We start from the raw sequence: 72,089 nt of genomic DNA, 5'->3' as shown, positions 1-72,089 counted from the left end.
GAATGGATCATTCTTGCCCTCAGACGTAGTCTGTCCTTAAAGAAGTACCAGCTTTCCTGAGTGACTCCTCTCCTCTGATCTGCTTCCCATGGGATGACACTTAACAGCTCCCGGATCGATCCAAAGTGTGTTTGCCTGAAGTGCAGGGTCAGCGCTCTGCTCCAGCCTTATTCACTCCCTTGAGACCTTCAAGTCCATGATTTCATGCTTGCTATAAACAAGTGTCATGACTTTAGCAATCTCCACATATGATGATTCTTTCACAGCCACTTCATTTTCACTCCTCTCCTCCTCTCAGCCAATAACTGGGTAAGGAACAGGGCATTGTCATCTGAATATGATGAAAACAAGATGTTAAGAAGCATAAACCAATAAACTGTTCAGACAGGAGGATCATAAACTGCTTCAGAAGCAACTTTAAAATTGTACATTATAGCATCTAATCTGAATAATATACTTAGATGCAAATCACAAATAGTAAATGTCAAATGAGTATTTGTAAATTGTCTGGTATTATGAAAGCTTAAAAAGTATTGGTATGTATGAAGCTAGCTATAATTTAAAGAAATGTTGACTTTCTATTTTACATACCCACTACTTCACTGTTTACAGTGTTTATTAACTTGGGTTTTATGAGTTGCTGTTTTACTTTCCACCTTGCAAACTGAAAGCTCTAAACTAAACTTACAATTTCAACTTAGAATACTTCAACACATCAGATACAGAAATAAACAGACAACCCAAAGTATGGCATGGCCAGTGACTTCATGCAACACTGAATCGGAGATCATATTTATACAGAGATTGTTTTGCCAGGTGAATGATCACCTTGGGGCAAGTGAAGCTATAAAATTGTCGTTTCCCACAGAAGCCCTGTTTATGCAGAATAGGGCACAATGGTGGTTCCACTGTGGAAACTATTTTCCTGGATTTCTGTTTCCTTATGTTGTTGAAAAGATAGCTCTAAGGACTTTCTCCAAAAACTAAAATTAACCCTTTATATTTTTTGACAAATAAAGCACTTGGTGCATTAGGTTGTAGAGGTTCTAGTTCTTTTTTTTTTTTTTTTTTTTTTTTTTTGTTCTGAAGAACAGAATGCCTTTGTGACCATGGCCATGACATCAAAGGAACCTTAGTGAATACCATTTACACTTTGTGTATTTAATCTCAGCTTTCTTAGAACAATATTCTGCCAAGATTTCTATCTAAAAAATATTTTGATGCTTCTTCTCTTTTCAGAGGCAGAGATAGCAGGTTCAGGATTTTACTGAATATTTTCAGTTAAGAGCACAGAAACAGTTTGAGTCCTTGTCTGGATGTCTGAAGAACTTACTAACCTTCTAAACCATCATAAATATTTACTTCTGTACTGTTTTAGTATCACATTCTAGTCTGATTATATACTACACTGTGAATTGAATGCTGATTTCAAACAGTCTGAGAGAGCAACACAGTAAATGTATTTTGACTAATAGTTATTTTGAATGAAAATGCATTAATATGTTGTATTCAAAGATATAACAAAATAAATGTCTAAACTGTAAGGAACATCAGAAAAGTCCACTACTTTTTTAATGAACACTTCTGTACATAATCTTTTCTTGCTGTGTGGGAATTTTATATTTATTCCCACTTTACACTGAGATAAATATACACTTCATAGGTATGTGAAATCAGATAGATCTTCTTCATGGAGGTGAATTGTATTGCGTGCAAGCTGTCTTCCAAGTAAATATTTAATTAGCTGCTCTTATTGAGATGTAATCATTCAGCATCTTTGCTCAGTTCAGGTGGAATACATTACATAAGAGATGACACTAAGGTCTGAAAAGGTGACAGCCTGTTCTGCTGAATCACTCAGAGCTTGATTTTTCGATAGCCCTCAATACAGTCCAGAAAAATGTGTGTTAAATGGCAGCTTCAGTATGACACAGAGAAGGTGACACAGGGGACAGGATCAGAGAAGGCAAGCATGACTTTGGAAGGCAAACAGGAAACAAATCTGCACTGTGCAGGCAGTTTAAGCAAAAAAGTCATGTTAAGCAATTGTTTCCAAATTTCCTGTGAAATGAAATACCAGGGACGGGTTGAACTTGTGCAGAACTGCACCTGATGAATAGGAAGTTTTGCCATCGCAGAGTTTTAAAGCTGATTACCCAAATACAATACTCGATATACCATGAGAAAAGGGAAAGTATTTTTAAAAGGGAGACAGGTAGACTAAGCACTTTACAAAAAAGTGCTTGTGAAAACGTGGCACACGGGACTGCAAGGAAGCCAATACCAGCTAAGAGCAGAGAGACCTGCTCAAAGTGATGCCAATCAAGCAAAATATATCTAGAAAGAACAGAACAATAAAAGTCCTTCATTTCTCAGTGGGAATTTGAGCAGACAGTTAATGCAATTTTGTTTTTAAGAACCAGAGTTGCTTGGACTTGGATGTGGTGTATTTTTCATGTACTGTATAAAGTTCAGAACTAGACCAATTATAATTATCAACAAGGACTTTCTTTACAAGAGGTACTGTGTCCTGGATAAACTCCATTATAATAAATTGAATTTAGCTTATCTAATTTTAAATTCAAACCTTTTTGGCAATTAATATTGAACTTTTTTTTTATTTGGCAAAGCCATTTAGAATCTGTCAAGATAAAAGACATGCATTTATAGCTGCAATTACTTTATATGCAGATATCCTTCCTCCTGCAGGCTATTCCTATACTGAGTTTTCCAGAGGTGTGGAAACACATTTTAATTATAAACTAGATAAAGCATGGGGGTTTTAGTATAATTTATGTAGAAAACTTTACTTTTGTGAACATTTTAAGTATGCAGCCATAGCAATATGGACTGTCTGTCACTTTTCATCTTTCCTAGCCCAGTTGCGATATTCACTTTGAACTGTGTTCACCTTTTAAATAATTTTTTATGGACCTTTAGAAGAACACTTTTAAAAACTCTAAAACTGATTTCTGTAGCAGAATCTTGTATATTAAACTAAAAAGCAACAAACCCGTGTGTATTTCTACCATATTAAATTTAAATTTGAGACCACATCACAGACTTGTGACTGACATTCATTTCTAGTAACAGATGCAACTGTCCACTTCAGAGGAATAAGGAAGAATCCAGAGTTTAAAATCTTTAATTCCAATTTATGAAAGTGAAGACTAGGGCTGGAGAGATTTAATAATTTTACAGAATTAAAAACACCACTTGCCAGGTTTTTATTCTTCTTATGTAAGGGAAATTAAAATATTTATTAAGTCTCCCCTTTTTTTCAGATAAACCCTTGGAATATTTTGTTTCCCCGCCCTCATGTGGGTTTCTGGACACATGTCTGCAGTGGGCACATGGTGGATTTCTATTGGACTGCTTAGAGGGTCAGTAGGTGATCACATCAGTGCTTCTTTAGTTTTTACCTGTGCATTTACTTGAATTTCATCAGCTTATTCATCCTTGTGCCTCAAATATGTGCTGTAACCACTTTTTTTTTTTCATGGTGAAGTTGAAAACTTTCTGTAAAGAGATGTACTGGTCTTTTCTAGCACCAGAAATTTTATACTGCATGTCTTCATAATGGAACTTTCCAGTGAAGTTGTAATGTTCTTCGAGAGCATGTGGGAAGGTGTTAAAATATTCAGAAGATTCATTCTCTTCTTGAAATTTGCTTGGAACTTGTATCTCAGAAATGAAACCTCAAGAAAGGGTAAAATGTTTACAAAATTTACTGACCTAACATAATTTTGTTATTTCATTGAGAGCAATATTATTTCATTGGCTTTTGGGTTTGGTGCTTAAATCTCATCCTCCCTGTGATTCAGCTTTAGAATGAGATGTTTTAAGGGATGAAATCTGGTAGGAGGGAGACTCAAGGATGTTCTAATGAATGTTGTCAAGGATGCCATTATTGTCCAGGAACAAGCTCCAAGGAGCATTTTACTACTTAAAAAAAACCCCACCTATTAGAAAGACTTTTGAAAGTGGAAGCCCCTTCATCCCCACATTAAATCAGAAGTTTTCTTGAGTACCCTCTGGCCAAATCTTTTCAAACTAGGTTGTGGTACACCAGTTGTAGATTAATTGGGAACATGTATTAGGTGAGATGTTGCACACAATTTTCATGGGTGGGTATAGTCTTAGCCAAGTAAATTCTTCTTGCCTCTCTTGGAGGAGAAAGTATAGATTGGCTTAAGTTGGTCACCTCAATTAATACATGAAACAATATATTAGAATCTAGTTGATGTGAATTTACTTCTTGGATCTGACATTGATCTGAAGGATAATGGGAAATATGTTTTCCCTTCTCTTTGTTTTATTCCTGTTTTCTTTTCCCCATGTTTTGTTCTGTATTGCATCTGGTCCAAAGGAGCTTTGAGGAGAGTTTAGGCTTTCTGATGCCATTGTTACTCCTTCAAGTTTTGCCATAGAATAGTGAACCAACTTTAAAGCAGAGACAAGATTTGTCCTCATTGATTCTGTGAAATACTAAAGATAGATTTAATTGTAAACTGCTATTTTCCAACACTGAATGCCAGTTTAGTTGGGAAATATGAATATTAGAGCTGTAGTTCACACAAACACTTTTAAAAGACAAGAAAATAAATAGCAAAGAAACAAGAGGAAAAATTAGTCCTTACCACCTTTGCAGTTCACTTTAATTAGAAAATTTAATGACAGATTTCTAAAATTACTGACAGCTTCTTCATATGTTGGGATTTTTAAAAGATTTTTCAGAAAATTTCATTTAGAATACCAGATGTCCATAGGAAAGCAATAATTCACTGAGATATTCTACCATATCAACCCTTCTATCCCATCTTGTGGGAAAGAAATTATATGTAAGAGAAGCACAAGTCTGCTTCAATTAAGCTGCAGAGAAGAAAATTGTCCTCCTTCAATGTCTGGCTAATAGCTTACAAGAAGTAACTAATATTAAAATTGTCTCCAGTAACAATTCTACTGAAAAAAAATCAAGGGATTTTGCTATTTTTTATTTTTCCCTAGCTAGAGACATAGGGCAAACTATCTAGTCTTCCATAAATTGATGGTGATACATAAATTATAAATGACAGATGGGTGCCTTAGTTTGCAAGGTCAGAGCTAAGTTGTCAGGCAAAATGCAAGAAGGCAATACTCACAGTGTAGCTGTTCTATATCAGGGCATACTTGCAACTCAGCCTTACTGTTGCTCATGAAAGAATATTGGAAGTAAAGAAAAAGTAATTTGAGTGTAATTCATAGCTGTTTCACAAGAAATCCCTACACATTTTTTCAGTTACTACAGCAGACAAAGAGTTTGTGCAGGATGGGGACTACAGCACTTCATTTTGAAATGCAAATGCTTGATAGTGGGGAAGATCACAGAGAAGATTTACTCACTGTAGAGTCTTAGGACTCCTATGATGTTTTAAAAGGGACAGATGGTCTTTCAAGTCTCCTTAATTTCTTGAGATTCTTAAAATTTTTGGATACCTGCTCTGGTGAAACTTGAATGTAATTAGACCACAAAGGTGCAGTACAAGTTAAAATGTGATTCCCTTGATCCAGTGACAATTTGTGATAGGTATTCTAGGGACAGAGACGCTCTAGGCATAAACAGAAGTTCCAGGTCATGAATATCTTTCTAAAATATATTCACACAGCAACATATTCCATACAGCTTCTTAGAACATGCTTCTCTCCCTGCTGTGGCACTAAGAGACAGAGACTCAAAGCTAGACATGCCATGCTGTGAAACCTCAGTGGAAGCAGTTGTCCAGTTTCTAGAGGGAAGAAATTGATAACAAATAGACTTAAAATCAAAAAACCTACATGCAACTGCACAGTTGTGTCTGTGAAATGTTAGCACTACTGTATGTCTTCTTGGATACATGTGTAATTCCCTGTTCAAGTATTTTTTAAGTGAAAAATTTTGGTGCATAATTTTTTTCAATGTTTGATATACTGTAACATAATTGTACAACATCTATGATAAACACTGCATTCCTTGAAAGAAAAAAAAACTGTAGAAAGAAATTTTCTTTCTACATCACAGAGTTTAAGAGGCAGAGGAGTTTGAAAATGGTATTTTCAAGCACATTGACCTTGGTACTGTGAAATATTTACTAACAATGAAAAGAAACACACAGGCTTTTTGAACAGAAGTAGTACTGGAAAGGCACAAAGGAACGAGATACCCAGGCAAATTCCGTTCACCAGTTTCTCTATCAGTGTGAGGCTGATGTTACCCTGCAAATTCATGAAAATAAAAACCTTCAACATATGCCAGATTCTGCAGCCCAGCCCTTACTGACAGAAACACTGATGTCAGCATCTCTTCCTCAGAGGCCTCTGAGACTGTGGCAACCAACTTCTTCTGGAACACCGTAACCAAGCTCCTCCCTGCCCCTTCTGAGATGCCAAAATCAGAAGAAACAGCTGCCTGTGTTGTTGTTCACCCAAAATCCATGGACAAGGCTCAACTGTCTACTGCAGCCTTCATTAATGATTTTAGAAAAAGTATATCAAACACATCACTGATTTTTGCCAGACTAATGGAGCAAAACAAAGAGCAGTGATAGCACTTATCCGGAACTAAACAAGCCTGGTAGTACTCCAAAGTACAACTGGTACCTCAATAAAACCTTCAGCACATGGAATTTCTCCAACAGAATTCTCAGCAGGAAGAAGCTTCATAGTGTGTTATTTTGGTTTGGAAACAGCTTCAGCCTCAGAAAAACAAATAAATTCCACTCTCCAAGATCATTAAATCTAGTTGAATGTTAAGAGTTTAGCAAGTAAATAAACTAAGCATCAAACAAAGAATTCTGGGGCTTTTCCAAATTACCTGTGAATTAAAATTTACTATGGAAGTTTTTTTCAATGAAATAAAGTAATAAAAATATTATTTTATCTTCTGCCTCTCTTTTGTCACTTCTCATTCTTTCCTGGTCCATTTTCTTATGGTCTTCCATAAATCTCTACTTTTGCCACTCCTTCTAGTTACTGCCATCTCCTATTTAGCTACTTATTGTAGACCTGCAGCTAACCCTCTTACACAGCAGCAAAGCCTGCTGAGATGTTATATATTTTTCATTTGCAGTTCTAACTAGAGAATACTGAGGGTCAGAGTCTTGCTAAAGTCCATAAGCCATAAATAAACACCATCATCCATTCTATCAATATTTTTCCAATATGCTTTGATTTTGGGATGACGTAAAATCTGGGAATCACTTGCAGAATTATTGAGTAATAGTGGTGGTACCTCTGAAATCCTACAGTGCAGCAGTTAGGCAACTTTTTTGGGAAGGAGTGCTGCCAAGGCCAATCCCTGCTTTGCCTGATTCAGACCAAGGCTTTGAATTCAAGTCTGCTACCTCAGCAAGTCCAGCTGACTCAGAAAAAATTTAAAACCACTAGCAGGGTTATTTGTGCAGCTCTTGGTGGGTTTTTTTTATTTTGGGTGATTTTGGTTTTTTTCCACTAGGAAAATTAATTTCTCTCATTCCACTCTACACAAACACTAAATCGATCCTGATCATGCTTACAAGAGATCAGCAGGGGGCTAACACATGCTGACAGCATGGCCACAAATGAAAAGGATTTTTTTTAAACTTACCACAGGGTTTTGGTTTAATAACCAACTTCTGTAGTTTGTTCAATATTAATAGCTTGTGGAAGTATGCATTCTCATCCTGTGTCTGTCATGATGGGGCACAAGATCTCCTGTGATCTGGAGGATCTTGATGCAGGGTCTACCACTGGGGTCAGGCCAAGGGTTAGGCTCTCTAAGCAGCTCAAGCCCTGCACAACAACAAAAGGTTTGGACTCAGGTACTCTTACCTTCTTGTGTCCCCAAAATACATCAAATCGAAGAATGGTTTATAGGGTTAACAAACAGTCTGTAGTTCCCCATAAAACTCCTGAACAGGTGACTTCACATGAAGCTATCTCAGGACAAATCTTCTTAACTCTGTAACAGCTCCCTAATCCCTTCTGAAAGTCTTATTCTGACAGAGATAAGTGTATAATTAGTGTTTTATTTAACTTGTTTTGCAGTCCCCATGGTATGCTACCTCACAGGCTAAACTATCCTCTTCACATAATTATAGAAAGGAAGGGAAACTACATTCTGAATTAAAAAAAAAAAAAAAGCTCTTAAAATTTCACCTTTTCCCTCCAGAAACCCAAATAAAGTGAAGAATTGAATATAGTAGTAACAGTTAATGATAGTTCCTGGAGTGAAAGCAACAGAAAACAAAACAAAACAAAAAAGCATTTCTTACATTTTCAATGAAAATAAGCAATAGTTAAATAGTTTCATTGGAGCTAGAGCATCAAGGAATAGTCATTCTCATTCATTCTTCTCACAGTAAATAAATTTTTTATTACTCAGCTGAGTCAAGCTCGAGATCTTTGCTTGCTTGTTCTTAGCCATCAAGAAGATACTGGAAAGTTATATGAGAATCTCTTTCCTAGTTTTGATCCTAAGGAATGGTTGGGTTATTTTGCTGAAAGCTTGAGTCAGGTTAAAAAAGAAAAAAGAAGAAAACCAGCCTCAGGCACTGAAGAAAACCCCTGAGATCTTTGCTTGCTTGTTCTTAGCCATTAAGAAGGTACTGGAAAGTTATATGAGAATCTCTTTCCTAGTTTTGATCCTAAGGAATGGTTGGGTTATTTTGCTGAAAGCTTGAGTCAGGTTAAAAAAGAAAAAAAGAAGAAAACCAGCCTCAGGCACCAAAAAACCCCAAAAAAAACCCACCCCCCAAAAAAAAACCAACAAAAAAACCAGACCAAAACAAAAAAACCCAAAACAAAACAAAAAACACCAAAAAACCAAAAACAACCAAAAAAAACACAAACAACAAAACAAAACCAAAAAACAAAAAACACCAAAAAACCAAAACCAAAAAAAAAAACGTATATCAAAACAAAACAAAAAAAAAGAAGCAGACTAGAAAATTAAATGCAAGGAATTAAAATTCAACAAAGACTGGACAATCTTAGCTAAAGACATTGCCAGTAGCCAGAAATAATGGAATAGTTTCAGTACCTATGTATGTATTTGATTAACATCCCTGAATCTTTTATTGACTTATTTTCCTTAATACATGTTGATGTAGATTGCACTAGAAAATTGCTCAGATGATAAAAGAGAACTCTTCATTTAAATTATCTCGGAAAATTAGGGTTTTTTTAAAGAGGGAAATATTTTTTAAGTCTAAATCTTTCTACTTCCTATTTAAAAGTCTTTCTAAAAACTTACTTCATAGCAAGTTCTATTTCTTTTAAAATAGCTGGAATTGCCACAAGCACCAGACATTTTTCTTACAGATTGAAAAGGCAGAGAAGAACAGACAAAAGGAGAAGAGTCTCTTTGTAGAAGTTGCTTTATAAAACCCTTTGTTTTCTCCTCAGAAATAGTCTGTAAGTGATTCAATTTTAAATAATGAAAGAATTTTTCAAAGAAAATTGTGAAACACTGGTAATGTGAGACTTAAGCACTAGAGGATGCATTGTGATGTGATGACAAAGAAGAGGAAGCTGTATGACATCAGACTAGTAGTTATCCAGTAACACCCTTTTGTGTTTGCATGGCTCATGTGTGTGATGGACTGAGGCACACAGGCTGTTATAGAAACTGGCATATGGTGAGTTTATGAGAGAAGAAAGAGTCCTCCTTTTTGTGCCCAAGTTGTCAGAAAAACCTGCATTATGTGTGCCATTCTCCTCACAGTAATATCACTTACCTAGAATCCGTCTCCAGAGGGCTCCTGACCTGGGTGGAAGGGGAAGGTGAGCCCTAGGACTAACCCTGCACAGTCAGTGTGAAGCTCACAAGGAGGTCCCTCAGTGGTGGGTCCCACTGCAATCCCATCCATGGACTCAGCACTCAGACTGCAGGAAGTGGCTCATCCAACTTCTCTATCAGTCTATTCAGAAAATAAAATGTAAACATATCTCAGAAGTCATTTTAGCAAAGTGTCTTGATTGCTGCATTATCCTCTACAATCACACTAAACAGGTCTTTAGTGGTCTGAGGGCTGGAGATACAGAAATAAATTTAGGACAAGAGTGCTTCCATAGAAACTGTTTCTGCTCTGTATCCAGTGTGTCACCTTTCTGCTGAGTCTTCTTTCCCAGCAGTTCATTCATGGTAAACTGAAGACAGCCAGGGCCCAAGCTCTGCTGCTGAGGACAAACTCATCTGTAATACCTGAGGGGAGCAATCCTGGCACTGTGCTAGCTCCTAAGGTGATTGTGGCCATTTGGCTGAGACCCTGTTGCTTGTCACAGGCTAAAACTACATAGGGACTTAGAAATATGTGGTTTTGTGGTTACATTAGCAGCTTTTGAGTCTATAAAACATTAATGCAATAGTTTCACATTACTACAAATATTCCAAGTATTCTAAAAGATAAAATGCTAATAGTGATTACTGTTAGATTTTGGACATGGTTTGGGCATATATATATTTAAAAATTTCTTAAGGCCATCTGCTGATGAAAAGGAATCCCAAAGGCAAGAAAAAAGTAATTGTTGTGGAATTACACATTCTATCAAAAGGAGACAGGAATAGAAGTGTCTTCAATGGTTAACTCTGTATTTGGGATAACAGGCAAAAAAGGAGCAAGACAAATATTTTGTTATTGATGCAAAATATGAAACAACACAACAGATTTATGTCATTAAATGATATTGAGATTTCTGAATGCACATCAGCTGAGAAGAAGCTAATAAGGATAAGAAGTAGAATTCTAAAATAATGAATAAATATTATAACCTGGTAGCTTTATCAAATTAAATAGAAATAACAACTATAATAAGCTTAAGATCCTCCACCTCCTACAGAATGAGACTACTCTGTGAGTTGCCTCCTTTAGAGTGAGTACATGTTTTCACCTTTTGAACCTCGAAAAAACATATGTTCCTTAAAGATACCGCAAAGCCTATCTGAGGATAAAAATATCTCATTCAAAAAAAAATGTTTCTAACAATTATTAGCAATTCAGATAGAAAGCAAAATTAGCCACACATACTGTCTATGAAGAGCTTCTTTATTTCTCCAAGGAAGTGAAAACCAGAGAAGATATTGGGTTGGCTGATTCCTTTGTGGCAGAAAGCGTTTTATGGCATAGACACTACCACCTCTGCAATAATGTAAGGAAAAGTGTCTCTTGTACCACAGCTATGATGACAGTGTATTACAGAGAGACAATGAAGAAAAGATGAGACAGGGACTCTTCTACATTTCTGAATTAAATCCCAATTATAATACAAAGAAATAAGATTTTGGAAACTCAGTACTGCCAGTGTTCATGCCTGATCCAACAACAAGAGGACCCAATTCTGTTCAGTACCTATGTTGATGATTTGGATGAGGACATTGAGTTACCCCTTAGTCAGTTTGCAAAAAACATCAAGGTGGGTGGGAGTGTTGATCTGCTGGAGTGCAGGAAAGGCCTGCAGAAGGATCTGGATCAATGGGCTGAGGACAGCAGTATGAGGATCAACAAGGACAAGTGCTGGTCCCTGCACCTGGATCACACCAACCCCAGGCAGTGCTACAGGCTTGGGGAATAGTGGCCTGGGAGCTGTTCAGCACAAAAGTACACAGGGGTGCAGATTAACAGCCAGCTGAACATGAGCCAGCACGTGCCCAGGTGGTCAAAAAGGTCAATGGCATCCTGACCTGGATAAAGAATAATGTGACCAGCAGTACTAGGGAAAATATTGCCCTGTTGTGTTTGGCCCTGGTGAGGCCACACCTCAAGTAGTGGTCTAGTTCTGGGAAAATAAACCACTTTGTGAGGTTTAGAGAGTCAGCAATCTCTACCTTGATTTTATCTTTTAGTGCTGGCCTCCCTCTCTCCCTCTTTTTTTTTCTCTCTCTCTTTTTCTTTCTTTCTCTCTTTCTCTCTCTTTTTCTTGACCCACTTGCTGGGGATTCGGGACCCCGATAGTCCGGGAGCCACCCCGGCAGTTCCATTACTGAGCCAGCCCGCTCCTGGCTGGCAAACCTGCGTAATCTGCTCCCAGTACTGCCGCCGGGTCTCGTCCATGAATTGGTCCCTGCCACAGCTTCCAAGACCCTGCTGCTCCTACAGCAGCAGTCAAACACCTCCCAACCTTGACAACTCTAAACTTGGCATCTCCAGGTGCTCCTGACATTCTTTTTCTTTCCTTAGCTAATATATCTTGTTTTCCCTTCAAGGAGGGTCTGTTCTGCTAAACCCTCACTTCAAAAAGGACACTGAGGTGCAGAGGTATGGGCAACCTGGTATGTCCAGAAAATGGGCAACAAGACTGGTGAAGGGTCTAGAGAACATATCTTATGAGAAGTGTCTGAGGGAAGTGGTTTTTTAGTCTGGAGAAGAATGAGGAGACTCAGGTTAGATCTCAGGTTAGCTGAAAGTAGGTTGTGGTGTGGTGGGGTTTGTTGTCTTGTACTACATCCCAAGTGGAAGGACAGGAAGAGATGACATCACATTGTACCAGAGTAGGTTCAGATTAGATATTAGAATTTTATTTTTTTTTCCACTGAAAGAGTGGCTAGGCATTGAAATAAATTGCCCAGGGAGGTGGTGAAGTCACTGGAAGTGTTCAAGAGTCTTCTGGATATGGAACTTGGGGATATGGTTTAAGGGTGATTTATGGTGGTGATACATCAATGGTTGAACTGGATGATCTTGAAGGTCTATTTCAACCCTGAGATTTTCTTCCCTAGCCTCTCTCTAAACTGCTTATCATACTGAATCATAGTTTTACACTTTTTTCAAAATATTAAGCTCCATAGTAAGGAAGCAGGGTGTTAAAATGTATCTGTTCCTCTTTGCTGCCCTATATATAGTCAAAACAACACAATAAAAATGTTATTAGAGGATATCCTTTCCATATTGAGTGGTTGCTGGAAGATGTCAGGTATCTTGGCAAACAACTGTATCTTCTTCAGTTAATTATAATTAATATAGTGGGAATGGATAGATATTCCAATTAAATCTAAGTGTATGAGATGCCATTAATTAGGGAGAGGATGAACTGGAAGCTAACCTCAGCCCCCCCCCCAAAATAAATCCAAAACCAAAAGCTCAGTGTCTGCTTGCCCAAAACTCATTAATAAAAAATCATATGGAATAAAATCAAGGGAAGTGTTGACCTTGAAATTATTGTCTTTGGCTCCTCTGACAGGCAAATGCTGTTTTGTACCTTTTCCAGTACTACAGTATTTTTTTTCTCCTTGTTTCTAGCCAATGCACAAAGAGTGACACTTTAAGGCCAAAGGTTCAAATGGCACATGCTGATGCAAGCCATGCATCATAAGAGTTGTACTTACAGAAAGGCACAGTTTGATGAATCTCACAAAAGGCATCCTCTTCATCTGGTGCTAAAAGTACCTAATTTGTGTAGTGATCATCTTTTCATGGACACTGCAGATGAACTATTATATTTGTCTAGAATATGATTGCTCAATCTCACCATTATCAAAATTAATACAAAAACCTTTCAGATTTTTTTCCTCAGTATAGAAGATCATGCATCTAGAAGTTCCCATGAAAATCAAGATTTTTTTTCAAGAAAAGGTTGTGATATAGTGTCATTCTCTTGATTTTTTTTTTTTTTAATTTCTGTGACTTTCCTTTTTTATCTCCATCTTGTACTTGGTGTGTATGCAGTGCTTAGCTGCCACTGTCCAGTGCAATTAAAAAACACATACTGTCCCTCGACAGAGCACATAAGTTGCTCAAGGTGCTCAGCTTCCAGCTTCTCCTGCCTCCAGATGCCAATGACTTCTGTGTCCCTCAGGTTTGGAGCAGCATATTTTAGTGCCAAGCAAACATGCCCCTACCTAAAATCACATTCCAGATGTCAGAAAATCCCATCACCACAATCTAACTATTAATCTAACTATTAATCTGTTTAAGTGACATGAGATACATTTTCAGCAAGGCTCTTTTTCTATACTTGGGAAGGTGATATTTCCAGGCTTTCTATGAGGTCTGGTGCTGATGGATTTTATGAAGATACAGGAGGGCCACAGATAGCTACCTCAAACACTGTTCATTAGAGCAGAGTGTGGAATAGGCTAAATTGCTGGGCATTTTTGGGTTCCTTCTTTTGTACTGTAAAACTCATGTTGGCTTTCTCTCTTTCTTTTCTTCCAAAATACCTTTGGCTGCTGAGAGAAAAGGAAACACCTCTGATGTTGACACATCCATTACCACAACAAATGAAACTATTCAAGCCAGTGCTGCTTTCCTGAAGGCAGAGCTGACACTTGCAAAAAAGTTGTTAATTTTTTCATCATTGTGAAACTCTTGACCCTTTCCTCAGTAAAAAAAAATAAAATTATTAGCTGAGGAAACAATGGCCAGTGACAATTCTGCATTCTCTAGTTTCCAGACTCTTGACTAAACAATGACTGTTATGAGAAGAAATTACTTGTTCCACTGTCATAAGAAAATAGTCCAAACCTGAAATAGAGGAAAATGCTAATTAATTAATTCTCTGAGACCACTGGAGTGGTGGCCATCCTCATTGTGTAAGAGGCTTCAGAAAAAGACTGCAATGAAAGGCTGCAACATATTTTAGAGTTATTGCATGTAAGATCTTCACATTACCATGTGATAGTGTTTGCATGACATGTTCTTGTAAATTCTAAGTGACTCCATAGTATAGTCATAATGCAGTTCTATGAGCTGAATTGTTGTTCAATGACAGCTTTCTTCTGCAGACCTTGGTTACCTTCTTCCCTGAGGATAAAAAGATAAATCATCTTATAACTGCTCAAAGTGATACAAGCTCTCCACCATTTTGTGGAACAGATCATTGCAGGATCATCGAGCAATTCATGAAGGCATGTTTTTCTTCACTCCGTAACAACATAAATAGAAATATTCCCACCTTGGTATGCCTACAATACATTTCACTTTTAAACATAAAATTCATGCATAGAAGGCTCCTGAGCTGCAAGTGTGGAGTGTGGCTTTTGAGGAGAAAAAAAAAAAAAAAAAAAAAAAAAAAAAAAAAAAGGAGGTGCCATTTGGATTGAATAGTGAGTGCCAATGCAGCAATGCAGGCTTAATCATCTGGAGAGGAACCTTAGCTCCTTAGCTGGTAGGAGGACCCTTGCTCCCTGAGGTGCCCTAGGAGGCTCTGCAAGAAGAAATATCTGTATGACTGTCATAGGAAAAGGTGAAGGATACATCCCAAAATACAAAATCTTGCAGGATTCTTCAGTACAATAAGGTGGTGTTGCTTTTCTGGGGTTTCTTTTCAGTACAGTATCAGAGACCTCCATGTGTCATCTTCTTCTATTACTTCTTTTGTTTGTATATATATGCTTTTTCCCCTACCAATTATTCTGAAGGCCACTGAATACTCATCTCAGATCTCAGAAAAAAGGTGATAGTACTGCATGATTTCACTGTGAGTCCATCAATCTAAAAATAGATGGACAGTCCCTTGCACAGTAAAATTTGATCTGACATTATTCATTAACCAGATCCTGTCACTATGGATTAAGATGCTACTGATTTTAAATCTACAGAGTGGATTTTTTCCTGAATGTATTTCACCCATCTCTCTCTGCTACTGAATTGAGATAAAATGGGATATAGTGAAACCAATACTTATGTTACCATGTTTGTTATGGTGAGGTTTGTCTTAAAGGTAAGTATTTTTTTGAGAGTAAGTATAAAATCTTATTCTCTGTTTGTGCAAGAAAAGGAGACATGCAAAGAAAATTGTTTTTCACAGGAAGTTGTATGATGTCATTATATGTTCTGTTATACACAATGGAATAAATTTTTAAGATGTTAAAATTACCAACAATTTTATATTATGAGAGAAAATTGTCTTATTTGAAATGTCTACACAACTGAAGTATTTTGTTCAAATTTGTTTGCAAAAAATATTGTTTTTTGCAAAGAAAAGAACACCATTCCTTTCCAGAATGCTTAGGATGTGTTTCACTTCATGCTTTAATCAAGATCATTAGCATGTAAACGCTTTAAAATGTTTTCATTTTGAGAATTGCATATGTCTTTATTGAGACAGCAGTCCTTTTAAAGGAGAGATTCCCGACCACATTCATGATAGTACAGAGGATGCGTTACTCCCACTTTTATATTTTGTCAGTCAGACTGAATTGCTCAGAGTGGTTTGATGTTAAACAAATAATTTCTCCCTACTAGTTGGAAAATACCCTCTGAAGTAATTCTGGTTGGTGCTGGGGACGTCCAGTTCTACTGGGACTTGTTCTATTTTAAGTAAGTTCAGGAAAATAATTTGCTTTCCTTCCTTACTGTATGGATTATGACCTGACTGTATTTCTACTATATGAATTTTAAATGACGCAGTAAAGATTAACATGACTCTGAATTACAGGATACAGCACAGAAGCACTTGGCAGAGAGTCTTTGAAATATGTATAATATCCTGTATAATTTCCTGGTTTTTTATGCTTGAAAACTGCAGTAGGCATAGTCTCCATATGCTGTTCTGTTCCATATGCAGGGCATGATATATAATTCCAACTTCAATTTAGTAGTGTTCTGCTAATAAAGGATAATGAGATACCATAATATAGCAATATAATTTATGAATAGGCATCAAATAAAGGTTTGCAGTAGGAGTGAAACAAACAAGTGAGCCGATAACAGCAATAACGAAAAAAATCCTCTTTCTACATCTCTGATCTCCATAGTCTGCCCTTGAAATTAAATCAAAATCATGGAAAGAACTAATATTGGAACATTGTGAACCAGCTGTTTCTTACAGCTGACTAATTAGTCTGTGTACCCAGCAAATCAAAAATATTTGTTACCGCTTAGAAGAAATAATCCTACAGAAATTTGCCTGTCAGTAGAATAAACTTTGTCTGAAATAGTGGGGGTACCTCCTGCTTGAAGCAGCAGCTCTCTGCAAGATGTGCTAGAGGGAAGAGAGGGCCTAGCCCACACCTGAGTCGCACCATTTCCCTCACCATCACCCTATAAGCTCTCTGCTATTGCTTTGTAGTGGTAGAAGCAATGCTTCAAAGCCCCAGATGCCCACTTATTTCATTTTTTTTCCAACCTTTTAGCAATGTGAACTGAGGCTGGAAAACAGGTAGGAGGAAAGGAATGCATACAAAGTGGAAGTTGCTACCTGAAACTATCTTTCTGTGGCCCTGGCAACACACTTAATATTTTCCATACCAAGCAAATCTTTATTATCTGACAGAGGACTCAAGCTAATCCCTGCCTGGAAACCCAAAAGTGACTGGAAAGGATTTGATGTTGTGGCTTTATCTGTGGCAGCAATGGTGCCCATGGCTAACTACAACTTACACAGTGCACATCCTCCTTCTTGTACATGTATTTTTTTCTTTAATACTCCAGAATATTACCCAGCTGCCTATACTGGAATAATTTTACCTTGATTTGGGATGGATCAAGGAGGCAGAAAGTGAGGCCAAAATTGAAGCTGTGCTACTGCTGAGTTTTGAATATCTCAGATAATTGTACTTCATTGTAATGAAGCAGTTGTGTGTGGTTGTGTTCCAGCCACAGGACTCTCACTCCAGTGCCCTGGCAGGTAAAAAGCCTGTACACATCTGAATTCAGACTGAGTGTGCAGAAGGGCTATCCTAGTTCCAGGACCCATATGACTTTTTGGGGAATTGAAGGGTAGGAAGGGAAATGGAGTGGTTTCTGGGTCTAGATTCCTCATGAGCTTGGGGTCGTCTGATTAAAATGCTGTTTGAGACTTGTGGAGTGTAATACATATCTTGTCTCACAGCACTCAATAACTCTTGAAGTTCTGGGCTGGCTGATAACCCCCGGGGCTAGTATTGTTTTTTTTTTAACATTTTGTACAGACCCAGTCCAAATGGGATTCCAGTACGTGGCTGAGACTTCAAAATATAAGTGAAATGCAAATTATTAAAAATTGTGATACTCATTTCTTGGAACAATTTGAGAAGGAAGATGTTGATTCTGAAGCAGATCTTCAATTTTGGCCATTCCAATGTCAAGACTGGTAAGAGATAGATAACTGATTGCTGTTCCCAAGCAGGGCAGATAACAGTGGGGAATCACTTCTTTAAAGACAATTGAAATGTAATCAAGTAACAGTAAGGAAAGATGGGGTTGGCAAAAAAAACCCCTGTGGGAATGGGTAAACTAATCCAAATTTTTGTGTGACAGATCTTATAATTAATGTACTTGGCTGCACTGAAGATGAATCTAAGATTTCAAACTACCACTGTTACATTAAACCTTTATGTCTACATAGGTATGTGTCACCAGTGACCTTAGCCAGGAAGGACCAGACCACTGAGTTGTCTTCACTGTGCAGCTGAGTCATGTCATTTTCCTTTTTGGCCTTCCTGGGGTGGGATCCAAGATACGTTGAAAAGAGTCCACCAGTAATTGTTGCTCTGGTGTAGAAAGTTCTGTGGTATTAAATCAGAATATTACTGATAGAAAAGGTTAAATGAAGAAACAGTCATGTATAAATCTAATTATTCTCTCTCTGAGAAAAAAAATGCTTCAGGAAAGATTATCAAATGTAACTTATTAAGACAGAAGAAGAGAGACCAGAAAACAAATCTCTTCCCAAGATTGTCTTTAGGTTACCTGCTATGTAGCTCTAGTTCTGTTAAATTGCATGCTGTCTGAATAATTTCTACTATGCCTTTGTTCATAAAAGTAGCATAAAAAAGACAAAAACCTCCCTCTTTGAATCTTATTTTTAGCCATATTATGGCTAAAATTCTCTGCACAGAGAATTCTCTGCTCAGGAATCACAGTACTTTGCACAGAGAATTCTCTGCTCAGGAATCACAGTACCTTGACTGGAAGTTGTCTATGGTAATTTAGCAAATGTTTTTTTGAAGTCATATATTACATTAAGAGAACTAAATAGCTGAAACATGGTGGGAAGAGCTGCATGCATTGAAACAGTGAACAGAAGTAAAGAGGAAATGAGAGTGATCAGAAGTAAAGGGAAAATAAATTCTGAAGTATGGCAGCATTAAAACAGTGAAATAGAACAAATACCCTTATGTGATGGAGTAAAGTGGCAGAATTTGCAGTCAAGATAGCATAGCCTTCATCTACACAAAATTCAGCCAAACATTAAAAGAGTAGAAAAATTCAAGAGTTGTTACAGCAGTGGTTAAATGGATCATTTATAACACAATAGGATGCAACCTGGTATCTAAAAAATAAAATTTTAGAAGCTGTAAAAATCTGTGAATCTTACTTGCAGAACCCATCCAGTGCAAATGTGTCCATATAGGTAGACTTAGCTACTTTAAGCACTTCAGAGACAAAGACCATTTTGCTTCTGCTATTACAACTTGATGTGATCTTTTTATCAAAACGCCACTGCATGAGAAAATGCTGTTTTGTTAAATTTCTTTGATGATTTCAAAATATTTGTTTGATTCAGTGAATACTGGATCTAAGTGAAAGTCCTAGAAAATAATAAATGGGTTTCATCAGACTTTCCGATGGTAAGATGGAATCTTTACCCAGGTGAGTTGATCTGATTGTCTCCTAGTTGAGGACCTCTGAAAAGCAAGTTTATTTAGGTCTGCAAGTTTTACTCAGCAATAACGACTTAAGAACTCTTTAGATTAAATCTGCGGAATTTATATTCCATATTATATCTATATTCCCTCTTTCCCCTCTGACACAGATGCTAAGGGATTATTAAATACTGCATAGAAAAGAAGATTTGAACAGAATTTTACCATAGAAAATCAAAGTTATAATTATTGTGTGCCAGAGATAGCGCTCATAAAGATTTTCTTTGCCTCATGACACAGTTTGATCTCTGCAATGGTCACAGTGGGTTCTCTAGCTATGAGTGAGGGGTAGGATGGGCCTTTAATATTCAATCTCATAAACTGACAGCTTTAAAAATAGGATTCAAACCTTGGATCAGGCCTAGGAGGGCCATGGATGGAGAAAACCAAATGAAGCTGCATTAATACACCTGAACAATCTGTGTATCTGCAGAGCATTTGTTTCTTTGCTGTTCAGTATATTCACTGAATTATACAAGGGAAGCAAGACAAGAGATTTGATGAGATCTTTCACTCCAAGCGTAATTTCCTCCCATCCTGGCTTCACAACGCAGCAACTAGGGAAGACTTCACACAGCATGCACCTGGAATCAGGGCAAGCTCTAAGAGTCAGCAAGACAAAAATGCAATAGAGGTGATGTTTTCAACTTCCTGGATCCTGCATGAGCTGCTGACTCAGGATAAGGTATGAAACTGGTATCTTATGCAGCAACATAATGCCTTCAAAAAGGTGGCCAGCAACTATTATTACCACTCTGTGTGGTAAGGCGTCCTGGCTTCCTCTGAATTTCTGTCAGCTCAAATGGCCTGTAATGTGGGAAATAAAAATGCAGACTGGCAAAAAACCTTTGAAAGCCTGTCCACATCTGGCAATGTCCATCCCTTGAATGGACTTTAAATAGGCTGTCTGGAAATACTTTTCTCTCAACTTTTCTTTATAATGACCTACTTAAGAGGTTCCATTGTACCTTGGCATCATCTATTGTAGTGTGTCCCTATAGTGAGAACATTTGCCCTAATATTTAACCCAGGCCACTTCTGTCACAGGTTGGGATGTTTTGTAGTTTTGATGTCCTTCACAGACAAAATGAAAAAGTGATCAGTGTTGCTTTTATATCCTTTATATAAATTAGGAGAAACCCTTGCATCCTCTTTAAGAGAAACAAACTCAAATATTTCAGTCTTTTCCCACTTGTCATACTGACTTAAACTACTACCATTCTTTTATAATTTCTACTAAACTTAGTGCAATTCACCTAAATAACTCATAAACTGTTTTTTTTCAGAAAAAAATAGATACTGTATAAATATGACCAAAAGGGAGTGTCCATTGTACAGAGGAGTCCTGTTTTGGTGTAAGTTGGACATTGTGGTTTTTTAGGTATTAGTGAATGAATGGTTGTGAATATGAGACCATATTTTGTCATTTTTCTTACATGTAAAAAGTTAAAAAATATGATGGGGAAATTTTGGGGAAAGTCATTATCTTTCTTTGAATATCTAGAAGCATTTGGATTTTAGCAATGAATTTACAGGAATCTCAGCTCTGAAGCTTGCCCTTGTTAAATTATATTCAATGTCACAACTGTTTACATAAGCAAGGATGATTAGTACATCTGTAATTACTTCTACTGGCAGTCCATGAAAGAGCTGAATGCTTCAACTTTAGCCCTTTAATCTAAAGTAAAGAGTAAGACAATGTTATGCAATCTAAGCTATAAATATTGAACAGAAAATTACCAGTTAAGGTTATGTACTAATATGTCTCTAGGAATAATAATAATAATAAAAAATAGACCACTCTAAGTTTAAGCAAAGTTTAAAAGTTGGGTTTGCAGAATCTTTGTTAGAACATGACCTCTTTTTTTTCAGCATTTGTTTATATTGTAATTACTAAACAAATATTGACTGAGTGGAATAGCAGTAAAATTCTTACAGCAGTAAAAAAGGTTCCTGGGTTTACCACATGGAGCTTGTAAGTAAAAGGAACACACTATCAAGGGAATAATTTCTCCTCGTGGCAACTCTTTCTTTATTTTGAGGATCATGCCCTTCATTTACTGCAAAATTCTGTTCCATACTTGTTTCTAAAATATGAAGATTTCTCGAGGTATCTTGCCAGTCACTTATTTCAGTTATTTTTCATGAGAAACAGCATCCAACTTGATTTCCAGGATTAGCCAAAATTTGATTTACTTTCAAATGACCCAAGTCTGTTGTGCCATAATAATGTTATTTTAAAGGGTGTTTCAGGGTTTGGGGTTTTTAGTATTCAGAAGGCCTGATCACTTCAGGTGTTTTTCTTTGTGAAGAAATTAAATACATATATAGTTATTTTTAATGTGGAAGAGGTTTTACATTTACATTAATATTGTAATGATTCACTTTCTTGTAATATCTATTTAAAAGAGAAATTTAAATGAATAATATATTTTCTGTGTGTCTGTAGAACAACTGATCATTTCTGATTTATATAATTGACTATGTAAATATTCCTCAAACCTACAACAGTGCTTCTAAAGATTTCCTATGATAAATTGTTCCAATCTCAATCCTTTTTTGTTTCATTGTAGATAACTATTATGAAAAATGTCCTCGTTTTTGATGTTGTTTTGATATTGCACCTCTATTTGGTGAACCCCCTCCATTTTAAGATCATAAACAAATAGTTCTCCAAAACAGACAATATGGGCCAAGTTCTTCCTTTAGGGGATTATTTTAGACAGCTGCACAGCAAATAAGCAGTGTGAGGCTTATTTACACACAGTCATTGAAGCATTCATTCCACTGATTTATAGGACAGCAAAAGGTCTTTGAGACACAGACCCAGCAATTTGGAGCTGAAGTTAAAGAGAGGATTTTTTATCCTGCCTACCCCACAGCCCCAAAGGTATTTTAAAAAATCAATTGAAGAATTTGTTGCCAGAACAGATAGATACAGTACAGCCCCACATCCTGGATAATATTGATCTCAGATGCTGAGTCTCCATTTTTCATATTGTAATCATAATATGTATTTGCTAAGGTCATAATAATATAGTATTATTACATCGTTTCTGTAAAAAGCAAAACATAGAACATGTAAACTTGTTTTTAACTAAAACCTGAAGGCAATGCTGTGACTAATATCACCAAGGAGTTTTGATAGTGCAATGGGCCAATTGTTAATGTGCTTATTCGTGGAGACCAAAGCGCAGCATAATTTTTATAAGCATTGAACATATCATGATCCTATTGATATGTTTTACTGATACTCAGCATTTCTTTATTTCACCTACCTTTATTAAAAAAAAAAAATACACTCTGCATGTGTGATATAATTATGCAAGCTCTTTTATGTAGGTATTTCCAGGAATATTCTAGGTCTTATAGTACGATGAAACCTCCAGGTGGAGGTGCCTATTGACTTTATTGTCTGTAGGGGAAGAAAAGGACAAGTTTAGACTCAGAAATAGATTATAAATTGGTTATCATTGTCCCCTCCCATCCTCCTGGGCATATCAATGTAAGTAAGTAAAAATGAAGGTATTTAAAATCAGTGTCCACTTTTGAAATTTGGGAAGCTTTACAGGAAAGGCAGGAGAAAATAAACAAACCTTTAATTTTCAGTTTGCACCACAACCTGAAACAAACCAACCAGCAGTCTAGTAAGTTATCAAATTAAATGGTAACTTAATGAAATTTATTTTGCTTAACATCCACACAGGTTTAAAATATACCTGCAATGGAAATATACTAGCAAAAAGATTTTATATGATATGGTGATATTAGTATTGTTAGTGTCAATGATATTGTTGGAATATCATTATTTCTGAGTTCCAAAGCAATTATCTTTGAATTGGAAAAAGTTCATAAGAATGCCAAATAAATCACATTTTTCTGAATTCTGGAAAACATCCTTGACGCATTTGTGAATTTTAGCCTATTTAGGCTATGCAAAGCAAAGGTTCAGAAGTAGAGTGTTCTTGCAATTTATGATCTCTTCTACCAAGTCAGGATGATTAGTAGGTCAAGGTCATCCATCTTGTCAAGGGAACACAAGAAAATGGATAAGAGGCTGCCAATGCCACCTAGTTACATCTGTAGGACAGATCTGACTTCTCTTGTTTGGGATTAGAGTAATCCTTGTTCTGCTACTGTGCTGGAGATGGGTAGGATAGGAAGCAGGGACCAAGAAAGAAAAATTGGAGGTTTTTTATAGCATATCAATCTCATTTTTTTCAAAATTAAATATAATAATTGTTATATTGCAGGTTAAGAAATGCCTGTACCTTCCATCCAGTCTTCAGGCACTGGAGCTTTGATATGTCTTGAATTATAGATATTTGGGCAGGGAATGGGTCAGCTATCTATGAGAGTACCTGTTTCTTTCAATTAAATCTAAAGTCTCTACCCCTGTCTCCTCCACACACACCCTCCAACCCTAGTATGCATGTACAAGGTCTTAAAGTCATACAAAATGAAACTTTATCATGGAGTTTTGAAATTAGGTGATCTGAATAACAGACATTCTTTAGAATTTTAAATCAATAGTATGACTGTTTACTTCTGAAAATGTATTTTGTCATTATTGTTATTGAAAACAAATTCTAAGGATCAAAAATCATTCATGTAATTCTTGAATAATATGTATGAAATTTCCAAAAGTTTTAAAAATTATTTACACGCAGATGATACAATTGTCTTTATATCTTCGCTCCCCTATTCGGAAAATGTCCCAGTTTGAAAACCTGTTAGAAGTCACAGCCAGTTTGTGTTGGTGCACTAGCAATGTTATTATAAATGTAACTAAAATGAAAAACACAGAAATATCCCCTAAATTGACTGTGGGATGTCTTTAGAAGGAATAGTCTCTCAATTTCCAAATCATTCAATTCAGATGCATTACTGGATTCAGGTACTAGTATGGTAAATGGTACATTTTCGCTTGATTTTTTAGTCAAAGGCACAAAAAAAAGTTTAAATTGTCTTCTTAAGATTAAAGATACATGCTTACCTCAGAAGGAAAAAAAACTTGAACAACACTATTATATTTTATGAGCACAGATTCCTTTAATATACTTCATACCACATACTTTCCAACTTTCCACTTCAGCACTATCAAATAAGCTATCAAATAGAAAATATTTTAGGAAATTTAAAGACTGTTTGGATAAGATGTGATAAAGGAGCAGGGTATCCCTAAGCAGATGATTTTTAAGACTCAGATCTGACAGATCAGCACTGCTATTTATCCATTAATCTAGATCAGGTTAAAATGCATAAATGACATTTAAGAATAATCAGCTGTGGTGATTTCAAAGTTTTTCAGAATAATATCCTTGAGATTTTAAATCCAAACACCAGAGCTTCTCAGAATTTAATTCAAATTGTTGAAATATTCTAAGGCTCAGTTTTCCCACCTTGTAAATACAGTGGTTTGTACTATTTAGCTGTCTTTCTATAGTCTAAGGAAAAGTCTTTATTTTCCTTTGAAAAATCACTGAAATATACTTTTATGTAATTCTGACAGAAAATAAATTACTTTTATTAAATTAATGAGTACTTTTTTCTCTCTACCACACTGTACTATCCTGGTACTACTTTTCATCCTCTTTTGAGTTAAATCAGTTGTCTATAACTAGCCAAATTTAATGAGGAAGATAGTAAAAGAAACAAAAACACAAATTATAATGTTATCCAGATATGTTTACACAAATATGTGCAAGTCTTGATATGGACATTGATGTATGGTCAGCTACTGCAGTTATTTCATGAGGAAGATAGTAAAAGAAATAAAAACATAAATTATAATGTTATCCAGATATGTTTACACAAATATGTGCAAGTCTTGGTATGGACATTGATGTATGGTCCAAAGAATCCTAATTCAGTGGTTGCTCACAGAGGATGTGTAGACTTAGTTCCAATCAAAGGCTAAATCAGGGAATAAATCCTTCTTTACTCTTTCCTTCCTTTCAATCTTTCTCCCTGAAAGCCAACTTTAAGTGACACTGTTGCATAATTGTTGCAGATATTATTCCCATAAAATGCATTTAAGAGTATAAAAACTCCCTTGCAAAATGAAATTTAAGAAATTCTTAAAGAGCTGTCAAATAAACAAGTGCAAACAGTGTTGAATCAACTACAGTGTGAAAACAACATGTATAAATTAGTGAAGTTCTCAGCAGGTACTAAGCCACTGCTATCTAGTGCTTCAGCTTGATACCACTGGAGCAAGCTAGTGATGTCTAATCTACAATGAATTTATGTTTTAGTCTCAATCAAGCATATGATGGCATTGTTCAAATACATTTGTTGGAAGACAAGCTGACTCTATTAAATTTTTATTTCAGTTGGTCTCAAAGAGCCTTCTCCTTCAAATAGAGCCTTGCACCAGCATGAGGAAAGAGATCAAAAGTTTATTCTGCCCTGCTCCTGCTTATTCTGCCCTGGGTACAAGCTCTGTGAGGCCTGGGGGTATATGGAGGGCAGTGGCTTCTCCAAAAACATGAGTCTTCCTCCAACCATCTCCTGCACCCCTCACAGGCTCTGCACACCATGATTCCAATACTGGCTGTGAACTCATCCCAAGACAACTCATTGTTACCAGGATCAAGGCCTTCATGAGGATGTTTCACTTTGGAATATATGACAACTTCCATCCACTAAATAATGTGATAGACATATATGGTGTAACAATCATTGGAATAAGTTCACCAATCCCTTTATTTGTTTCCCATGTAGAGGAAAATGTTGGATGATAAAACAAAACATAAGAAAATTGACAGATCCAGATTAGATGTACAAAATAAACTGCTGACTTGCCTCTGCTTTGAACTGTAAAGAGGGAATCATCTGAAGGCAAAGGTCTCCAGCAGGCCACATAGACATCCACAGTCAAAGAAACAAATTTTTTCAAATCAATTTTAATGAAAAGAAGGAGCAACTATTGATCAAATTTACAGAGGGGAGGGGAGGCATAGAAAGAAAAAGAGGGTCATAATTGTAGAAAGATCTGAATTATTTGCTTTTCTGCACATAAGTTAATGTAGTTAAACACGAAGCCACCTTTGTCTGCTCTGAAAAGCACTTTGACCTCCAAAGGACTTTCAAAGGGATTTGTCTGATATATCAGATGTCCAGCTGATGGTAACCCTTTGTTCTGATTCTTTGTCCGTAGCAAACTAAACAGCAAAATATCAAGAAAAGACTTTTCATTTTACCACTACATTTAGTAAAGTGAAGCCACTCCTGCTTTATTATAATCAAGACAAGTGGAAGAAAGCTGTAATGCACACCTCAGCAAACATTTTCATACCTAAAGAGACATAAATGCAAAAATTATTAAATGTGCATATTCTCATTTGAATGAATGCAAACTCAGTAAAATTTCAGCACAATGTATTTTTGCTAATCAAGCTTCATTCTAGGATTTTTCTTTGCATGGAGTGTTTAATTTCTACATAGCTGTATATAATATAAGGTGTTTAGTAAAGGACGTATGGGAATGGCTCAAAACTGTATCAGGCAACCTTTAATATTATGGAAAATTTCTTCACCAAGGTGGTGGCCAAACACTGGAACAGTCTTCCTAGAAAGGTACCCAATCCTGTCAGTGTTTAAGATACATTTGGACAATGCCTTTAGTAGCAACATGAATTAACTGTTGGTAGTCCTAAAGGGGTCAGACAAATGGACTAGATGATCAGTATAAGTTCTTTCCAAATGGAACTATTCTATTCTGTTATACTCTGTTATAATTATCTAGTCCCTATATTCCCTTAGGAAATTATTTCTTCCTGTTGTCTTAATTATTACATTAGTCAATAACAACATACAGACATTACACTGTGTGAAAGAAAACAGCACACATATTTTTGCTAAATTTGTCCCTCCATTAAAAATAAACTTTTTTTGCTTTATGATCATAAATCTAAGTAAGAAAACATTGTGTTCTTTATTAATAAACTAAATTACCAATGCTACCAAAATGTTTAAACTTTAATGCAAATTTAATTCTAGAAACCATTTTGCTATGGTACTTATATAATTTTTATGCTTTTAAAAGCATCTAAAAAGCTGAAAGAACTTTCATGTCACTGTGTCCTGAAGCATCTTATGACATTGGAGAATCATAAAGTCATTCAAACTGGAAAAGACCTCAGGCGGTCCCTGGTCCAACCTCCTGCTCACAGCAGGGTCAGCTATTGGGTCAGAACAGGTTGGTCCAGTTGGGGATTAAAAGCTCTCAAGTTCAGAGACTGCACAATGTGGGCAGCCTTTGCCACTGTCTGACTGTCCTTGTGGGAAAAGTCTTCTCCATCCAGCCTGAATGGGATTTTGAAATGACACAGTTTGTCGCCTGTCCTGGTACCATGAAGTGCTCTAGATTGCCTGGCTCCTTCTCCTTGACACTTTCTTAAAGTTTTGGTTCAGCGTGTTGCAATAAAACATTCTTGCATTTTGCAGATAAAAAAATAGCCTCTTTACTTAAATACTAGAGAGCCCTTCCATTAGCAACCATGTTAGCATCATATTCACTGATTTTCAACACAGATTTTGGTGGCACCTGTGCATAATATCTGTGAACAATCACGTCAATTTAATACAAAACAGCTTCATAGCTAAGCATTGGAAGAGCTATCTGCATAGTTTAACAGAGGAAAAGTTATGGCATGACCTGATATCAGGAGGACGAAATATGGATGTCTTCTTCGATCGAGCAGAGCACAATAAAAGCCCTGGGCTGAATGTTGAAACCATGCTAATTCAGGCCAGAAATAAGGTGTACACTTTTAACACTGAAGATAAATAATGTTTCCAATAACCTGCCTTAGGTCACAGCATCTTCTTCTGGAAATATTAAACAAGGCTGAATTTTTTCTCCCTTAAAATACATACACTTCAAACAGGAATTAAATCAGGAGAATCCTGTAGCTTGTGTTAAGCAGAGGGTCAGACTAGATGGTCACAATGGTCCCTTCTGGCCTTAACATCTATGAATCTAAATGGAACACAGCACCAGGAGAACTCAAATCCCCTCACAGATTTAATAAAAGCCAAGAGCACATGACTGACCCAGAGGCAATTTTGAGAGCTGCTAGCATGACCAACTGCTGATAAAGTAGGGCTCTGCCAAGTGGCCAGACACTGGCACTGATAGGACATATTTCACAACTTGACATCTGGGATTCCAGGTAGGTGAGTGCATCACATGCAGCTCTTGCTAACGACCAGAGAAGAAAAGGAAAGCATTAAGTCATTGGGAATCTGATTCTTTAAAATAAACAAATTGCTTCAAATTTATCTCTCCCCAAATTAAAAAAAAAGAGGATTCATTAATTGAGAATTGCAGGGGGGTTTTTTGAGGGTTTTTTTGGTTTTTTTTTTGTTTTTTTTTGTTTTGTTTTGTTTTTTTACTTATTGTAATAGTTTAACCACAGACACCAAGTAAGACTCATGAAGCCATTTTCTCACTCCCTTGGGTGGGATGGGGAGAGAACTGGAAGAGTAAAAGTGAACACAATTATAGCAGCATAATTCTGAATAAATATCTAGTAGTTATGAACAATAAGTACTAGAAACTACAAATTTATTTATATTCTAATGCTGGTATTTATTTTGAATTTTTAGCTGGAAACCTTATTAATAACTCTGCAGCAAAAACCATAAAGGAAGAAGATGTAGTTACAGCTAATAGAGTGTCTGAGCCTGGATTTTTCATTTCCATATCTCTGTACACGATGCATGAGTCAATTTTATTGCTTAATGGTTACTTTTGTTTTTTGGACCAACTCTATTCATTTCTTGCATGCTGGAAACTCTTCACCAATTTCCACATTTTATCTCTCATTTACAATGTGATAACTCCCAGAAACAGAGGATGAGACTGATTTCATCTAAATTTAAAAGTACCCAGCATAAATGTCTGGTTTTTGGTTTACTCATCCTAGGCTCCCTCAGAAATCAGTAAAGAGAAATTAGCACTTTTGAAGTGTGATTTGTCTTATCTGCTGTGGATGTATATTTGAGGATGAGAATAATTTTTTAGATTAGTACTCTTCAGTCTGGAACACTGGCAACAGGGAGAAAGGATGTGAAATGAAAAAGAGCTATAAAATCATGAATGGCCTGCAAAAAGGTGAAATAAGATAGTCTGTTTAGTGTTTCTGAAAAAAATTCAAAAATTAAAAGGAATTAGAAGACATTAAACAAAGATGACTGTAACTTCATTAAATAAATGGCACTGAGATGAACAAAAGGAAGTGGAATTAAAAAAATCTCTGTAGACCTCCATGCTGAAGGACTGTGTGGCTGCTTAAAGAGTGTATGGGTGTTAAAAGAAGGTTTTACAAGTAGATGTAAAATAAATTATTTTCAAATTGCTAATATATCAAAATTACTTGCACAGGATGAAAACTCCTTGAGTTCAAATAGTCAGAGACCAGAAAAGCAAACAGGAAAAGGGCAATGTATATGCTTACTCTTCCCTGAGGTAGGTGGACAATTGACCAGCCTAAATATTGTTGGCTCTGTTATAATCATACCCTGACTATAATGGGTGGAATGGAGAGAGTCTGAGGAGAAAGTTAAAATCTACACTGCAGATGACTGTATTTGATCAGATGAAATCCACAGAGTGATTTTGAAAACAAGACCAGTTTAAGTTTAAAATAGGTTATATGTAAGAGAGAGAGAAAAGTCAGCCAGTAAATTGCTGTAAGTTAGATTTAGCATTTTTGTGGGCAAGTCAATTTCCTATGACAGTTCTGCATGTACCTGGTTCCTGCAGTCCATTGATATAATCATAAAGCTATCAGTTTTTCAAATACTTTGCTAGATCTTGAAATCTGAAATTGGATGGGTTTGTCCTCCACAAGTTAAAAACAACTCTGAGGGTTACCCAGATTTGGCAGCTAAACCCTCTCAGGGTGAGAAGACAATCAAAAGGGCAAAAGTGAGAAAAAATATTTAAATAGCCCTCCAGAGGGACCTGATTTTCTCTCATTTGCAAAAGGGGATTCAGAAGAATAGACACCTCTGTTTTAACTAAAGCTTCATTCCTGTCCTTTTCAGTAAAGATTAAAATTATTTGCTAATATATTTTGGAGGGTAGGGGGTATATGTCTGTACACATACATGCAGCCACTGAACAGAGAAACCATGGCTTATTTCTATCTTCTTGTCAAGATATTACTGTTCTCCACACCAGCATTAGATTTAAACAAAATGTAGTATGCTCATCTATGAACTTAAAGGAGCATCTCAGCAGATTAGGTCAATTACTATAAACCTTGACTGTCTTTTCCAGATACCTAATATGGCACACATAAAAACTTGCAAGTTGTCTCCACTTTCCTGTGACCCCTGGATGTCTACTTGAGTCCTGTCAGATTTTATAATCCAGCTTGACACATACATATCACCATGTTCTCTTTGGCCTTAACTGACTACCCTAATGGAAGTCTCAGCAAGAAGCATCACAGCCTTTGAGAGCAGAATCAGATAATATTGTTCAAAGGGCTCTGCAGAATTCAGGGCCCTCCCCATGGCCCATTCTCACAAGGTTTCTTTGGTTTCCTGATGGACGAGGAAAGAAATCTGAGCAACACCAGCAGCCATGTGTTGCTGCGTGCTTTGCTTCCTCCTTACCTTTCTATCCCCTCTCTGAAACTGGTGTCAGATACATAATGACGCTCAATATAATCTGCAGGATCCAGAATAATGTATTCTATATTTATACTGTGGTGATATTGCCATATCAGCCAAGACAGAAGACTCTTTATACACATAATGCATGAGATTTTTGTGCAGCTGAATTATAGGTTCCTTAAATCAAAAATTAAAATGAAGTTAAATGTGTAGCAACATTACTCAGATCAGATTTTCTTTATTGATCATGTTTAATTTTTCGTACCGGAAATTTGATGCATTTAACCACAGAAAAGCTTAAAGCAAGTGTCAAAAACAATCCTCCAGTCTTTCCATATGCTTTCAAACCTAATGTGAAATGAAAAAAACCCACCACCTTTATAACATATTTTGAAGGATATATGAGTATACTTCCTGAAACAAGACCCAGTGTGTTTCAAAAATGTTCAGCATGACAGAATATAAAGGAGTAAATAGATCTTCAGCTAAAAGCAGAGGAAGGAGGTATTTAAAATATTTGCCTTATGTATGCAGAGCAAATTCTTCTTTGACATTTTAGATTGAAATGGATATAGATCAACAGGAAGGTTTTTTTGATAAAATGTCTACATTTATCAAGCAGTTTTATAGAATACATGAGATGATCTCTGCAAAATTATAGCATGCTGTAGACTACATGGAAAGATATTCTGTTGTAACAAATAGTACAACACTGTGAATAAATATGGTGGAAAATATTCTTTAGTGGTTTCTAGTGAGAACAAATCCAGTTTAGGGCTTTTCTTTGTCTTATTCTGTTATTGCATTTTGAGTGTTTGATGCTAAAGAAACTAACATAAAGATTCATGAGGAAATTAGAGTGTTGATTTTTCTGATGGCATTAACTGCCTCAGTTCTGTCTACTGATGGTAAACAGAAGACTGACTAAAGAGCAAGAAAGCAAAACCAAACAATTTGGTGGTTTCATCAATGAAAGGAAGACAAAAATATTGTTATTAATGTCCCAGAAGGAACATAACCTCAGAAAGAGAAATATTAAAAGAAATAATTCAGTTTTCTTATCAAGATTGGAGCATTGCAATGAAAATGAAATTATGGTAAAAATCCAGCAAAGATGGATTTTTACCATTATTTCATGGTTCTACTTGCTAATTTTTATCATAATTTCAAATGGCTCTACTTGCTTTTACAATCTTGAAAATATTTGGAAAAAGAGCATGATTAGCATTGTCCCAGAAATGATTTTTCAAAACTTTATTAATCAATCTTTATGAAATAAAGATTTCATAGAGATTTTAAGTTCTTGTTCCAAGAAAAGTACTAACTAATTCAAAATCTTTGATTGAAAGAGCTTATGAAAACTAATTCAGAAGCTCATTTTACTGTCATTTCTAAGGTAAGAAACCAAAGTAATTAATCAACCATGAGGAAAGAATGAAGACCAACATTTTCAGGATAAGCATTAAGAGTAATATCAAGATGACCTTTATGTCAAGCAGTAACATGAATACCATTCAGAAGTAGAAGATAAATGAGAGCTAAGGAAACATAAAAGACAGTACGGAAAGAAGCCCAGTCCATCAACATGACACTAAAAACCTGGAGACCATCATAAAAATAATGAAATAAATTGCTGAAACCATGGTCCAGCCCATGAACAGGATGGTGCAAAAAATAGACAAGGAAAAGAGAAAATAATCTTCTTCATCAAAATAAGAAAGATTTCAACTCTTCAAGGGGAGATGTGTAACCCTTTTAGGTTTTATGATTATTTTCTCAGTGTTCAGAGTTCAGCTCTGCCTGTAGTCCTTCCCTAGCGTGTTGATTTTGCTGAAGAAATACTAATCATCAAATTAGTTTTAAAAAGCTAACTATCATACAAGACACTGTGAGGCAATACAAGGGATTCCTTCATGACCCCCTACCAGTCAGGTTTAAGAAGAAGTGCAAAGTGTAATGAAGTGATGTTGTGAGTCAGCTTTTCCATATTTCCCTTATGTGTTTTGATCCAGTGGCAAAAATATCTGCCTGCTAACATCTAGGAGCACAGCAAATGTGTCTTATCAGCAGAACTATATCAGAACAAGAGTCCATGCTCCATATTGAAAGATCCTCTTTCTCACACAAAATGCATCTATTTTTTTATCCCACCATTTTCTAATAAATATATCCAAAATATTGTCCAAAGCTAATGTTTTATTATTTTGTATTTGATTTTAATTCCAAGTAGTGTATTCAGTATTCTGTGTTTGCTCAACATCAATATTTGAATAGGCAGACAGAGATACACGCTAAAGCCATGGCAAATCAAGCCTGGCTGATGTTATACATCTATTTAAATCTGACCTTCAACTGCTCTCTCTGATCAACCTGTGTCTTCAACTAATGGATTTTAGCACCATATGTGAAGTGTGGAATGTGCATCAGCATCTTTTATATTCAGTCTCTTTAAATGAAAGAAAGAAAATACCTGACCAAAAGTGCCTAAATGGATTCGTACAAACAAAACCTATTCATTTGCACAGGGAGACTGAAAAACAGAGCTAAGTTTAAATGTGTCACACCCCCGAACTTAATTGAAACGAATAAATATTCATATGAAGGGCAGCAGACATCCAGTTTGTTCTTTGAGGTTTTTTGTTCCTGTAAATTCTGCTCAGTGAAAGCTGGTTAAATCTTTATATTTGACTCAAAAGAGTCCCTTTTTCTAGACCTTATTTTAATTGAACTTCTTTTATTTTCAACAAGTGTTTTAGGTGCTCCTTTAAAGGCCTCAAACAGATACAGAAAAATACATTGGGTATTCCATGGGGAGGAAGGAAATTCATTGTAAGGTTGCTCCATGTCTCTTTAGGACTTTTGAAAGTAAGAGTATGGATTTCCACAAAAAAAAAAAAATTCACATGATGTCATGTCTTCTTTATAAATTGATAGAAACATATTAATGTAATATGATATAATATCATATTAAGTAGAGGTACTTATATATTGCATTAGTTTTCATCTAAGAAACTAGAAACATTGTGGGGGAATCTCTACTCTCTGCATAGACTTTAAAGTATTTATTTTCCCCATGAATCTCTCTTCCTGCCTGCTGCCCATCTATTATCACTACAGGTTAGTTTTAAACCTTTCCAGGAAATGTTTTACTTGTAATTTCAAGAGTTAAAAAAATCTTCCACAGTTCAGTAGCAAAATTCTTGTGTGTATTATATGAATGATTGGTGGCTTGCAATGTTAGGCCCCTGAAAATGAGAACTTGGCCACAATTCCTGGGCAACAAATGAACACAAAGGCAAATGGATATGGGCAGCTAATGGTTAACTACTACTGGTATTTGAAAGAAGTCTGTTTTAAATGTGATGTGATGTGATGTGTTTGGAGTCCTCTGTGAAATTCATAGTCTTTAATTCTGACTACTGAGAAATCTCTGGAGGGGTTTATGTCTTTTTTGGCATGCAGTACCTTGTATTCACTTTCTTGATCTTTATAGGTCAGAGTGCATGCCAAACCTTTCATTCAAACGTATATGCCTACAGAATTCGCAGTCATGCAAAACTCCTATGAAAATTTATGATAGGAACCAAATACCTTAAATTCAAGACACACAGAATTCAAGCCTAGTAACACACTCATAGCACTAATGAAAAATCTGACATATAAATCACAGAGTTTAAGGACAAAAGGACCTATTATAAAATCTATTTTGATCTCCTATGTTACACAGACTATAACTATTCACCCAGTAATTTTCTGATCTCCGGATGAGCTACTCTTCTAAACAGACAAACAGCTCTAGTTTAAACTTTAGTGGCAGATACTCTGTCTGAATTCCTTGTAGTGTTTCTAGTAGTTAATCACACCAATGGTCTCATAGATGTTGATTTCTGGCCTGAACTTATCTAGTGCTCTCTTGTCAGCCTTTCAATGCCAGTATGCCTTTGCTTTGTGAGATAGCTCTGCACAGTAGTACTGTCATCATTTCATGACTACTAAATCTTTTCTTTGATAAATTAAATTAAATTAAATGGAGGGAGATGTCTCGTCCTACAAGGATTTATAAAAAATTGGGATTTTTTTCTACATTTGTTCTGGCGTCCTTTAATAAGGGCCATTGAAGCATTGATTTAATCAGTTTATGTGGCACAAAAATTGGCCTAGTAATTCTGTACATAACATTCTTTTTCTATGCCAGAAATTACCTCAGCCACAACTGGGGAAAGTACATACCAGACCCGTATGACCTATTTTCTAGGTTACTAGACATATGGACTTATATTTGGCTTAAAATGAGAAAAGCACATCAAGGGGCTCTTAGGAACTGATTTTCACACATGATTATTCCTTTTCTCTCAACCAGTTTCATTCATCTGCAAATTTCATTTCAGTTTTATGTTTGCTTCCAGTAAAGTACTTGATTAGCACTGGGCCAGAGAGAGATTCTTCCTGACTGTCATCCAAACTTTATCAGCTGAAGATGCCCATATCCTCCACCAGCTGTTACATGCAAATTACAGCCTGGAATGCTTATATTCCCCATGAATTTCTGCATTCAGATTCAACAGTCAGGCCTCAAGGATAGGGTACCACACCAAACATTACATACAACTGATATGGGCTACAGTATTAAACCCTGGATATGAAGGCAAGAATTTGTTCTTATCAAAATAATCTTATAAAAAAATTATTAGCCTGGTTATAATAACAGTAAAACTTTACTTCCCTTTCTCCAAAATTATTTAGCCAAAATTGATACAAACAGACTTCCTGCTGTCCCCTCTTTCCCTGATATTCTGCTCAGCCTTTCACTTCTGCAGTAGATCCTAAGCTTGATAAAAGGCTTTTGTCAAGAACTGGAGTGAGTGTGAGTCATCTCTAACCCAAGTTTTTACCGCACTTTTTTAAGAACTGTGATACTGATATTGTCTTCATTTTAGATACTGAGTCTGCTTTAGGTAATTTTTTTATATTTTTGCAAAAAATCACCTTAACTTGTTCTTTTTCTATTATCCCTAAATCCAGTTTTACCCAGTTTCCAGGTTGAATTATAATGCAACCTGGAAACTGGGTAAAACTGGATTCCCCCACTGCAATCCCCCTTTAATAATCAGGAAATGATCAATCATTTGTGACCTGTGGCCTTTTCTATCATCTTGTGCTGATACTTTCAAGGCCCTATAATCTTGTGGTTTGAGTGCCCATTGAAATTTTTTTTTCAGCATCCTCCATGCTTCTGTCAGTTCATAAAACTAATGTTTTATTAGCTCAGTACAGAGCCACATACATCCTTGTCCTAGAGCCATTAATAGCACATCTTACAAAAGCAGCAACATGGACAATGTGCTCTGATTACTGCTGACTGTCAGTATCAACCAGTTATGGCAATAATACTGGTATGATTTTTTTATTATATAATCCATGGCTGGAGTTGAGTCTTCTAGAATTTAAAAAAATCCCCTAATGTGGTTTGGATAACATTCTTTACAATAAATCACAAAATCTGAAGTAGCTACTGAGCTGAAATCTGTTGATTAACTTTACATCAATGCAACTCAAGAAGCATTTTGCTCCAGGGAACTTGCTCAAAGAAATTCTTTTTTAGAGAATTTTTTAATAAAGTAATTATAAAATAAGCAATGCATCAACTAGTAAACTTTTGAGATGCAAGTTAGATCAAATTTGCATTTTATGAATTTCTGAATATCACACAACATGGGTAGTCTTATTAGCTTTCAAACATAAGCATTGCAACAAATACTTACTGTCATAAACCTGCAGTTGTTTTTGTTACCAGCTCAGTTCCTTTGATGCAGAAAATACAACTTTTAAGTTAAGAAATTGCAGACAATATATTTTGATGACTTAATACCTTAATTCATTCATCTTAAAACCTTTGTTCCTTGCAATGCAATTACTTCAGCCTACCTGACAGAACCTTCTTGACATAATGGTTCATTGGAGGTAATGAAGGAAAATTCACTCCTACAGATTTTCAATTGCTCTGCAATAATTTCTCCCTGAAACTGACTGAAGAGAATTAGTGGACTCTTTAAGTTCCTTCTAATTGGACTAACTGAAGATATCTGATTGCTTGGTGTGGTGGGCTCTATATCAGGTTCTTTGAAAAGCAAAAACAATCAAAATTGTATGAGCTAGGTTGTTATTCTTGCTGTTGCACTCGTCCTTCTACAGACACAAAATGCATATATGACAGTAACACACAGTCTGAGACTGACTTGTCTGTCACAGGCTGACTTTATCCTTTGATCACAGGACAATGCTTTTGTGGCTGAGACAGAAAGATTTCTTATGAGTGCTGTACTTTACTGAGACCCAAACCCCACTCTTGGTAAAAGTCTGCACAGGTCAATGGCCCTAATTCTTTGTCAAAATGTTACAGTCCTCACAAAAGTCAATGAACAATGAAAACTACATAATTTTTTTTCCCTGTATGTTAACAATTAAATTTAATGTGTTATCTCAGGTAAACACCTTTAAAGACAAATTGTATTGCAGCTGTATGTCTAGTTGCAGTTTCTGAAAAACACATTGTAGAGTGGATGTGTGGTATGCACTCATTTTAAGTGCCCAACAGTCTTGAGCAGAGAGCATGAAATATTTCTACCAAGCACAATTAATCTAAAATAGCTTTTTGTTTGTTTTTCTTAGGAAGAGTGATCCTTACTTTTGTAGCTACCTGCTGATGAAGAACAAAAATTAAATGGTAGTCTCTGTAATGGTAGTCTCTAATTTCTTTTGCTAAGAAATTAGCAAAACTTTTAAAGAACCTTTACATGAGTTTGTGAAAGACAAAATTCAGGAATTCACATATAGCATCCAAATTTGCCTTTCAAATGATTGAGAATCTTTTGCAAAGAAAAAGATGGGTTTGACAGGGAGCTGACAAGGATTTCCAGCAAGGTTGACTCAATCTTCAAGTCTGTCACATCTTTATTAGGCAACATTACTCATACAGTAACAATTAATTAGACCACACCTAGCTGTGAAGAAGAAGAAATGTTAACAGAGCCATTAACTTGCCTTTATAGTCAATGGAGAGAAACAGAGTTTTAGTGTGTAGTTTATATGATTCTTTGATACTTGATTGATGTTGAGAATAGTTTGGAAGTGCCCTTTTTTCAATCTTGATTTAAAAGGGACTCTGAAGTCATTGGCTTACAGGGGAATACCTACACCAAGGAAAACTACAACTCCTTGAATAAACCCTGCCACTTGTGTATTTGTGCCTTATTTGCTGTATGTGAATTGAGGATAACTATGTTATTTTTACAGTTGTTTCCTTTTTTTAACCCTGTATGGACAACATGTTCCCAAGATAAGTTCTTCTCTCATTTTCTATGCAAATCATGTTTCAACGTGGAACAGTTCAACCACTGCCTTGCTACAAAAATGTTCAAATTTTTATTAAATAAACCACTAAATTGATTTTAATTAATTATTTTTCTGACCCATATTGGGGTTTCTTAATTTTTACTGATAATAACATAGTTTCTTTTTAGTGGCACATATATATGCAAGTTGCCATGGTATCTCAGTGTCAACACATACTTTATAACACTCATCCCATTTTGCCAATTGCATCAACTAGAACCACACCTTAAAGCAAAAAAAAAACCCAACATTTTTCAGTCATTTCATCCTCCTCAAGAATACAGGTACTGCACTTTGCTATTAGGTGCTGTTTCCTCTGTAAAGAAGGCATATGTAAATATTTACATATGTTCATATGTAAATAAGACAGAACACCTGAGTGATTTTGGACCCTGCATAATTTGCTGAGAATGTGTCTCCTCCTGATGGATACTTTCAGAAAACAGAAGGTGGAAGATATCATAGAATCATAGAATCCTTTAACTCACCAGTGACCAGGGAAGTAAATTTGGACTCGTAGATCTCTGATTTTCTGTAATGCAGAGAAAGTAAGCTTTCTGATCTCTTTGGGTGAATATCTAGGTATTTTGGTTAATTTCTAGATGAAGAAAATTGATTATTGATTGTTAAAGCTCATTCCTTTCATGTTTTTACTTCCTTTGTTGTTTGTCAGTCTTAATTTTTGTTTGGTTGTTTTTGTTTTTTTTAAAATTCTGATATTTCTCAATTGGTAACATTTGAAAAATAATGCTAAAGGATAGGAAAAGACGGAAGAACACTAAATGTAAATCCCACTAGTCTTAAATTATCTCCATTGTTCAACCTAATGGGAACTTCCAAGTGTTTTCCAAAAGGTAGATGGGTATATAAGTACAATAAACCAAAGAGGAGCTTTCACCTTATACAACACAGCTGAAAATGAGCTACCAGACTACCGTGTGGTGCCAGAAAATCATCTGGCTTGCTGTGAACGAGGGCTTGACACTGCAAAGTTAAAATCTCTAAGTGACTCTTCCATGAGGGGGCCTCAGTGTAGCTGACTGGCTGATGTGTTGAGCAGGCTGGCTTGGCACGGAAGAACAAATTGCAGACGGGTGTCCACCCACCAGAAAACATGAGTAACCACCCTGGTGCTTCAGGAGGGCTGACTGCACGAGGGAAGTCATATGCCACACTCAGGTTTTATTTTGCTCTTTCAGGAGCACTTTCATATGTGAACAAGTCTTCTGAAGGCATCTTTAGAACAAACACCTCTGTAATAACGTCCAGTGAAATATCTGAAATGTCAGATGGAAGCTGAGAATGAAGTAGGAGTGAAAAAATGCCACCTAATTACAATTAAGCAAAATATTTGTTCTAACATTTCAGGAACAATGCAATTTCTAAACACAACTTTTTACTAAATTAGTTTGACAATATTTTAATAATTCAAAATATTTCAACATTAGAAATAATTAATTATATATGCTTATATACAGGGTTCCCACACATATTCTGTGGGCCTGGATATTTAAAATTTCTGCCACAAGGTGATGTGGACACCAGCAAGAGATGTGTCACAGCTACCAAACTAAATATATTAGGTTTTTTTAAAGTAATTCTATAGTTAATATCCCATGAAATCTCTGCCTCTCCGTTTCTACACTGAAGCAGAAGAACTGAGACATTTTAACTAAAATAACACTTTTTCCACCCAAAAAAGCCCTCAAAAACGTTGATCTTGTTTTTTCAAGACAAAATTAAATACATTTTTACTTCTCAATTAAGTTTTAACATTTTAAATTAGAGCTATTACTTTTCTTTTTAATTTCTACAAAGTCAAAACTTTCTATAAATATTATAAAGCTATTTGTGTTTTATTGTAGGCAGGAAAAAACTTAAATTTTTCCAAACTTACTTTCTTTATTGGAAGCTACTTGACAAATTTGAGATAACTTTGAGAATAATTCCTTCTTTTCTCTGCAGCAAGCTTGCTTTCTCTGTAGATGCAACATGTTTTATTGTTATTCATTTAAAAAACTTTCAGAGACCTACAGATTAGAACCACTAAATACAAAAAGTAAATTAAATCATAGTCTCTTCTTGACAGATTCATCAATATTTATTCTGTAATTCATGTCTCAACTGAAATTTCATCCTAATTATTAGCAGGCAAATAATGAGCTTCTTTTATCAGGCCATTATGTCATGATAGCTGGAAGAGTATTTGAAGATTTGCGCTTCTCATAAGCTTTCTAGTACTTGCCTCATACTTCACCTGGTCTGCACTGAACTCTTTATATATAGTTATTTTATCTGCCAAGTATTTTGCTTACAGATTCTAATCTTTAAAACAAAGCAATCTCTTCTTCTAGTCACAGTCTCCTAGCAACAAAGCTTACTGCCCTCGATTCTGAATGCTGAAGAATTTATGGATACTTAAGCTTTTATGTCTTATTTCAAGCAGTCTGACTTTTTCTCAAGAAAGATTTTGTTTCCTTGAAATGTAATCAATGCAAGATCACAAATAGGCAATTTTATACCTCTTTGGTTAAACAAAACAACACCTTAACATGTTAATAAAATTCAGTAGGGCCACACACATATTAAGCTTTTATATTCTGCATATAATGCTGACAGTATCAGGTAACAATAGGAGAAAGTTCCCTCCTTAAAATGTAGGAGGAGTTTGCAGTTAATAGAGTGGAAAATTTCTCAAACCTAAATTCCCTTCAACACACAGAAAACAGCTTTCTTTTACTCATAGATGGTTCTGCCATATAAGACACCCTAAAGTAGCAAACCTTTATTGATAAAATCATATTCACCACTCAGCATAAGAGATTTGGTTGAATATTTGGCTTCTTTGTTCTGTAAGGCTAAATATTAAAGGGGAAACATGGAAAGCTCACGGACTGCTTGCCTCCTGTCCTGTGGCCTTTGCATATGCTGAGTGCTCTCTAGTTCAGAACATTACTGTGCTCCTTTCTGCTACTGGCCCATGACACAGAGAGACCAGGTCAGTAATTCTCACCCATCTATCAGATCAAGTGTATAAGAGATTTGAATTCTATTTATCTGGTCATCTTGAGGGTACCAAATATCATTATACTCATGCTGTAAAATCCTTCAGTGTTATCATACAAAAAATATGTTTAACACATGGCAATCTCCCCTGCTAAAAGCATAAATTTCAAAATGTCTTTGTTTATTAAGCATGAGCTTATAAGGAGATGCAGAAAGACTGTGAGTGACATTCTACCACTATCTTTTCTTCTTTATGTTCCCTCACGTGTGATTCTTTCTTGATTGCTCTATTTTGTTTCTTTTCTTCTTCTGATTTGGCCAAAATTTGAAGAGGTAGAGGTCTCAAAGATCTTAAGATGCAAGGGATGTTGGGTAGAGGAAACATCCTTCATCTGAAGGATCTTTCTAAGCCTATCATGTTGTGTAAGATGATAGGAAAGAGAGAATACCAGGTTGCGAGTTTCATTAGTCCCAACACTTAGAGAAATACTAGTTAATATTAGAAGTCCTCAGAGTCTGTACTCTCAGGCCATTTTCCAGGCTCCCAAATAATTTTGGCAAGTTCGTAATATTTCAAGAGGTTTTTTTTACTATTTTTCTGATTTTGTACCTTTTTTTGGTTTTTTTTTGTTTCATTAGTCCCAACACTTAGAGAAATACTAGTTAATATTAGAAGTCCTCAGAGTCTGTACTCTCAGGCCATTTTCCAGGCTCCCAAATAATTTTGGCAAGTTCGTAATATTTCAAGAGGGTTTTTTTACTATTTTCTGATTTTGTACCTTTTTTGTTTGTTTTTTTTTTTTTTTCAGTTACTGACCAACGACTACCACAATGTATTTTGCTCTTTGCCTAGATATTTTCCTGTCTTCCCTCTGGCTCAGATCATAATCTACAAATTGTGGCAATCTGTATACCAGTATTAGGCAAGATAACACTTTTTTTCTACTGAAGTGAACTTTCAGAAGATACTTGATAATCTGATAGCCTTCGTACATGGATTTGCTGAAGAAGAATTCAGTATGTTACAGCATGGTTGTCTGAGCCAATTTTCTATCAATGCTTTAATTATTGTTATGACCTTGTGTCTTGTAAAGCAATATTTTTGTACTACACTTCTGTCTGTGGCTATGGCCTTGGAGTCCTCTGTTGCTCACATAATCCTTGTGATGCCTGCCTTATTCTGTGGACTATTTCTGCAGGAGATTTTCCTGCAGTAGCTTCAGAGAAATGAAAGCTAGTGTGACCTTTCTGATTTGTGCCATCTGAACAGAAGCTGACTGACATGATTTCTGTTTTTCTATTATTTTATATATATAATGCTGGAAAGATTTTTATTTTTCAATTATTTCTTCAGTTTGTCAATGTTAGAATGAACTCTGAGGATATTTACAGGCAGCTTATTACTTGAAAATTTAACTTGAATCCTGTTTCTTTGTAAATTATGATCAGTGTCTGTGCTAAGCTTTTTAAAGAAAAGATTTTCCATCACACCTTGATAGTTCCTTGTTGAAATGATGAGGCAATCAATCTGACTCTAAATCCACTGACCTATCAGTCATGGAAAGTCCATTACCTTATTGCTTCAAAAAAGTATGTGCTTACTGTGAAATCACAAGTCACCATCCCCTTCTTGTCTTGTCACACTAAAACATCTGGGAAAAATTAAAGCAGTCTCTGGAAGTGCTTGTTAGGGCTCCTTTCCTGAGGACATGGTCCCCAGCTGGGGATAAGGATAGGGATTGGTCAAGGCCAAGATGGGCTGGGCTTGGGTGAGGGCCCATGGGCAGGTGGAAGGTGGGGACCATCTCTATGTGGTTTTGCTGGGCAGCACTTGACATCCTGCAGGAGCAGCCGTGGGGTCCGGGGCTGTGGGCAGAGTCAGCAGAAGGCCAGGCAGGGCTTTTAAGGCCACTGGTGTTCTCTAGATCCTGTGTCTGAGGACACCTGAGCTGGAGACTGCACCTGGCTCACCTGCTGCAGTAGGCACAAATGGACCCATTCTCCATGCATTCATTGAACCCCTTTATTCAACCAAAGCTCTCAGTGCCTCTGGGAAGAATTCCTACATAATTCTCTGCATAATGAGAGCCTACAGGAGGACAGTAACAGACTCCTTATCAGGGAATTCAGCTATAGGTCAAGGAATAATGATTTTAAATTAGAATCTGGTAGAGCTAGATTAGATATTGGAAAGAAATTCTTTGCTGTGAGGCACAGGAAAAGGTTGCCCAGAAAATTTGTGCCATCCCCGGAAGTGTTTAAGGCCAAATTGGACAGGGCTCTGAGTAACTTGCTCTGGTAGAAAGCATCCTTGCTTCTAGCAGGGGGCAGGACTAGACAACCTTTAAAGATTCCTTCCAACCCAAACCATTCAATGATTCTATTATTGATGTCTTCATTCCTGGGTGGATTACAGCTCACATTTGCTTTCCAGAAGATTACATAAAGTCTATACTGTATTCTGGGAAATGGTTCATATTCTACTCCTCCTGTTGGAGCCAATCCACAGCACAACATAATATATGGAAATGGTGGCTCCAGAGCTGCCGCCAACAACTCTTGTAGGTCCACACCTCACGTATGAGACATGTTCTGCATTGGAAACAGACCAAGCAGGTGGCAGACAAGTTATGTATTTTGCATACTCTATCTGGCCATTATCTGGAATTTCGGGATAGTATCTAGCGAGCCAAATCCCAAAGCAAGTAGGTGATAAAATGTATCTTGTAGAAGATTGGAGAATATGGTGCTCCTGCAGAAAGCAGCATCTGATTCAGTGGCCTAGGAATATGTGGTTCAGCCAGGAAAGTGAAAAGCTGATACCCATTGCTTAATTTCCTAGGATTTATTTTTTGATTCTTTTCCCCCCAGAGAAAGATTTCTGGAACTGAACTGAATGCTGTGACCATGCAGTCACCTGGAGCAAACAGCTATATCTAATTGTGATGGACTATAAAGTACTCCAGAATGAAGCCATTGAATTGAATGATTTTAGGTACCTGAATAAAAGTTTAGGAATGTTAGAGAATTGATTCACTCTTCAAATAAAGTTCCAAATTATGCAGAATGCAAGCAGCCTGGATGCATAACCCTAATTCTCCTAGCCTGCTCATGGCAGGGGGCTTGTAACTAGATGATTTTTGAGGTCCATTCCAACCAAACCATTCTATGTTATATGATTCCATAAAACCTCTTTATGATTTCATAACCCCTCTTGCTTTCTTAAAATGTCATCTGACCCTGGAAGAAGGTAAAGATCTCTCTCTCTCTCCAGATCCATCATGTCCTTGCCTGCAGGGCCTCATTGGTGCTCTCAGAGCAAGCCTAAGGACTCTGCTCTGTCCAAAATGTGTCTGCACACTTGCCCATCTGCCAATTGCACTGTAAATAGGGCACTACTGATGTTAAGGACATCTTAGATTCAGGTGGCTGCTTTGCTTGAAAGCTTCTTTTACCCAGGCCTTTAATATTTTTTTAAAAATATCTTTTTGTACATGACTAGAATATCAGGATAGGGTGAAAATAAATACATTCAGTTGCTGCTGTTGGAAATCTCTCTGCTTTGAATATCTAAATATGCATCACACCCAAGAGAAAATAAGCACAAAAGTAATTGCAATTAAGTGCTTGGGACATATGAGGAGGAGGATAAACTGAAATTTTACCACTGTTTCATTATTTTAATTTTATAATAAGCATTCAATGGACAATGGCAGACAATTAGGCTTGCCTCCCTTTTCTAGGTGAGTTCTCTAATCAACATATTCTTGACTTGTGGTTCATTTTCTCTCCACTTATTTCTGACACTCAGCTGTGCCTTTCACTTTCAGTGAAAGGGCCTAAGAATCCTCTCCTCACTTCATTCCTCAAGGGATGGGTAGGATAGGATATCTAAATGTTTAGATCTTTCTTGTGTGATAAGATATATAGATTCAAACACTATTCATACTCTGCTGTAAATGCAGGGAATTGCATATTCCAATGAGAATTTTTTAAAGTTCTCTGTGTAACATAAATTTCCAAACTATTTTCTGGCAGAAGCAAAAATTGAGGGAACATAACTACCCAGAGTAATTACGAACAATTCAGGTAGTCACTTGGAGGAGGGATTCACCCACGTTGACCTTCTCTTATGCTGCAGCTCTTCCTCTTGTGTTCGACAGCTTCTGCTCCCCAAGGAAGAGAAAAAATAGTCCCCTGAAGAAAAAAAAGCATATCCACTATTCCTTATATGCCTTGTCTCTCTGAAGTGCAGAAATTGCTTTTCCTCCAGTCCAAAGCCTAAAGAATATCTGTCACACCTTCAGCATCAGTCTGACCTTTTGCTGTCCTCTCCTGGCTCAGGCTTCTTCTGCCCGTGTTTTCTATGTCCCTTAATTCTACATAGCCCCCATGTGTTTAGGACATTTTCTGTTCTCTCAGAGTTCTAATCTTACACTGGGGGGGTTTACATTCCAGTGGCGTTGGAATTCTCAGTGGTACAAACCTCTTATTAGTGGTGGGGCAAAATAGCATTTTTATAATCACTGATTTCATCTTGACAGGGAGGACCACAAATCCATTGAATTTCATAGCAAAACTTTTATTCAGCCAAGACTTAACTGTTTATGAATGTTAGAGGGGTCAATGCTCTTGTGTCTTTTTATTGATTTATTTTATAGACTTATAATTTTCCACACATACACAGCTTTATAGAAATCATAGTTTTGTGAACATGCCTTTAACTAGTAGCTGTGGTTCAGTCATCTTGCAACAATTTTACAACATCATTAAACCTCACTGATAGCTCAGATCTCATTAAATCACAGGCTACCTCACTGATTTAAGAATATAACAATAATTTTCCATAAATGTAAAATGTATGAAAGAAAGATTTTCTTCTGTTCTATTAAATTTTATTATAAAAAAGATAATACATTTAACAGACAGAAGTATTCTATCAAATGTTTTATTATGTCATTAAACCTTAAATATCTTCCTGCTTTCAAGAAATGAGAATAGATTATGCATTTAGGAGACCTCATAAACAAAGCTTAAAATTAATTTAACAATTAAGAGACTAAAGAAAAAGCTTTTTTCATATACTTTTCCCCATGGTTTTTTTTTTGCTCCCATTTACAGCTGAAATAATAGGAATAATTTTAAACGTATATAAATGGAAACAAACCTAACGTGGGCTTCACTATATAGGCTACGATTCTTTCACAGATATTATTGTCGTTCATTATCCAAAGGCCAACACTAAAAAAAGCAGCTCTGGCTGCAAAGAACAGGAGACAGGAACAGCAAAGCACAGTTACACCTACAACTACAGAATATAGAATATAGCTAGGAAATACCCTGTCAAAGTTAGCTGCAGAAAGTTCCTGTGATGCATTATTTCTCATTTTATAAGAGCCATTTTTAAGTGGCTATAAAATTAATCGGTGCAAAGTTCAGGAGCTTTCAAAATGCAGGTCACTACTTTGTTGAGGAGATAAGTAACTTTCAAAACTACTTTAAGTAATTTTTAATTAATTCATCTTCTTTCTGATGGCTCTGGAAAGGGCTGTGAAGAGCAGGATGCAATTGGGGATCACCACCCTAGGCTGAAGTAAACAAATTCATGGCTAAAAGCAGTCACCTCTGACAAACAAGCTGCCCCTCTCTGAGCTGAGCACGTGCGAGGAGCACACGGCTGCACCAGGGCATGGAGCACGGGCAGGGCACACGTGGGGCTCCCCAGTTCCGCCTGGGATGGGACCACACAGGAGGCAGATGGTCATCCTTGAACAGAAACAGTCACAATCAAGTTCCTCTAGCTAGATAAAAAGAGAAATGTGTTTGGTTGTGGTTGTTGTTGCTTTTGCAAAGGGTTTGACTGAGATAGGACAGTCTTATCCATTTTTAGGAAGAGAATATTCCAGTATATTGTGAAAGACAGGAATGTTAAAAAATGTAATATCAATAGAGGCTGGATGATCCCAGGATAAGTTATCCACTCAATGAGTGATTGGCGAAATCTTGATTTTTGTATTCCGGTGGGAAAATTTTGAAATCTGACTTAAGAAACCTAAGTTTCATTTTGCATGAGACCGTGTGTAGCTGAGATGGAAAAGGCTCCATTAAGACAGAAATTTGAGGATACAGTAAGGGGACTTGTTTGATGGAAAAATTATTTCACCCCCTCAAAAAATTACTTTGGTCAAATTATTTTACTCAAAATACATGTCTTACACGAAGCAAAACCCAACACAATCACAATAATAGTCAAGCTCACACACAAAATAAATTGAAGAGACCACAACAATTCATAACAGTGCACTAGAAAGAGCTAGTGAGATGGCAAGACCTGAATGAGCTTAGGGCAGAGATAATGAATCAAGCTGAGAGTGAGGGAAGCTGGAGAACTGAACAGTAAGTCCAAAATGCAAAGTTTAATGCCTGATAGGCTGGTTGCTAGGAACATTTATTTTGAAAGATTGCATGCTCAGGTAAAGCAGATAAACTCCAAGGAATAGAATTAGAACTGAGCAAATTAATAGAGCTTTGATTGTTTCTCTATCTGAATAAAACAGAAAAGCCAAGACTGAATATTTTGAGAATTGCAGTTCTAAAAGCAGAATAAAATTTGCAGAGATATCAGAAAGACAAACCAGTGAGTTTTCTGAGCAAATTGGCTTTCTTTAATCACTATGCAGTTCCAAAAGGAAAGCAAACATCAAACAGATGTGAGGAATGAAGCTGCAGTGCTGAACGGAGATCTGGTATTTCTCTTTCACTTAAATCAAAAGGAGGACTTTGTATTGTATGGACAATTCTCAGGCAAACAGTAACTGCAAGTTACATATCTGAATAGAGAGATTGAGGTATTTCATTTTGAAAAGACCTGTGAATGATTGCTTTATCTCCTTCATTATCAGAGTGTGTTAGAACTCAGCTGTATATTTCAGATGTATCTACTGGTTCACTGCATACTAAGTACAAGGGGGTATAGACTTAAAACACTAAGATTTAACTACTATACTGTGGGGAATGGTGGTAGTTTAAATTCCAGTGATAACCAGAGGACATTCCGACAGATGCTTAGTGTCTGTAATTAGTGTGGGAAGCAGACTCTAAGCAAGAGTCTTTAAAGTTTAAATCTCACAAGGGAAAGATAAAGACTTAATATGAGGGAGAAAAAATGTAAAAAAGGAAGATCTTACCTGACAGTTTTTTGGTTGTTAATTGTAATTCTGTCCTGGCTTCCAGTGTTCACAATGGGATTTTTGGTACCATAGTTTTCCTGAGGCAGACCTACATTTTTCATTCAGGTCCTGATTTCCCATTGTATGATTGCATATAGTGGGCTCTTGATAAAGGCTTTGTGTGGTGCCTGCAAAGTTATGTTCCTCTTGCTTTCATGTGCTTTAGACTTCATGTACAGCATACCCCAGAAGAGAAAGTGGTCATTGTTCTACCTGGATGTAGTTTTAAGAACACCAAAACAGCTTCTACAGGTGCCTCTGTTAACAACTTTAACCTCATCATTAAGATATTGTTGATTATAAAGAGTTTATTACTGCTGACTGAATCTGAAAGCCCTTCACAAGAAAGGGACACCATACATAATTCAAATTGCTTTTCTGGAATATTTTTTTATTTTTATTCTTCAGGGCAAACATCTGATAGGGAAGGATTTTGGTTTCAACTGCATTCACCTCTTTAGTTGTTGGGAAGAAACTCAATGTCATTGCTGTTCCACCTACCAGATTCCACCTACATTGTGTTCCACCTACCAGATTCCCCAGCTCTGCCAGGCTCCTTGCCCTTGCCAGTGTCCTTGCTATCTATCTACTGGATATAATTTTAAATATTGGACTTTTTTTTTTTTTAAATACACTATTCAAGGTTAGATTTTAGACCATGCTATGCAGATCTGTAATAGCAGATAGTTACTTGACCACGAGTCCTGTCAATTAGACATCTATGGTTCAAGAGGATTTGATCTCGTTGAATACCATGAAAGGATAGGAATACTATATTAATTTACTCTACTCTGGAAGAAAAATTAGATGCTCTTTACTACTTTTTAACTTTCATTTTCAAATAGCTTATCACAGATTTTGACCACATTGCAGAGCTGTCATTTATTAAGTCCATTGCAGCAAACTATTTTTTCTTCTGCTGTTTTAGCAGTACCATTTGAAGGACTTCACATATTAATTGAGCTCAATGTGAAAGATACCACATTTTTTTAACATCAGTCTAAGTATTTACGTTTAAATAGATCTTGGAGTGAAAAACATCAAAACTATATAAAATAAATAAAAGCTTTGTACAAGAAGTGAATGAAGACAAAAATGAAAAGTGTGTCAAATCAAGATCCAGTATTTCACTATTACTCATTCTGACTCCAAAGATCTTCATCATTGCTATGTGGCTTTGCTGCCCTTCTGAAATCTCTCCACAGAACCTCCACCATCTGCCACTAACCTTCTTTCCCTGAGGACCAGATTCCCAGCTGATGCAAAAAGTGCAACCCCAATGATTCCCTTACATGCGACCTGATTTTGATTCAGAATTTGCCTCAGGGTTGCTTTGTCTACTGTCATCACTCCTGTTGTCAGACCTGACACAGGCTGTTTCTCCCAGAGGCTTGGCAAGGAGTGACCTCGACATCCTTGCAGAGTTCCATTAGCTTCAAACCGGGCTGCCCTGTAGGGCCTGGTTGTAGCTGTGGGACATAAGCTGAAAGATCTTCAAGAAAAATATTTAATCTCATTATGCTCTGAAATTTCATCTACCGAAGCCTAAAGGTGAAATGGAGGTTACAGTCATTCAGTAGTGCTCATTGATTGATTGTTTCACACTTCAGTAATATTACCCTTTTTTGTGACTACCACTTCCAGAAAATACGCATTATCCTAATCTTTGAAGAATGTTCAAGACAGTGGCATAATATCAACTACATCCTCAAATGTCTTCTGATCTTTCAAGAAATGCATTTTCTCAGCAGAAATCCACCCTTTGATGACCTTAGCTGACTGCAAACTGATAGGCTAATGGTTATATCCATTTTTTAAGCAAAATTACAGGTTTTTGAATGAAATTTACATCAATGAATGCATCTCCTAATATATGCTTTTTGATACTGCTTTCAAATACTACTCTCTATAAATAGCATCTTCAAATATCTGTAAAATAGCTCTGGAATTAATTTTGTTTCATTACTTTTTCATGCTCTCCCTCTACCTTTAGTTCTTCTCTTCCCATCCTGCCTTAAATTCTCCAAGCTGGAGTAGGAAATAAAGCCCCTTCCATAGGTCTCTTATTTGTTAGTTTTTGACTCATTATGAAGGTCTTCCCTCCCCCCTGGAAGGGGGGAAAGGGATACAACAGATGGTTCTCTCTCTTTTTGACTACTTATTTGTTGAGGTCTGCATTTTCCTTTTGGAACTCCTTTCTGATGAGTTAGAAAAAAAAAGCCTTATCTCTGCAGTATGTTTTACTTTCTGAAGTGGCTTTTCTCTGACAACCCCAGCTGTAGCACTCATACCACTTTTCTCCTTACTCAGTTTTTAAAAGAGAGAAATTTTTTTTTTGTGAAGTCAGCTTGGCAGCAGTGCTTATTCGCTCTTTCTTCATTTGCTGGCCATTTCTCATTACCTGTCTCTTTCTACACTGTGGTAAGGCATACACAGTACATTATTTTAGTCAAGACACTGCAGAACTAATAAAAAAATACATCACTAGGCTGGAAAAATTTTCATGCTAGCTTGCATTAACAAGCAAATGGGACAAGTCACAGGATTCATGAAAAAAACCAAGATGAAAAATAAAAAAAAATTAACAAGGCAGAATCATTACCTATAGTCCCCCAACCTCACAAACAGTCATTTCCTCAGTTCTGTTTGCAAAAAGCCTGAGAATATAGCAAGAATAGTAATTTTTATCCCTTTTTCATGTTTCAATAACCATTGATATTGCATCTGTATGCTACCAGATAACTCAAAATACAAATTTCATCCCGACTGAGGGCAGGGAAGGGCAGGAAGGCAGGCTTGCCGGCATTTCTTCAAATGAGCACTGAAGCATACAATACAGTGTTTAAGCCCTTTTATTTTCAGGTATGTAGGAAAAGAGATAATGCATTGAAACTTATTCCTGGAGAAAGCCTGAGACTTCAAAGTCAGCACAGCAACATCTTTTGAGCAAAACTGACCATACAGAATGAGTTTAAATTGGCTTCTTACTTTGCTTCATGGGATTTTCTTTTGATCTCATACCAGAAATCCTAAAGACAGATTTATTCTATGATCACACTGGAGCCTAAATCCATTGACTGAATAGTAAAGAGTTTGCAGGGATGCTCCCCATTCCAAGTAAGCCCTAATCTCTTGAGAATAACATAAAGAATTAATTTTCTGGATTTTTTTTTCTCAGTGGAGAACTCTTGCAAATTATCCCTGAGGGATTGCCTTCTGGGTGTGCTGAGATATTCCTCATGCTAACCATTTAGTATATTTTTCCTTCAGTATGTCTTGCTTCCTTTTAGCCCCAACAAGTACCCAGGGACCAACAGAATGCTTAATAGAAACCTTTGTCTTGTTATTTTTTAATTTTATTTTACTCAGTGAAAAGATTATTGACAAGTCACCTTTCTTTTGAAGAGAAATTTCTATAAAGTTTTGAAACCAACCTGCTTTCCAGCAGAAGAATAGTAAACTGTGAAAGAGTTGCAGCAATATTTTTGCTGAAGAATACTTTTTTCCTCTGACTGTCAAAAAGAAAGGTTGCAAAGACAGCCTTTTCTTAGACACACAGATTTTGGTGATGTTAGCCAAAGAAATGTTTATGCCTTTCCAGGAAGGCTCTCTGATCATTGCTGAAGACACAGGGAGAGGTCAGGATGAAAATTGGAAACAAAAATAAACCTTTTTACACCAATCATTTTTTCCAGAGAAACAAGATCTTTCTCTCTCTCTCTGAAGTTGAACAACTGCATTTTAAAGTCTCAGAAATTGTCACAGGAGCTGTCATATTCCAGAAATTTCTAACAATAGCTCCATTTACTTGGTAATAATGCAGTTTAAGCTCAATATCAAAAACAGAGGCCAAAAGAAGATCTTGCTGTTGCAAATTGTCATGAGAATATTCAGTAGTGTCTTCAGCGAGAGTCTAAAGGACATGTTTTTACTGGAAGTCTGCAAATGACAAACCCAGAGGAGTCTGTTAGGAAAAAAAAAAACAACTTCAGTCAAAAACAATAAGTTTGTAAGGAGATTTCAGCCTTTAAGTAAAATAAAAAATGCATCATTTTATTTCAAGGTTTAAACCTTTAATTTTGATTTAGAGGTTTTAACCTTTAATTTTACTTTTTTAAAAAGGCATTATTGGTATAGCATTCCAATGGCAATTAGTGAGAAAAAGGAAAAAATCCTGGCTTAATTATAACAAAAAGGAAAAAAAAAAAAACCACAATTATTTTAATTTCTGCTAATTTAAAAGTTTACTGTGCAGTTTGGGAATGTAACTCAGAGAAAGCTGATGAACAGAAGTACTCTTGAACTCTTATTGCTGTAAGCATCTTCTCTTGCTTCAGTTTGGTCTTTAATATGTTTAGGCACAAGAGATCATACTTCTTGCAGAGGAGATCTTCAGGAACTGTTTTTCTTCTTGATTTTATTTTTCACCTAAGAATAGACACTGTTTAAGCAGTAAAGGATCATCAACTGGACACTACAAACTTTTGAAATTACTCTGGGTATGAAGTGCAGAAATTGAATTCCTCATAAATGCCACACAGTTTTTGATAAAATGAAGGTAGGTTCTTTCCTCGAGTAGTAATTAAAAAGGTTCTCTAGGTTTTCCATCAGAATTTTTTTTTTGAAAGCTGTTTTAGTTGATAAAATGTTGCTGTCTATTCCACCCAGAGCACTTCTCTTCTTTGTCTTTCTTTGTTCAGCCTTTCCACTTCTACCACCTTTCCTTTTGAAAACCTGTATTTTTGATTATAGTTTTTCTTATTTATGTATTATCTTACTTGCTTTAGATTAAGTGCCCATCTCTTCATTCCAGAAATGTTTCTGCCTGAAAAAACTACCCACACAAAAGGAGAAAGGAATTTATTATGGGAACTTGGAATACTTCCATTATATTCAGAATAGGGATTCCCACCTCATTTGTTAACTCATTGCAGACAATATGCCTCATTTTTGTCTAGCTTGCTATCTATGCCTTTAAATTTTATTAGAATGTCCCTGAGTAGGTTATTTTATTATCTTGTGCTTTCTTTTTTCTTTATTTATTCAAGCATCTCTGAGCATGTTATTTTTACTACCTTGCAGATTCTTTTTGCTTTATTTACTGTGGATTTTAAATTCTTATTTCAAGTACTAAGGTGCATGACTGTTCAGAAGCATACAACGTTATAGGCATGCACAAGTTTATTGACAACAGCCAGTTCAGGATTAGTGCTGTTCTCATCTTGATTTGTCAGGGCAAGTTCCTTTTATTATATTTATGATATTATAAAAAATAGTATTTTCTCAGCTATTATGAAACCCACTCAATAGCTTAGAGACAAGAAAGCAGCTCTACCAAAATGCCCCTCAACACACTAAGCCTCTACCTCCCCAGTCTTTTTTGGGATACTTATTGGTGTCTCTGCTCTGATGAATTTGTGTGGCCTCACAATGATGAGGTCAGCAATCTCTAAGGTGAGGGATTTCTGGTAATACCAAAGAACTTCAGAGACTTGAGGGAAAAAAGAAACAAAATGGCATCTGAGATAGTGTTGTTCACATAAAAATATGTGATGGTCATTTGATAGCTGATATTTTCTTGCTTCACTTCAGACTGCATGGTGCATAGAAACAAATGAAGTACTTCTCCATGAGAACTGGACACAACTACCTGTAGTCTTTTACAAGAATTACCATGCTACAAGCCTTCCCCAAGTACTTCTGTTCACAGTTGTGCAACGTCCTCTCCTCAGAAGGTCAGCTTCAGCTCCTGCTCCTAGGGGAGTTATTCTTGTCACATGAATGCTTATGCTTTGCTAACTTTTGTACTGACTGTTGAAAAGCAATTGCAGGCAGTGCAAAACAAAGCTCTGATTAACATAGTTGTTATGATTTGAGCCAAGAAGGCCTGCTGGAAATTTTCCCCTTTCATTTTTTGTTCACTTTTGGACTGTGTTCTTAGGAAAAACAATCACCATTTCCAGTGAGTTTAGATGATACCTATATTTAACACTTCTGCCAAACTGCTATATTGAGATTCAGACTCACTTTAACTGCTTATGTAAGACAAATTATTGGATGCTAGCTGCAAGATAATAGGTCCTTTAAACAGACTAAAGCAGTGCCCTCTAATTTTACTAAATAAAAACTCTGTAAAGCAGTGTTAATTAACTAGCTCTAAATGTCTTGTGACTAATCTTGTCATGCACAACCACATCTGTAATATGCTTCATAAAAATTATGAGGTTCAAAAGAAACGGATGAAAATTTTAAAAAGCCAATTATTTTATAAGAATTTTTCCAAAGAAAATTCCATTTATCTCCTTTCCAGAAATAGAAAGCAAAAATACTAGCCCCAGTCATCAATAGGGGTATCAGTCCAGTTCACTTGACACTTTCTTAATTTTGAATGTGGTGAAAAGAGAATAGAGTGGAGTATCAAAGAAAATTGATTTATTTCATGAGAACAGGCCAGAAATATTAAATAGAGGTCTCAGTATCAATGCATTATTGCTATCATGTGGAACACTGGCCTAACAGATTAGATTTAAATAGAATGGGTCAGCAGTGTCCTTCTAAAGTGAGATTTGTGCTCTTCTCTGGATTCCCAAGGAGCAGTCTTTGGAGATTTCGAACTGTACGATCTCAGAGGAAGCTAAACCACAAGAGGAGCTCCAGGAGAATGGCTGGTGCACTCTATCAACCAATAGTCACTCAATCCATTGGGTCAAAGTAGAATTAGCCTGACATAAAGAAAAAAAATAACAAAAAGCCAAAACAAACACATAAAAACCCTCCAGAACTTCACTGGAATTGTTTTCCTTACAGATGGTGCCTTCCAGCTGATCTGTCACTGTGTGCTAACACAGGCACAGTCTGTGTGTGCTTCTCCTCTTGGAGCAGCAAGGTGCAGTCCCTTCTTAGGAACCAGAAGGTACTTAGTACATCACTTCATATCTACATGGTATACATTTTAATCCATGCCTCAATACTGCACAAACATTTTCTTTCATTATGCATGATGCCACAATTGAGTTCATAAAGAAATTAATAAAAATGAAAAACAATTTAAAGTCTAAATAAAAATGTTTAACTGCCCAAGATGACCATGAAAAAATGAGATTTCTTCACAGTCTCTGCCTCTGCATTCTTCAGGTAAGCACGATGCCTGGCATCAGCAAAAGGGGTTTGGGTTTCTGTGGGTTTTCTTAGCTTTGACCTAGTAAAATTTAGTCATTATGGTAAGAAATAAATACATAAAAATAATCAGAAAAGTTGCATATAACTGCATATATACTTGTCCACTAATGGCCAAGAGTTGGAACATATTCCATACCTCAGGAATAAAGAAGAAAATCCCCCTCAATATTTTATACCCCAGGCAGCTTTTATTTTCAACTTTTGAACTTCTTTTTCATTGCTACCTCTGAGGAAAACCTTGCCTCATAGCAATGTAAGGTAAAAAGGGAATGGCAGCTTGAAAAAGGAGAGGATTGCCGCTTTTCATCATAAGTCTGCCAAGTTGACAGCCAGAAAACATTACCAGCTAGAAAAATAGTTCTTGGAGAGGTGTTTTGGTCTCCTTCACCCTGAGCACACATGCAAGCATTTTTTTAGAATGTGTTTATTTATTTTGATTTTTTAATGTGTTGTTCTTGTTTAAGTGATATCCATGTATTCAGTGTACATCTTAAGAAATATTATTTGTCTCTTCTGTTCTCCGGTCGTTTTTATGAGTGAGCAGCTCATGTCACAGACATTCTTAAAAAGCATGAAATTTTCCAGATGAAACCTCAAGCGAACTGTTCCCATTATGGTTCAGTAAATGCTTCCCAGATTCTTCCACACAGAGGAAACCTCATTTCCTCCTTAGGAGTTTGTCACATAGTTTGTTTGCAAATGGTTTTTTTTTTTTTAACCTACTATTCAAATCTTATTCTGCAGGTATAATTCTTAAGCCAAATAACTTCCTTAACTTCCTTACTAATGAAAATTAAGCAAATTTTTCATTTTTTCAAGGGCATCTATAGAAAAATTGTGTCTTTATTTCACCAAGAGGAAAATTCTGTGCACATGTACAATACAGCAAAGGAATAAAAACAGCCAAATGCAAAACCAAACAAAAATTAACAAAAACAAGAAAACAAGTCAGAAGGTAAGCAGCATTTTATCAGTAGTCTGATATAATTGGGTTCCTTGGAGGAACACGTGCCTGAGTAGTTGTCTGAGTAAGGGGAACAGCCTCTCCCATACCGTCAGCATTTTCAGATTCCACAGTGACCTGACTCACATGAAGTTTTGGGTCTGGCAAATCAGACTCAAAGTTTTATGTTTATAGGTCGTATAAAGTAATAATATTTCTCTATTATTTTATCTTCTTGCAAAAACTTATAATTTAATGAAATGTGTGAGTCAAGAGAAGTTGTTGTCCCTTTTTTATAAAAAATTAAACTTTGGTGGTTAAACTTTGGTGCTTAATTCCAGTAGATATTAGCCGTACGCAACACAAATTTCTCCCACATCACTGTCCTTAATCTCAACAAAGATAAAACTCAACACAGAGCTTGCTGTTGCATCATGGAAGATGAGCTGTCTAGCAAATATTACAGAGGGCTGCATGCATGCTGCATACATTTTGAGGAAGCACATTCAAAAAAGAAAAAAAGGCTGATTTTTCCTCTTAGTTTCATTTGAATAATCAAACTCTGAATTGGAGCACTTAAATGGAAGTCAAGGCACTTGGAGTGTGATGGAGGAAGCAGCAATCAGTTTGAAAAGATGTTGAATCTCTGATGAGCGTTGAATATGTCAGATTAAGTTATGTCCTAGAAAGGGAGGTTCCCTGAACAACTGCTAGTCACTTTAAATTATTCTGCATTTCAAACAGGAAATCATCCAATTAGACTAACAGCTGCAGAGATTGGAATAAGTCTTACATATTACAAAATTAAAGAAAATGCTGCTGAGTACTATGGAAAGGAGCTAAGGTAAGTAATTTTCCCTCTTTTATGTAATAAAACTTAATTTCAAGGACTTTTAGGATAAGGAAATTACTTCATATTTCTTACATGTGATTAAAACATGAAAAAAAAATACAATTAATTATGCTGGATAATTTTTTTTTTGCATGTATGTACTGTTTGTCCTGAAATATCTGCTGTTTCATTCAAGGTGGGTGGAGACTTTGTATTTTTTCTTGTCACAGGTCCATTCCAATACCATCACGATTATCTCCAAATGTTTTAAAGAAGATAAGCAAAAATATTATATTGCTTTACTCTTTGGCTAAGAATCATCTGCATTTGAAACTTTGGTCACAAAGACAGTCCCAGATTGCAAACTACAAACTAGGCAAAAAAGGAAAACATAGGTGAGGTCAGGAAAAACAGTAACACAGAAGATGGGAATGGAATTCTATATAGTGAAAAAACTCAACTTCAATAACAGACAGAATTCTGATACCAGGGAAAATAGCATGATGAAAGAAAATAATATTGAAAATACAGCATACTATTAAAACACCTTAAGCATTCTACTGTATCTGAGAAAAAAATATAAAACAAATATAATTTTACCTAGACACCTCCATGTAGTTTCAGGATCAGAAAATGTAAGCCAACCTGTATGTCAAAATTATCTTTAACTTTTAACAACTGGACTAATATTAGAAATCAGTCTAAGAAAGCAAAATGGATAAAGTCATGAAGTGTGAGCTACAAAGTATAATTTTTTTATTTTTCTCTGTGAAAATATGTGTTTTAAGGAAAAAAAAAAAAAAGAAAAATTCACATTGTAAAGCTTTTTATTTCCATAAAATTATTCTTTTTCCATGATCCTCTCAGATACTTACAGACACCCTACTGCAGCTTTGGCAGTGTACCTCCCATGTGTGTCCTTGCAGAGACATGACTCATTTCTGAAGAGGCTTTTCCTGCAGGAATCTCAGGTTAGATAAGGAAAAGGATTTTTTCAATCTGGCTGTGCACTGAATGTCAGGTCAACTTCCCATGCTACATACACAAATTCCTCCCACAGGATTTCCAGCAAAGTATTTTGCCTGGGGTCTCTGTCCCTTTGGTACATATGCAACGTCTTCTAACTTACCACAAGAGTTCACTGAAATCACAACTAAATCTCTAGCAGGCAGAAATAAAGCCTTTAAGTGCTGTAATTCCTCTCAGCCTATTTTAAAATGCTTCATTCCCCTGATGCCTGTTAAATGAGGCTCAAACCGTAATTAGGAAAAAGTCTAATAATTTTCCTTTATATGTAATTTCAGATTGCTTTCTTCTGAAGATCTTTAACTAATGTTAAAGCTTTGAAAGTCTTAATAGGATCAAAGACAAATTCGTCAGGAAGAATATTGAGGAAAGTGACTAATTTCTTATACCAGTATACATTCACCTCACATCAAGATTTCACCAGTTCTGGAAAAGTTAGATCGAATTGGCACTGAAAGAATTGGTTTTAGTTAAAATATGTAATTTCAGTAAGGACCTGGAATTAAAGAAAATCCAGGAGACACTCTCCTGCTGGCAGATAGCCAGAGGATTCAAAGATAAAGCTGCCCATAAGGAATGAATTTTCCTGTCTTGACAATGCAATCAAGGTAAAAAACAACTTTAAGACATAACTGTGTTCAAAAAGTATAACTGAACTTTAAAAATGGATTAAAGGGTATGTTTAAATTGTTGATGGAATCAAAGTTTTGAATGGTTTGAGCAGAAAGCCTGTTGATTTTAGGTTACACAGTACACAGAAGACGCTTGTTATTGGAAAATATAATTTTGAATTAAAATTATAGGTCTAATATTCACCAATGTAATAGAGCAATTGTCTAATTTATTTGGACCAAAGAGTAGCAGAGCACTGCATTGGAATGCATCAAATGGGCAAATGCATGGAAATCACTCTGACTGCTGATGGAATGCAAAAATACGTGGGAAAAAACCTCTATGACTTTATCACTACAAAACCATTTTGGCCAAGTGTTCCAGCCCAAAACATTGGAAAGTGTCACTGGGACACAGCTGCCAAAGCACAACTGGGCAGTACACACAAGTCCTTGCAGCTTGTGCAAGTGCAGTGCTTGGCCTTGACTGACTTTGATGAGTAAAACAGGCAGAGCCCAGAGCTGTCCGGCTGCCTGCAACACTGCTGCTCTCAAGCAGAAATTTAAAAAATTGGTTTTCAATCACACCCACAGAGTTGAATTTAGCCAGGAGATCTGTAATTACAAAAAACTGTAATTACCTACTATCTTGTTTTAGGCCTGTATTCAGCATATCCTGCCATGGGAAAATCTGGAGAAGGAGTCATGGCACACCACTTTTCAGCCCCTCTCAAAGTCTGTTTCCTGTGCTTCTTAATAAGCATCACTTAATTTTACTGTAACACATTTAATGTATGAAAACAAATTTAGTGTATGGTAAAATCATGATACAAGACCCATTAAGAATCATCTGGAATGTTTTTTTGTTTGGTTTTTTTTTAACTCAGTTACCTGAAAGAGTCTTTTCCCCGTGATCACTAGCTATTGATTTGAACCATAGCGATAGTTTTTATGCTCAGTGCGTCCTGGTGTGGGGGCATTTTGCTGTCTACTCAGATATTTTGAAACTGTTTCATGGATTCTTCCATATAAGCACCTCTTCTTAACCTGATTCTTTTAAGCAAATGGAAAGTAACTGCAGTCATCTAATCTAGCCTCACATACACCAGCAGCAAAGACGTCCAAAGATGAGCTCCCAACTCCTAGTCATTGAATTTGAAAATTGTAATGATTGTTGTGCTGCTTCAGAAACTGAGTATCTGGCTCTTAATAAGGTGTTAATGCCATAAATGTTACTTCCCACATAGTTTTGAGAAATAGGTATTCCAAAACATCTTCACTTCACTTTTATGTGAAAATAGTTTATCTGGCAGATGCACAACTGATAATGCATTAGAATTTTGTAATGCATTCTACATTGCACCTTAGGGTTATGGAACTTGACCAGCACAAAATTAATGTGCTGCTTACCAATTATCATTCACCACTAGTTAAACAGCATATTAAAAAAATTGATCTGTATGTCAAAATTATTTTTAGCTTTTAATAACTCATCAATTAGGTCATTAGTAGAAATCTAGGAAGGAAAAAGTAATCAGACTATAATTTAAAGATGTTGTCAGCGGTTGTTGAAAAAACAAAATCATTGTCAGTTAAAAAAGGGGGATTTTGCCATCCACAGATAGCATCAAAGAGGAGCATTTGGCTAGGAGGAAGTCAGACAGATGCAGATAACAAAAAAACTGATCAACTTAATGTGCACATATACATGTGTGTAGGTTTGAGTTTCAATGTGGCCAAATATTGGAATATCTCTCATAGCCACACACATAAGATTTTCATGGGAAATCAGTGATGCTTGAAAAGACTTAAAATACTGATGGATGATGTTCTGAAAGATCTGTGACCACTCTGGTGGCACAGCCTAAGCAGTTATGTTATCCCTGCATGTGTTAATTCTGCTGGTGGCCAAGGGAATGACATTTCTCAGAAGTTGGTGGAGGACGCAGAGAAGTGCAACAAGTTTTATTAAAGGGTTGGACAAACTCTTAGAAGGAAAAACTTGAGGTGCTCAGTGCAACAAGAACAATATGAATGAGTAATTAGATCACATTCTCCATGGGAGGAGACCCATAACAGTGGGCTTTCCATTCCAGCAGAAAATGGGAAGCTGAAACTGTAAAAGTTGAAGATTGAAAAAATTAGATTGGAGTACGAGAGGGAACAATATTATGAGAGGAAACAATTGAGTGTTTTGATTGGAATATATGCACAGATGTTCATTCTCTGCAAATAATTTTAAATAATACAGAAGACTTTAGACAGCTGTGTTTTTTAAGGAGCTAGTAAGTGTTAAGTAGTTCCCAATAATTATTCACATTTTTCTCTTTAGTTTCTATTTACCAGTTGACTAAGCCTATAATTATATGTATGCCTGTGAAACTAGCTCCTGGTATGCACCAGAGAATGTGTTATTGGTATTCACAGAAGCATAGTAAAATCATGAAGGCTCACAATAATCATCATTAATTTTAGGCTTGAATCAATTCTTAGTACCTTTAAAACCCCCCCAAAAAAGAGAGAACTACTCTAGTATTTGCTCACTTTCAATGTTATATTTAAAGAAAACCGTCAATAATAATTTAGAGAAATTATTTTGCTGTTAATATTAAAAAAGAAAACAACTCCAGTGTGTTTCCATTTGCAGCTCCAATGTATTTTTAATTTTAAGTCATAATTTCTAGACTTGCTTAACCATTTATCTCCTTCTCTCAGTTCTGCTTTGGCTTTCTTTGGCTGACATCAGACTACTCCATCTTCTCTTTTAATAGTTAGAAGGCTACTTTCAAGGCCAGAAAGACCATTTACATCCACCTTGTCCTGGATTCAGGAAAAAAGGTAACAATGCATTGACGTGCTGGTTCACCCTTATTAAATGGATTTAAACCTAGTGATTTTAACACTCCAAGGAAATCCTCCCAGCAGATTTCTGAAATATCAGCCAAATTTTCATGCACACAGCAGCATTTCTAGCCTTTATCAATGATTCTGAAGTCAATATACAGGAAAATAAGAATTTTTTTCTCTAAGATATTATTACTATAGATATTATTGTACTGACATTATAATTTTCTGCTGAATTAATGGTTATTATCTGCTCCGTTTTTCTGTACATTAACATATTGTTTTATAAAAACTAGATGAGAAAGTTAGTAAGATAGAACCAATATATTTTACATTGTTATCTCTTTACATGTATTTGTCTACTCTGTTAATTATTTTCCTCTGTTGTCAGCATTTTAGAGAAATGAAAACTTTTGCATGTACTATACATTTAACTGTATTACAATATTTCTTGGTGAGATAATATTTACACATACTTTTGCTTGAGATACATTCACTTGAACTTTATGCCATTATTAAAACTTTGTGTTGATTTCTTAAATAATTTAGGAAAAAAACAATTAATTTAATGTGAAGAGTTATTTTTTTATAATCAGTTCTCACATTCTTAACCAGAACTGACAAATCCTGAAATTAAATCTTAAAATGAAAAGCTGAAAAATGCTGTTTTAAAAAGATCAAGAACAAAATCTGGGCTTTTCAAAACAATCTTTATTAAAAAGTCATTTCAAGAAAAAGTGACATTTCAATGACCTCAACACTGCACTTTTTAGTGAACTAACTATTCATTTCATTATTCATCATTGTTTCCAGAGCCTATCCAGACAGATTGCTCATTCCTCTTGCATGGAAAAGAAATGACTTACTCATTTTTCCTGACTGATGTTGCAATACATCTTTCCCTAAAAAAGGTTGCAGGACTGACAGGAGCAAAAAAGGGAAAGATTAAGTGTCGTGAAGCTATACATTAATGCTTGGGATACATGAGAAGAAAAATTAATGTTTTCCTCTTCTGTGTGGGTCTTAAAGTGGTTAGTATTAAACAAGGTTGCTCATAACAGTAATAACTTTTTTTCCCCTGTTATAAATGATTTCTGTTTTGAAGAAGAACATTCAATGCACAGAACCTTGCTGTTTCACAGGACATGGTCTTACATAGAACATATTTTCACTGGGTCAACTCAGAGAAACCACTGAAAATAGGATACTATCCTACAAAATTGGTATTCCTTTTTTTACCCTTCAACTTAGTAGTCATTGGTGTTACTTTCCACAGTTAACAAAGATGTGAATTTAGTGGCTCTGTTTCTCAGAAAATATTGTGTTCCATGTATTTTCTATCCAGATATAGTCTGAAGACTTTAATGTCACTTGGTCATTAGGATAGCTGCAATCCTTAAAGAAGTTATTACTTTGTGGGTACCAAGAATACGATCAAGTAAAAGCACGCTAATCTGCTTGTGTCCCACAGACTAGTTTGAAGGATCTGTCTAGTGGTCCAACATACATGATAAAATGGTTGATTAGTAGAAGAGAGAAGGCAAGTTGTTCATAGCAAAAGGAACCATTTCACAGAGAAAAAGCATGATAAAAGACAAAAATAACTATGGAGACAAAAATAATTATTGTTATTTTTAGAGTCTCATACTCCCAATACTGTAATTAACATTAAAATTAACATTAAAATTAGCATTAAAATTAATATTAAAATTAAAATTGATGGGGAAAATTATGATCATACTCTCTATCAGAAATCTCAATGCAAAACATTTGCTGCAATACAGAATAATGTGGAAGAGACAGGGGTTGACCTTGGCTGGCTGCTGAGCGCATACCAAGCTTTTCCATCACTCCTTTTCCTCAACAGGACAGGGGGAGAAAATGCAATCAAAAGTTCATGGGGACAACATAAATATAGGCAGGTCACTCAGCAATTACAGACACAAACAAAACAGACTTGAATAAGGAAAGTTAGTTAAACATTGCCAGTAAATTAGAGTAAGATAATGAGAAAAATAGAACAAGTTTTAAAACCCCTTTCCTCCACACTCCCATCTTCCCAAGCTCAACTTCCTTTATTGCTGACTGTACTACCTCTTACCATAAGCTGTGCAAGGACATAGGGGATAGGACTCATAGCCAGTTCATGAGACTTTGCTGCTGCTTCCACCTCACCCTCTTCCTCTGCTCCAGCAGGGGATCCTTCCCACATGAGACAGTCCTCCATGAATTTCTCTGGTGTGATTCCTTCCCACAGGCTGCAGTTCTTCATAAACTGCTTCATCATGGGGACTTTCATGCAGTGCAGTCCCTCAGGAAAATCTTCTCCAGCACGGGTCCCCCACCATGGGATCCCAGAACCTGCCAGAAAACCTGCTCCAGAATGCACTCCTCTCTGCTTGGGTCCACCTGTCCTGCTCCAGCCTGCTTCAGCCTGAGCTTCCCACAGGGTCATAGCTTTCTGCAGGGTACATCCACCTGCTTCAGTGTGGAGTCCTCCAGAGATTGCAGGTGGATCTCTGCTCCCTCATGGGCTGCAGGGGCACAGCTGCCTCTCCATGGTCTGCACCCCATGCTGCAGGAAAGTCTCTGCTCCAGTGCCTGGAGCACCTACTCCCCCTCCTTCTTCAGTGACACTGGTGCCTGCAGGGTTGTTTCTCTCACACATTCTCACTGCTCTCTCCCACCTGCTGTTGTGCAGTATTTTTTTCCTTTCATAAATCTATTACCCCAGTGTTGCTCCCACCATCGCGGATGGGCTCAGCCTTGGCCAGTGAAGGATCTGTCTTGGAGCCAGCTGGCAGTGGCTCAGTTGGACACAGGAGCAGCTTCTCACAGAGGGTACCTCTATAGAGCTGATCCCCTGATACCAGAACCTTTTGTCCACACAAGCCCAATACTACTATGCAGACAGTTACAGTTATATTTAAATAGTACATTTAAATATTCTAATTTACAACTGAATCATGTATTATTTGTCCACAGCCTAGGATGTAGTATGTAATACTAGGTTGTCTAAAGTATTTCTCAAATGTTATTGCAGGTGAGGTTCAAAATTTCATCTACAGGGCAAAAAGACATTCATTTCATATCTCACAATAAGATGTTAGTGGAAGATGTAATTCCCATAGGTCTGGGGCTGTGAGAAGGGTTAATACAGGAGCAAATCAAGCATGTGGGAAGAATCACAAGTAGTGTGAGTCAATGCCTGTGTGACACTGTCTGATCATCTGGACCACACAGTTCATCAGGAGTTTTGAGGGCACATGGATGTATAAAAAAAGCTTTAAACTATCTAGGTCTTTATTAGCTACTCTGAGGCCTTCATTTCATTACCAATAAACAAGGCATTTGCCTTCCAAAAATGCACTTCAACTGATCAAATACATATTCTGATTATGAATGAGTTGCATGCAGATATGTTTGAAGATAGATCTACAAGCATGCAGATATAATAGCTTAGTGGCACTTGGGCAATACTAAATATAATTTATTATTTGCATAATTACAGCATCCATGATTGTAGTATTTCATTGCTGAAGAGAACTTTGGGGATTTTCTTAATAAGACATATTAATTTTCTTTTGGCACTGAAATGCTGGGTATTCAAATAGCATGTTGTCAGTACTGTAGATGCCATGCAGTTAATGCTGCGGGGGAAAAAAAACACATTTTGGTTGATGAAAACAAACTTTAGCTGTCATTTTCTCCTTTGAAATGGAGGGAGACATGCAATTTAAAAAGTCATCAAACTCTACCTGACAGAATCATATGATTGAAAAATCTTTGTTTACTCATTCTCCAAGTCTTCTAAAAAAATAATGCTGAAGCTGAAACATTCAACTAATTTAAAATTAACAAGATTTTTCACGGTTCTGCTCTTGGTTTTTGTATTCCTTTGTTCTTTCTTCTTTAGCTCATGTTTTGCATAATAATATTATATCAACGTACTGAAAGTAAACAATACAACTAGTACTATTAGCATTCAAGGTTTCTTCAGTCTGGATCCCTTTGTACTCAGTTGAATTTTCTTCAAAGGATTTAAAAGCTTCAAGGAAAAGATGTTCCTTGCCTTTCACAGAGATGGGATATATTATTACAGAGATTAAGATCCAGAGGGAAGGCTTTAGCTCAGCAAATGGGATGAGCATAAAATGTAGGACCTTAAGTCCAGGGTAGTAATTATTAAAATACCTCTACTTTGGATGCAGCTTTGTGACAATGATGTCTGCACTCTGTCCAGCTTCTTGCTCAGGAGCTTATCGTGCCTCCTCACTGTGTTCTTCTGGTTAGCATCAATTACAGTGGAAACATAGGATAGAAATATTCAAAATATTCAAAAAACCACTACTGAGAGGAACTGAGAGCATGAACAAGAAGCTGTATCTGCCCTCTCACAGACCAGCAGTACATCTAGTGGGCCACTTCCTCCCAATTCCTGTTTTACACTTTCTGATGATGTGCTCCTCTGTCCACAGCAGCACAGCTACCCCAGGGTGAATGATGCCATCCCATATGGTGCTCCCCAGCCTGGTGCCACGATACTGTGTTGTGCTAGGAATTAAACTTAAAATCAAAACATTCCTGTAGTGGTGTGGGGGTTTTTTATTAGTATGCTGACTGTTTGATTTGTAATTTTGTAGTTTACTTGTGCTGTCCTTTTTGTCCCTGCCCTTTCCCCAGAACTTTCATTAAATGTCAATATCTCCCCGAACCTGCCTTCACCCTAGAAACTTCCCTGCCAGTTTTGTACTTTTCCAAACCCTCTTAGTTCACTGAAGCTGTTCTCCTCCCTTGAAATTTTTTATTGGTTTATGCATTGTATTCCCCACCTTGGTTTTCACTCCTAGTTCTCCTGATTAGTTAAAGATTGTATCCTCCCTTGAGACCTGCCTCCATTTATGTTATTGTCTGCCCTCAGTTCAGGGTCCTGGGACCCTGGGGACAGGGAGTTTTGTCATCGAGTAAAGTTACTCCAGTTCCACCCCAGACCCGTGGTGCTGCCGGTTTGTTTCTGTGCCGAACCTCCACTGGTAGTGGGGTTTTGCGGGCTCGGGAGCAGGGCTGTCTCACCCCTGTCTGTCACCATCTAGCCAGGATTTGCGATGCATTCCTGTGTTGCTTTTCCTGTCAGAATTAAGATTATGTATTGATATTTCCACCATTAGAAAAGCCTTAAAAACATGGGATCATGGCCCAAATGGAGACGTCTGAACTTCACCTTATAGGAAGATTCTTGACAATCAGTCTCTCCACTGGTTTTGCCTTGGGAAGCATATTCAATTTGAAGAAATATGGACTTGTATACCTTTACTCATTGTCGCAAATGTATTATACTAGGAAGCCACTAGATTTTGCTAGATATTTTCCAAAAAACATGGGTTGCTCTGTAAAAATTTAACTCAAAATATGATGTTTATTTATTAAAAAAAGGTGATTAAACTTCCCCCAAAGGCTATAAATCTATTCTTATAGTGGACATTGTGAGAATGGACATTAACAAGGGATTCAAAAAAAGCATTTTTGCTAGTAAGACCAGTCTCAATATTTTTTCTCCTCCCATACTAATTTTCTGCTCTTTATTTATATTTTCCTTTTGAATTTTATTAGCACTTTTAAATTTTTTTTTCTTGATCTTTGAATAATAATTTTCTATGTTTTGGTATATACACAGAGGAACATTATTTTGTTAACATTATTTCTATAATAGTTTGCATATTAATAGTTTACATAATAAACATATAAATAAAGAGATGCAAAAATCAAAAGATGCTTCATCTTGTTGGTCCTGGAAAGATGAAATTTTTAGAAGTTTGTATTTAGATTATTAGATAATGTTTCTATAAATTAAATGTTCTAGAGTGGATGATTTAATAATATTCACTTTTCTTAGCTTACACATACAAAATAATTTGAATCTGTGAGAGATTGCTTTGTACTAAATGTTTTTTTTTTTTAAATTTCTTACTAATTTTAGTTGTTATTATTTTGTTTAATTTAGTTAACAAGCTTTTCCTGTTTTTCTGGTGTAAGCCAGATCCAAACCAATCAATCAACTTTCACAAAGAGTACAGTGATGAAGTTTGATAGCGGGTGTGTGGACAGAAGACACTGGATTTATCAAGATGTGTGAATCAATACCTGTATTTGATATGAAGTTCCTGTCTGACAAATTGTTGGAGAAAAAAAACCACAAAATCCTGAATCCATTTAAAATATTTTTAAATATATTAAAATAATAACTATTTATCTTATCTATCTATTATCAATGTCTTTGATTATGTTTCTTAACCAATCTTTCATCTTATTAATGACAGTCAATCTCAAAGTTTAATAATTTGCTTAGTTTTATCATTTTTTTTAGATATTTTAAAATAGCATTGTTATCAGATCTTGTTCTGAAAAAGTGATCCATAGCTAAGTGCTACTGGCCTGCTAAATAATATCATTGCTGCTCTTCTATAAGAATTTAAATTTATTATATGTCTTGCTTTAATAGACAGCAAGAGGAAGAATGAGAGGAAGAAAATTATAAATTGTCTGACACTTGCATGCTATTTAAATGCATATGTAACCCAATACATCAATCTTGAACATTTTGGCTATTACTATTATGGAAAATGCTAGAAAATCTGAAGGGGGAAGGAAGAGTAGAAAAGCTTACACAGGCCAGATAAGTGTGTGTTTCAGGATGGCAGCAATTTGCCCTGACTGTACTGTATATTGATACGAAGCAAGAATAAAGAATGGTTTTCTCGTTCATTTGTATTTTTAAACCCCAAAACACTTGAAAAGCTGTTGGCAAAAATTCGTAAGACTTTAACAAGAGCCAGAATTGCCATCAGAGGCATGAGAAGACGACAGGTTAATGCCCTTCTACATGTACATTACCGTGTGCTTGAGTGAAGTTTTGTAGAGCTTTCTCGTCTTAGTCTTAAGTTCAAATAATTTAGTTAGATGAACTTATGCCTGCTCACATTATGTAGCTGACTGACTCATAACTGCTGCTTATATTAGCTGATAGCAAAATGGGGAAATCATGGCCTAATTTCAATTAAAAGATAGAGAATGTTCTTTGAGAAAATGCATTTTAGTCTCTCTTAAAAATGCATTATGCCTTCTGTCTCATTTATAGCTGAATGGTCATTTGATTACCAGACAGCTTTAGCACTGTATCACTGAAATGTAAATAAGGAATTAAAGTCTGTGAGACTGGTGTTTCTTAGAGGGAATTTTTGATTTTACTCCTTAATAACAACTTTATAACTTTATTTCTTAAATCTAGATATTTCACCTTATAAAGACTGGTACTGGTTGAAGGCACTAGAAAGCAGTAATTCAAATGCCACATGTTATTTCAAATCACCAAGACCTTTAGTTGCCAATTCTTCATAGAATGTGCAACTGTAATACTGCACAAAGCAGAGATCAAACTCCACTCTTTATTGAATTCAATGCTGAGAAGCCAGCTGATCTCAGCAGCAGGAGGTTAGGTATCATCTTTTCCCAGACAACTGGAGGAAACTGCATATCTGGAAAGTCAATCTCACACTCTCAAATTTAAGAATTTTCTAATTACGTTATCAATATACAGTACAGTATATACTAGCATGTATACAATTACTTCTTTAAGCTAGTATGGCACTATTTGATTTCTGCTTCTGACCTCAAGATTTACTGCTTTGATGTAGCTGAAAACTGCACTTACTGCAGTGCTGTGAAAACTGAAAAGCATGTCTTTTCACATTGTACTGTCTCATTTCAGGTTTGTCTCATAGGTTGAACTGATGCACCTCTGCAAACAGGAGAATATCAGTGCTCTTACCGAAAGCAAACTTTTGTTCTGAGGGGTAAAAGGGAGGTACTGTAGGTATTCATAAGGAAATATCTAATTTTGCTATAGTTTTATTTAGTTGTACCTAATGGAGCAAAATTTTACTGTCTAGGATTCGAGAAAATGAGACCATCTATGTCAATTGCATTAATCAAAGGTATTAATCATAACAACTAAACACAATCAAAATTCTTTGTTCTCAAACAAACTTGATTTCCAAGAAACTGAAGATTAAAATACCTGCAATTAACAGAAGATTCTCATCAAAACCTGTTTCTATTAGTCTAGGATGTAAACTTTGAGCCACAAAATTATTTGCAGTTCACCTGATTAGAGTCTGAATGTTATTGGTTATTCACATACATTGTAAACTACTATGTCCCTTCTTTAATCAAATCTCATAACTGTGGCTCATCTACCTTCTTTTCTAAAAAAATTCTTCTAATTTTGTAGGCACATGTTTGCATTTCATCTGTCTTACTGTGTTTTAAATGATATCTTTCACTTCGTATCTTAGGCAACTGTGGAGTCAGTCCTGAGGGATATGGGTCAGGTGAAGAATAAAGGACCCTGAATTTTAGGAAAGCAGAACTCCAGCTCTTTGCAAAGGTGGTCAAGAGGACCCCCTGGGAAACTGCCCTCAGGGACAAGGGCACAGAATAGAGTGGGAGATCTTTAAGGACATCTTCTAGACTGGCTAAGAGCTTGTGATCTCCAGATCTCCTGATTGCTACTAAATCAGGAAAGGAAGATAAGACTGGCACTAAGAGCCAATTTGAGCACCCTTCTAGTCAAACCTAAGGGAGACAAAGAAATACACAGGCAGAGGAAATGGGGACAAGTGTCATAGGAAGAGTATAGGGACACAGCAGTTGTGTAGGAATGGGATCAGGAAGGTCAAGGTGGGACTGGAACTGGCCTTGGCAAGGGACTCAAGGAATAATATGATGGCTTTTATACATATGTCAGGCAAGATTTGCCTCATGGAGCCATGTTGGGTTGAATTTCCTGCCTATCCTCCACGTGCCTTAGCACATCTTGTAGGAGAAACTGTTCCATGATGTTTCCATGAACAAGGCAGATAGTTCACAGGGTCCTCCTTCCTATTCTTTGGGAAAATGGGTGCAGTGTGTCCTATTTTCCAGTCACTGTTGGTTTCACTTGACTGCTGTGGCTTTTTGCTCATTCATCAATGGCATAGTGAAAGTGCACACTGCAAATTTGCAGATGACACCAAGCTGAGTAATGTGGTTTACATGGCCAAAGGATGGGATGCCATTGAGAGGGAGTTGCATAAGTTCGAAAGGTGGTCTCATGAGGATCTCATGGTGTTCAACAAGGCCAAGTGCAAGGTCTTGCATGTAGTTTGGGGTAATTCATATAGTATTCATACAAAATGGGAAAGAGATAAAAAGACTGAGAGCAGCCCTGACAAGGAGGGCCTGGGTTCTGGACATGAACTGGGGATGTGCACTGGTGCCAAGAAAACCAGCTCCACCAAAAGAAGAGTGGCCAGCTGGTCAAGGGAGCAGACTTCCTGGAGCAAGTCCTGAGAAGGTCCACAAAGATGGCCAGAACACTGAGACACCCAAGGCAAAAAGCTGGAAGAGCTGAGGCTGTTCAGCCTGGAGAAGACAAGTTTGGGGAAGCCCTCCCAACAACCTTTCAGTACCTAAAAGGTACAAGATAGCCTACCTAATGGGCTACAAGATAAATGAGGATGGGATTTTTTTAGGAGAGCTTGCTCTGACAGAACATGAGGTAATAGCTTCAGATGAAAAGAGGGTAGATTCTGACTAGATATGGAAATATATTTTTACAATGTAGTTGGTGAGACACTGGAAAAGGTTACCCTGAGAAGTAATGGATACTCTGTCCCTGAAAACATTCAAGGTCAGATTGGATGGAGCTTTGTGATCAACCTGACCCAGCTGATAGTGAGGGGGTTGGACTATATGCTTTTTAAAGATCCCTTCCAACCCAAACTATTCTATGATTTCC

The 72,089-nt window shown here is 36.4% G+C and overlaps 1 long non-coding RNA gene across 1 annotated transcript; it reads left to right on the top strand.

Annotated features, from left to right (window-relative positions):
- Positions 1-57,713: 57,713 nt before the first annotated feature.
- Positions 57,714-70,102, top strand: LOC120506574. The gene is made up of 3 exons (XR_005628542.1): positions 57,714-57,785; positions 62,182-62,248; positions 70,020-70,102. It is a non-coding gene; the product is annotated as an uncharacterized LOC120506574 (long non-coding RNA).
- The last annotated feature ends 1,987 nt before the right edge of the window (positions 70,103-72,089 follow it).

The sequence above is a fragment of the Passer montanus genome, unplaced genomic scaffold, assembly GCF_014805655.1.
Source record: "Passer montanus isolate IOZ18808 unplaced genomic scaffold, ASM1480565v1 scaffold4, whole genome shotgun sequence".
Lineage (NCBI taxonomy): Eukaryota > Metazoa > Chordata > Aves > Passeriformes > Passeridae > Passer > Passer montanus.
This window is presented reverse-complemented; position numbering and strand designations above follow the sequence as displayed.